Here is a 72,089-nt window from a genome sequence, read left to right as displayed (position 1 = left end):
TGTATCAAAGTTGAAATTTTGCACCGATTTTGTCATTTCCAGCCCGCATACTTTAACGAACTCCTCCTAGAGATTTGACCCCAGGACTTTCAAATTCGGTCCGTATCATCTACAGGCATAGGAGATTAAAAGTTATTAAAACAATTCTCATTAGTCTTTCCTAGGGGGCGTGGCTGGGCGGCGAATTTCGATCCTTCGCCATGAAAAATGAAACGGCTATAACTCCGGCATACATGATCCTAAGAGAGCCAAACCTTTTGTGCTTCATAAGAGTCCCGCCCTGAACGGGTCCATGTGACAATACAGGATATGAGTCATAGCGCCACCTCCTGGCAACAGGAAGTTACATGTTTTACGCTCTGACGCCCTGTGGGCAGCACGGTGATGGAATCCAGCTGAAATTTACTGAGAATAGCCTCAAGACCTTGGAGATCTTATATTATGAAGTTGGTGACCCTTCGTTGAAAGGTGTTGCCATGGCGACGCGGCGAATTTCGATGTGACGCCATGAAATTTCAATGCCTTATAACTTGACTCCACGTGGTCTGATCTTTTCCAAATTTCATATGCTTGTTAAGAGTCCCGATCTGAACACATGTTCAGTCTCATATTTAGCGAAAGTCATAGCGCCACCTACTGGCAACAGGAAGTATCATGCGTCGTACTTTGTCTAATTACTCCTAGGAAATTTGGCTGATGCACCTGAAATTAAGTCAGCTAATAAACAAGACCTTGGTGATGCTACATTTGGCAGCTCATGACCCAAAACTGAATGCTGTTACCATGGCGACACATCCTTCGCCATGAAATACGATACTGTTTTTCAGGGAGAAGGGATTGCTCTACAGTCATGAAACTTGACACACATGTCTAGAGTGATGTCAGCTAAAATCCTATGTGGTCACTTTGAATGGGCGTGGCAAAATGGCTCAACAGCGCCCCCTTTAAAAAATGAAACGGCTATAACTCCGGCATACATGATCCTAAGAGAGCCAAACCTTTTGTGCTTCATAAGAGTCCCGCCCTGAACGGGTCCATGTGACAATACAGGATATGAGTCATAGCGCCACCTCCTGGCAACAGGAAGTTACATGTTTTACGCTCTGACGCCCTGTGGGCAGCACGGTGATGGAATCCAGCTGAAATTTACTGAGAATAGCCTCAAGACCTTGGAGATCTTATATTATGAAGTTGGTGACCCTTCGTTGAAAGGTGTTGCCATGGCGACGCGGCCAATTTCGATGTGACGCCATGAAATTTCAATGCCTTATAACTTGACTCCACGTGGTCTGATCTTTTCCAAATTTCATATGCTTGTTAAGAGTCCCGATCTGAACACATGTTCAGTCTCATATTTAGCGAAAGTCATAGCGCCACCTACTGGCAACAGGAAGTATCATGCGTCGTACGTTGTCTAATTACTCCTAGGAAATTTGGCTGATGCACCTGAAATTAAGTCAGCTAATAAACAAGACCTTGGTGATGCTACATTTGGCAGCTCATGACCCAAAACTGAATGCTGTTACCATGGCGACACATCCTTTGCCATGAAATACGATACTGTTTTTCAGGGAGAAGGGATTGCTCTACAGTCATGAAACTTGACACACATGTCTAGAGTGATGTCAGCTAAAATCCTATGTGGTCACTTTGAATGGGCGTGGCAAAATGGCTCAACAGCGCCCCCTTTAAAATTTCAAAATTGCAGCCCCGCCTTCCAGATTAACGTAGAAAGATGAAATTCACAGGGCACATGTATAATGTCAACACGCACAAAAAAGCCTCTTGAAGCTTTATTGTAAGTGGAACAGGAAGTCGGCCATCTTGACAAAAATGGTACATTTTCGCCTTTTCTTGGCCATTTCGCATACCTTGTATTTTAAAGAACTCCTCCTACAGAATCCATGGTAAGGACTTCAAAATCAGTGTGTGTCATCTAGACGAGTGTATGATCATGATGGTTTGGCCGTGGCGTGGCGTTGAGTTTTGATGTTTCGCCATGACAGAGGAAATTGATATAACTTGAGTGTACACGGTTGGATCTGCCTCAAACTTTACACAAGTCACTGACAAAAGCCCTTCGACTGAGCGTCACTTCGACATGCGCTGGGGTGCGAGGGCCCGATCATCGCTGCTTGCAGCTTTAATTATTATTATTATTATTCCTCCGAAACAAACGCATTTTTGAGGGCCTAAACATGCACGAAAACTCATGAAAATTTGCACAGATGTCAGGACTAGCGAAAATTGCGATATTTTATGGGTCTCGAAATAAAGCGGGACAAAATGGCTCGACAGCGCCACCTAGAATTGACCCCCTCGATACAGATTGTCGTAGGAGAACGAAACTCGGTATGCATATGTATCATGACCAGACGCACCAAAAAGTCTCAAGGACACATAGCCTAACTCCAACAGGAAGTCGGCCATTTTGTATCAAAGTTGAAATTTTGTCATTCCCAGCCCGCATACTTTAACGAACTCCTCCTAGAGATTTGACCCCAGGACTTTCAAATTCGGTCCGTATCATCTACAGGCATAGGAGACTAAAAGTTATTAAAACAATTCTCATTAGTCTTTCCTAGGGGGCGTGGCTGGGCGGCGAATTTCGATCCTTCGCCATGAAAAATGAAACGGCTATAACTCCGGCATACATGATCCTAAGAGAGCCAAACCTTTTGTGCTTCATAAGAGTCCCGCCCTGAACGGGTCCATGTGACAATACAGGATATGAGTCATAGCGCCACCTCCTGGCAACAGGAAGTTACATGTTTTACGCTCTGACGCCCTGTGGGCAGCACGGTGATGGAATCCAGCTGAAATTTACAGAGAATAGCCTCAAGACCTTGGAGATCTTATATTATGAAGTTGGTGACCCTTCGTCGAAAGGTGTTGCCATGGCGACGCGGCGAATTTCGATGTGACGCCATGAAATTTCAATGCCTTATAACTTGACTCCACGTGGTCTGATCTTTTCCAAATTTCATATGCTTGTTAAGAGTCCCGATCTGAACACATGTTCAGTCTCATATTTAGCCAAAGTCATAGCGCCACCTACTGGCAACAGGAAGTATCATGCGTCGTACTTTGTCTAATTACTCCTAGGAAATTTGGCTGATGCACCTGAAATTAAGTCAGCTAATAAACGAGACCTTGGTGATGCTACATTTGGCAGCTCATGACCCAAAACGGAATGCTGTTACCATGGCGACACATCCTTCGCCATGAAATACGATACTGTTTTTCAGGGAGAAGGGATTGCTCTACAGTCATGAAACTTGACACACATGTCTAGAGTGATGTCAGCTAAAATCCTGTGTGGTCGCTTTGAATGGGCGTGGCAAAATGGCTCAACAGCGCCCCCTTTAAAAAATGAAACGGCTATAACTCTGGCATACATGATCCTAAGAGAGCCAAACCTTTTGTGCTTCATAAGAGTCCCGCCCTGAACGGGTCCATGTGACAATACAGGATATGAGTCATAGCGCCACCTCCTGGCAACAGGAAGTTACATGTTTTACGCTCTGACGCCCTGTGGGCAGCACGGTGATGGAATCCAGCTGAAATTTACAGAGAATAGCCTCAAGACCTTGGAGATCTTATATTATGAAGTTGGTGACCCTTCGTCGAAAGGTGTTGCCATGGCGACGCGGCGAATTTCGATGTGACGCCATGAAATTTCAATGCCTTATAACTTGACTCCACGTGGTCTGATCTTTTCCAAATTTCATATGCTTGTTAAGAGTCCCGATCTGAACACATGTTCAGTCTCATATTTAGCCAAAGTCATAGCGCCACCTACTGGCAACAGGAAGTATCATGCGTCGTACTTTGTCTAATTACTCCTAGGAAATTTGGCTGATGCACCTGAAATTAAGTCAGCTAATAAACGAGACCTTGGTGATGCTACATTTGGCAGCTCATGACCCAAAACGGAATGCTGTTACCATGGCGACACATCCTTCGCCATGAAATACGATACTGTTTTTCAGGGAGAAGGGATTGCTCTACAGTCATGAAACTTGACACACATGTCTAGAGTGATGTCAGCTAAAATCCTATGTGGTCGCTTTGAATGGGCGTGGCAAAATGGCTCAACAGCGCCCCCTTTAAAATTTCAAAATTGCAGCCCCGCCTTCCAGATTAACGTAGAAAGATGAAATTCACAGGGCACATGTATAATGTCAACACGCACAAAAAAGCCTCTTGAAGCCTTATTGTAAGTCGAACAGGAAGTCGGCCATCTTGAAAAAAATGGTACATTTTGGCCTTTTCTTGGCCATTTCGCATACCTTGTATTTTAAAGAACTCCTCCTACAGAATCCATGGTAAGGACTTAAAAATCAGTGTGTGTCATCTAGACTAGTGTATGATCATGATGGTTTGGCCGTGGCGTGGCGTTGAGTTTTGATGTTTCGCCATGACAGAGGAAATTGATATAACTTGAGTGTACACGGTTGGATCTGCCTCAAACTTTACACAACAAGTCACTGACAAAAGCCCTTCGACTGAGCGTCACTTCGACATGCGCTGGGGTGCGAGGGCCCGATCATCGCTGCTTGCAGCTTTAATTATTATTATTAGGGCCTGAGCCCAAAGGGCAAAGACCCTATTGTTTTTCGTCCGTTTGTTTCTTTCTTATTATTATTATTATTCTTTATTATTACGCCACTTTAACTCTAAATTTGACCCCCTAAACATGCTCAAAAACTCACCAAATTTGGCACGCACATCAGGAATGGTGAAAAATTTGATAAAATGTAAAAATTAAACCCCAAAGTGCCAAAATGTGCTCTCTAGCGCCACCTATGTATCTAAAACGGCCGCCACGGCCCGTAGGAATGTCGTAGAGAGATCGAACCAAAACCCAATTATTCGTCTCATCAAGACCTACAAATCATACGCTGACACCCCTGACCTAAATCCAACAGGAAATCTGCAATGTCCATTTCAAAGTATGATTTTTTGCCAATTTTGGACCTTGAATAAACGCTATCTCCTCCTAGGGCGTTAATGGTATCGGCTTCAAACTTGAATACATGACTTATCACACTGTGTTGAGCAAAAGTTATTAAAAACTTTGTAATAACTCGAACGGTTTAGATTTAGTAAGCCCTGAAAGTTGGAGTGCGACATTACACCTTACAATGTAAACCAATGGGGAGGCAAATTCTGGGCATGGCCTTTGTGCCAAACTGGGGCATCTGGCGTCTAAACTATAAGTCCGACCACTTTCAAACCTGTATCAATGGATTCGCGACGAAAATTCCTACAAAAAAATGATATTTTTATGTAGGATTTGGCCAAAGTTATGGGATTTATGAGCATATTTCACAAGTAGAGTACACTAAAATCTTCTCTGCAGCTGTGAGGGAGAGAGAGAGAATGGGAGGGGGGGGATGGGTAAAGTAAACATCTACTGCCTGTGACAGAAGCCCTTGGACTGCAGCAGTGACAGCAGTGTGCAATCCTTACTTTTTTTCAAGGAGTACATGTGCTCCTAAATGACAGAAATTAGGAGCATACATATAACTTTAGGAGCACACTGAAAAATGTTCAAGTAAGAGTTTCTTAAAGAAAACAATTCATTACATACATATTTACAATTTATCACATACATATTTAAACTGTGTGTGTGTGTGTGTGTGTGTGTGTTTGTGTGTGTGTGTGTATGTGTGTGTGTGTGTGTGTATGTAAATCACAATTTGCTGTTTTTAGGGGTGCTTGATTATGGCAAAAATTATAATCACAATCATTTTTGTTCAATATTGAGATCATGATTATTTAACATGATTACTTTTTGACTGTCATCTTCTCCAATTGCTGTTGTTCATACATGCACATATTTTTTCTAACTTGGCTGAGGAGACTATTACATATGTAATCATATATTGTAGTAATGATTAAGAAAAACTATAGCCTATATGAGGGAAAAACTCAGGAAGGCTGGAGTTCCGGAGCTCCGTATTAAAACTGTAATGGACCTGCCATGAGGGTGGAGCAAACTCCATTTCCAAGGATGCTTTGCGATTTTCACACTTCAGCAGGGAGCAGTCAACATCGGTCCCTCATTGGCGGAGACGCTCCTGCACAGCGGAGCGTCCTGAGGACGCAGCCATGACATCACCACCCCTTTATAAGCGAGCACGCCCGAAATATACGTCTTTCCCATGTCACTGAGCTAGGGGTAACTCCTGTTCCCCTGTGAGTTAGCTTGACTACCCCACGAACATGTTTTCCCCTCATCGAAGACTCCCCTCGTCGGACGAGACGAGACTTTGCCCGTGTTCACCCGAACACATTCCTAGACCCGAGAGAGACCGCTGCTGCAACCAGCGTCCTCAAATTCCCCCGAGAAAGAGGAAATGAAGTTACTTCGGGATAACGTGGACCGGCTCTGCCCTGCGCGTCTTCGCCGAGTCATCTCTGCTGTTCTCTCCGCCACTCCACTCAGAGCCAGCTGCCGTGTTTTCGCCGACCTGTTTTACCTTGATGGTCACGGTGTTTTTTCCGCAGGTTTCACTTCACTCAGCTGGCCGACAGACCCGCTGATTCTCTCCGCTTTAACCTAAATAGCAATTCGGGACTCGGTGCTCCGTTTGGATCTAAACAGAAAGTCGGGGTTGGCTGAGAGGCTAGCAGAGGCTAACTGGTTGTGCTTCTTTCGGTCATGCTGCAGTTAACGCTCCGCTGCTGCCTGTTTGCTGCCTGTTAGTTGTGTTCACCACGCTTGACTATTTTGTGTTTGTCCCGCTCGGGACTACTGTGTTTGTGCTGCCGTGAGTGAGAAAGTAAACTGATTTGTCGATCTTAAACCAGACAACGTGCGTTACAGACTGCCGTCCATACGTGCGCTCTCTGTGGAAAAAGAACCGCTTCTCTCTCTCTCACGATCGCTTTCCCTCCTTCCTCTCTTGCTATTAACACACACACACACACACATATATATATACATACATACATACACGCATTCCCCTGCAAGTGTCCAACTCTGTGCAAAGCTGTTTGTGTTTTGTTTGGTAGAATTAGATTTTAGAATAGCTATTTATTGAGTGAAGCATTTGTTAACTTTGTTAATTTTGCTAAGTTTCATAAACACTGTTATATCTTTAAAGAGAAGTTCTTTAGTCATTATTGGTAACATATTGTGAAAAGTGGCTGATTGAAGGAGTCAGAGCTCGAATTCAACCCTTCTTTGTTCACCCTTGAATGATTATCTCTCAGATATTAACATTCAAGGAGAACTCCCATTTATGAGACTACCTTGCTCGGTTACTGGTCCCGGTTTTGGGGTGGTGCTTCGTATCTGTTAGTTCATATTAATAATTCTGTTAATTGTTATAATTAATTATTATTGATAATTGATAATTATAGCAAATAATTAACTGTGTTCTTCGCAGACCCTACAGTTGGTACCTGAATTATTGATTAAGGTTAACAATATTTTGATTTCATAATTCATAATTGTCTGTGAACAGAGGGGTGGGCTCACAGAGAGACACTGGTTAGTATTGTGTGTCAAAAGACTCTCACACTAATCATCTCCAAACGTTTTCTTGGTTCCCACAAGCTCAACTGACTGCGCCGCGGCTCGCTGTGCGCAAGGGCGCGAAGGCCCGTCCAACGCTGCTTGCAGCTTTAATTAGGGCCCGAGCACCGACCGGTGCGAAGCCCTATTGAAACTGAAGGAGTTATTATTATTATTATTATTATTATTCCTCCGAAACAAACGCATTTTTGAGGGCCTAAACATGCACGAAGACTCATGAAAATTTGCACAGATGTCAGGACTAGCGAAAATTGCGATATTTTATGGGTCTCGAAATAAAGCGGGACAAAATGGCTCGACAGCGCCACCTAGAATTGACCCCCTCGATACAGATTGTCGTAGGAGAACGAAATTCGGTATGCATATGTATCATGACCAGACGCACCAAAAAGTCTCAAGGACACATAGCCTAACTCCAACAGGAAGTCGGCCATTTTGTATCAAAGTTGAAATTTTGTCATTTCCAGCCCGTATACTTTAACGAACTCCTCCTAGAGATTTGACCCCAGGACTTTCAAATTCGGTCCGTATCATCTACAGGCATAGGAGACTAAAAGTTATTAAAACAATTCTCATTAGTCTTTCCTAGGGGGCGTGGCTGGGCGGCGAATTTCGATCCTTCGCCATGAAAAATGAAACGGCTATAACTCCGGCATACATGATCCTAAGAGAGCCAAACCTTTTGTGCTTCATAAGAGTCCCGCCCTGAACGGGTCCATGTGACAATACAGGATATGAGTCATAGCGCCACCTCCTGGCAACAGGAAGTTACATGTTTTACGCTCTGACGCCCTGTGGGCAGCACGGTGATGGAATCCAGCTGAAATTTACAGAGAATAGCCTCAAGACCTTGGAGATCTTATATTATGAAGTTGGTGACCCTTCGTCGAAAGGTGTTGCCATGGCGACGCGGCGAATTTCGATGTGACGCCATGAAATTTCAATGCCTTATAACTTGACTCCACGTGGTCTGATCTTTTCCAAATTTCATATGCTTGTTAAGAGTCCCGATCTGAACACATGTTCAGTCTCATATTTAGCCAAAGTCATAGCGCCACCTACTGGCAACAGGAAGTATCATGCGTCGTACTTTGTCTAATTACTCCTAGGAAATTTGGCTGATGCACCTGAAATTAAGTCAGCTAATAAACGAGACCTTGGTGATGCTACATTTGGCAGCTCATGACCCAAAACGGAATGCTGTTACCATGGCGACACATCCTTCGCCATGAAATACGATACTGTTTTTCAGGGAGAAGGGATTGCTCTACAGTCATGAAACTTGACACACATGTCTAGAGTGATGTCAGCTAAAATCCTGTGTGGTCGCTTTGAATGGGCGTGGCAAAATGGCTCAACAGCGCCCCCTTTAAAAAATGAAACGGCTATAACTCCGGCATACATGATCCTAAGAGAGCCAAACCTTTTGTGCTTCATAAGAGTCCCGCCCTGAACGGGTCCATGTGACAATACAGGATATGAGTCATAGCGCCACCTCCTGGCAACAGGAAGTTACATGTTTTACGCTCTGACGCCCTGTGGGCAGCACGGTGATGGAATCCAGCTGAAATTTACAGAGAATAGCCTCAAGACCTTGGAGATCTTATATTATGAAGTTGGTGACCCTTCGTCGAAAGGTGTTGCCATGGCGACGCGGCGAATTTCGATGTGACGCCATGAAATTTCAATGCCTTATAACTTGACTCCACGTGGTCTGATCTTTTCCAAATTTCATATGCTTGTTAAGAGTCCCGATCTGAACACATGTTCAGTCTCATATTTAGCGAAAGTCATAGCGCCACCTACTGGCAACAGGAAGTATCATGCGTCGTACTTTGTCTAATTACTCCTAGGAAATTTGGCTGATGCACCTGAAATTAAGTCAGCTAATAAACAAGACCTTGGTGATGCTACATTTGGCAGCTCATGACCCTGAATGCTGTTACCATGGCGACACATCCTTCGCCATGAAATATGATACTGTTTTTCAGGGAGAAGGGATTGCTCTACAGTCATGAAACTTGACACACATGTCTAGAGTGATGTCAGCTCAAATCCTATGTGGTCGCTTTGAATGGGCGTGGCAAAATGGCTCAACAGCGCCCCCTTTAAAATTTCAAAATTGCAGCCCCGCCTTCCAGATTAACGTAGAAAGATGAAATTCACAGGGCACATGTATAATGTCAACACGCACAAAAAAGCCTCTTGAAGCCTTATTGTAAGTCGAACAGGAAGTCGGCCATCTTGAAAAAAATGGTACATTTTCGCCTTTTCTTGGCCATTTCGCATACCTTGTATTTTAAAGAACTCCTCCTACAGAATCCATGGTAAGGACTTCAAAATCAGTGTGTGTCATCTAGACTAGTGTATGATCATGATGGTTTGGCCGTGGCGTGGCGTTGACTTTTGATGTTTCGCCATGACAGAGGAAATTGATATAACTTGAGTGTACACGGTTGGATCTGCCTCAAACTTTACACAACAAGTCACTGACAAAAGCCCTTCGACTGAGCGTCACTTCGACATGCGCTGGGGTGCGAGGGCCCGATCATCGCTGCTTGCAGCTTTAATTATTATTATTCCTCCGAAACAAACGCATTTTTGAGGGCCTAAACATGCACGAAAACTCATGAAAATTTGCACAGATGTCAAGACTGGCGAAAATTGCGATATTTTATGGGTCTCGAAATAAAGCGGGACAAAATGGCTCGACAGCGCCACCTAGAAAGTCAAGAGAATTGAGCCCCTCGATACAGATTGTCGTAGGAGAACGAAATTCGGTATGCATATGTATCATGACCAGACGCACCAAAAAGTCTCAAGGACACATAGCCTAACTCCAACAGGAAGTCGGCCATTTTGTATCAAAGTTGAAATTTTGCACCGATTTTGTCATTTCCAGCCCGCATACTTTAACGAACTCCTCCTAGAGATTTGACCCCAGGACTTTCAAATTCGGTCCGTATCATCTACAGGCATAGGAGATTAAAAGTTATTAAAACAATTCTCATTAGTCTTTCCTAGGGGGCGTGGCTGGGCGGCGAATTTCGATCCTTCGCCATGAAAAATGAAACGGCTATAACTCCGGCATACATGATCCTAAGAGAGCCAAACCTTTTGTGCTTCATAAGAGTCCCGCCCTGAACGGGTCCATGTGACAATACAGGATATGAGTCATAGCGCCACCTCCTGGCAACAGGAAGTTACATGTTTTACGCTCTGACGCCCTGTGGGCAGCACGGTGATGGAATCCAGCTGAAATTTACAGAGAATAGCCTCAAGACCTTGGAGATCTTATATTATGAAGTTGGTGACCCTTCGTCGAAAGGTGTTGCCATGGCGACGCGGCGAATTTCGATGTGACGCCATGAAATTTCAATGCCTTATAACTTGACTCCACGTGGTCTGATCTTTTCCAAATTTCATATGCTTGTTAAGAGTCCCGATCTGAACACATGTTCAGTCTCATATTTAGCCAAAGTCATAGCGCCACCTACTGGCAACAGGAAGTATCATGCGTCGTACTTTGTCTAATTACTCCTAGGAAATTTGGCTGATGCACCTGAAATTAAGTCAGCTAATAAACGAGACCTTGGTGATGCTACATTTGGCAGCTCATGACCCAAAACGGAATGCTGTTACCATGGCGACACATCCTTCGCCATGAAATACGATACTGTTTTTCAGGGAGAAGGGATTGCTCTACAGTCATGAAACTTGACACACATGTCTAGAGTGATGTCAGCTAAAATCCTGTGTGGTCGCTTTGAATGGGCGTGGCAAAATGGCTCAACAGCGCCCCCTTTAAAAAATGAAACGGCTATAACTCCGGCATACATGATCCTAAGAGAGCCAAACCTTTTGTGCTTCATAAGAGTCCCGCCCTGAACGGGTCCATGTGACAATACAGGATATGAGTCATAGCGCCACCTCCTGGCAACAGGAAGTTACATGTTTTACGCTCTGACGCCCTGTGGGCAGCACGGTGATGGAATCCAGCTGAAATTTACAGAGAATAGCCTCAAGACCTTGGAGATCTTATATTATGAAGTTGGTGACCCTTCGTCGAAAGGTGTTGCCATGGCGACGCGGCGAATTTCGATGTGACGCCATGAAATTTCAATGCCTTATAACTTGACTCCACGTGGTCTGATCTTTTCCAAATTTCATATGCTTGTTAAGAGTCCCGATCTGAACACATGTTCAGTCTCATATTTAGCGAAAGTCATAGCGCCACCTACTGGCAACAGGAAGTATCATGCGTCGTACTTTGTCTAATTACTCCTAGGAAATTTGGCTGATGCACCTGAAATTAAGTCAGCTAATAAACAAGACCTTGGTGATGCTACATTTGGCAGCTCATGACCCTGAATGCTGTTACCATGGCGACACATCCTTCGCCATGAAATATGATACTGTTTTTCAGGGAGAAGGGATTGCTCTACAGTCATGAAACTTGACACACATGTCTAGAGTGATGTCAGCTCAAATCCTATGTGGTCGCTTTGAATGGGCGTGGCAAAATGGCTCAACAGCGCCCCCTTTAAAATTTCAAAATTGCAGCCCCGCCTTCCAGATTAACGTAGAAAGATGAAATTCACAGGGCACATGTATAATGTCAACACGCACAAAAAAGCCTCTTGAAGCCTTATTGTAAGTCGAACAGGAAGTCGGCCATCTTGAAAAAAATGGTACATTTTCGCCTTTTCTTGGCCATTTCGCATACCTTGTATTTTAAAGAACTCCTCCTACAGAATCCATGGTAAGGACTTCAAAATCAGTGTGTGTCATCTAGACTAGTGTATGATCATGATGGTTTGGCCGTGGCGTGGCGTTGACTTTTGATGTTTCGCCATGACAGAGGAAATTGATATAACTTGAGTGTACACGGTTGGATCTGCCTCAAACTTTACACAACAAGTCACTGACAAAAGCCCTTCGACTGAGCGTCACTTCGACATGCGCTGGGGTGCGAGGGCCCGATCATCGCTGCTTGCAGCTTTAATTATTATTATTCCTCCGAAACAAACGCATTTTTGAGGGCCTAAACATGCACGAAAACTCATGAAAATTTGCACAGATGTCAAGACTGGCGAAAATTGCGATATTTTATGGGTCTCGAAATAAAGCGGGACAAAATGGCTCGACAGCGCCACCTAGAAAGTCAAGAGAATTGAGCCCCTCGATACAGATTGTCGTAGGAGAACGAAATTCGGTATGCATATGTATCATGACCAGACGCACCAAAAAGTCTCAAGGACACATAGCCTAACTCCAACAGGAAGTCGGCCATTTTGTATCAAAGTTGAAATTTTGCACCGATTTTGTCATTTCCAGCCCGCATACTTTAACGAACTCCTCCTAGAGATTTGACCCCAGGACTTTCAAATTCGGTCCGTATCATCTACAGGCATAGGAGATTAAAAGTTATTAAAACAATTCTCATTAGTCTTTCCTAGGGGGCGTGGCTGGGCGGCGAATTTCGATCCTTCGCCATGAAAAATGAAACGGCTATAACTCCGGCATACATGATCCTAAGAGAGCCAAACCTTTTGTGCTTCATAAGAGTCCCGCCCTGAACGGGTCCATGTGACAATACAGGATATGAGTCATAGCGCCACCTCCTGGCAACAGGAAGTTACATGTTTTACGCTCTGACGCCCTGTGGGCAGCACGGTGATGGAATCCAGCTGAAATTTACTGAGAATAGCCTCAAGACCTTGGAGATCTTATATTATGAAGTTGGTGACCCTTCGTTGAAAGGTGTTGCCATGGCGACGCGGCCAATTTCGATGTGACGCCATGAAATTTCAATGCCTTATAACTTGACTCCACGTGGTCTGATCTTTTCCAAATTTCATATGCTTGTTAAGAGTCCCGATCTGAACACATGTTCAGTCTCATATTTAGCGAAAGTCATAGCGCCACCTACTGGCAACAGGAAGTATCATGCGTCGTACTTTGTCTAATTACTCCTAGGAAATTTGGCTGATGCACCTGAAATTAAGTCAGCTAATAAACAAGACCTTGGTGATGCTACATTTGGCAGCTCATGACCCAAAACTGAATGCTGTTACCATGGCGACACATCCTTCGCCATGAAATATCATACTGTTTTTCAGGGAGAAGGGATTGCTCTACAGTCATGAAACTTGACACACATGTCTAGAGTGATGTCAGCTCAAATCCTATGTGGTCGCTTTGAATGGGCGTGGCAAAATGGCTCAACAGCGCCCCCTTTAAAAAATGAAACGGCTATAACTCCGGCATACATGATCCTAAGAGAGCCAAACCTTTTGTGCTTCATAAGAGTCCCGCCCTGAACGGGTCCATGTGACAATACAGGATATGAGTCATAGCGCCACCTCCTGGCAACAGGAAGTTAAATGTTTTACGCTCTGACGCCCTGTGGGCAGCACGGTGATGGAATCCAGCTGAAATTTACTGAGAATAGCCTCAAGACCTTGGAGATCTTATATTATGAAGTTGGTGACCCTTCGTTGAAAGGTGTTGCCATGGCGACGCGGCGAATTTCGATGTGACGCCATGAAATTTCAATGCCTTATAACTTGACTCCACGTGGTCTGATCTTTTCCAAATTTCATATGCTTGTTAAGAGTCCCGATCTGAACACATGTTCAGTCTCATATTTAGCGAAAGTCATAGCGCCACCTACTGGCAACAGGAAGTATCATGCGTCGTACTTTGTCTAATTACTCCTAGGAAATTTGGCTGATGCACCTGAAATTAAGTCAGCTAATAAACAAGACCTTGGTGATGCTACATTTGGCAGCTCATGACCCAAAACTGAATGCTGTTACCATGGCGACACATCCTTTGCCATGAAATACGATACTGTTTTTCAGGGAGAAGGGATTGCTCTACAGTCATGAAACTTGACACACATGTCTAGAGTGATGTCAGCTAAAATCCTATGTGGTCACTTTGAATGGGCGTGGCAAAATGGCTCAACAGCGCCCCCTTTAAAATTTCAAAATTGCAGCCCCGCCTTCCAGATTAACGTAGAAAGATGAAATTCACAGGGCACATGTATAATGTCAACACGCACAAAAAAGCCTCTTGAAGCCTTATTGTAAGTGGAACAGGAAGTCGGCCATCTTGAAAAAAATGGTACATTTTCGCCTTTTCTTGGCCATTTCGCATACCTTGTATTTTAAAGAACTCCTCCTACAGAATCCATGGTAAGGACTTAAAAATCAGTGTGTGTCATCTAGACTAGTGTATGATCATGATGGTTTGGCCGTGGCGTGGCGTTGAGTTTTGATGTTTCGCCATGACAGAGGAAATTGATATAACTTGAGTGTACACGGTTGGATCTGCCTCAAACTTTACACAAGTCACTGACAAAAGCCCTTCGACTGAGCGTCACTTCGACATGCGCTGGGGTGCGAGGGCCCGATCATCGCTGCTTGCAGCTTTAATTAGGGCCCGAGCACCGACCGGTGCGAAGCCCTATTGAAACTGAAGGAATTATTAGGGCCCGAGCACCGACCGGTGCGAAGCCCTATTGAAACTGAAGGAATTATTATTAGGGCCCGAGCACCGACCGGTGCGAAGCCCTATTGAAACTGAAGGAGTTATTATTATTATTATTAGGGCCCGAGCACCGACCGGTGCGAAGCCCTATTGAAACTGAAGGAGTTATTATTATTAGGGCCTGAGCCCAAAGGGCGAAGACCCTATTGTTTTTCGTGTGTTTGTTTCTTTCTTCTTATTATTCTTTATTATTACGCCACTTTAAATCTAAATTTGACCCCCTAAACATGCTCAAAAACTCACCAAATTTGGCACGCACACCAGGTCTGGTGAAAAATTTGATAAAATGTAAAAATTAAACCCCAAAGTGCCAAAATGTGCTCTCTAGCGCCACCTATGTATCTAAAACGGCCACCACGGCCCGTAGGAATGTCGTAGAGAGATCGAACCAAAACTCAATTATTCGTCTCATCAAGACCTAGAAATCATACGCTGACACCCCTGACCTAAATCCAACAGGAAATCCGCAATGTCCATTTCAAAGTATGATTTTTTGCCAATTTTGGACCTTGAATGAACGCTATCTCCTCCTAGGGCGTTAATGGTATCGGCTTCAAACTTTAATACATGACTTATCACACTGTGTTGAGCAAAAGTTATTAAAAACTTTGTAATAACTCGAACGGTTTAGATTTAGTAAGCCCTGAAAGTTGGAGTGCGACATTACACCTTACAATGTAAACCAATGGGGAGGCAAATTCTGGGCATGGACTTTGTGCCAAACTGGGGCATCTGGCGTCTAAACTATAAGTCCGACCACTTTCAAACCTGTATCAATGGATTCGTGACGAAAATTCCTACAAAAAAATGATATTTTTATGTAGGATTTGGCCAAAGTTATGGGATTTATGAGGATTTTCCACAAGAAGATCACTTTAAAATCTTTCCTTCCAACTGTGAGGGAGAGAGAGAGAATGGGAGGGGGGGGATGGGTAAAGTAAACATCTACTGCCTGTGACAGAAGCCCTTGGACTGCAGCAGTGACAGCAGTGTTCAATCCTTACTTCTTTTCAAGGAGTACATGTGCTCCTAAATGACAGAAATTAGGAGCATACATATAACTTTAGGAGCACACTGAAAAATGTTCAAGTAAGAGTTTCTTAAAGAAAACAATTCATTACATACATATTTACAATTTATCACATACATATTTAAACTGTGTGTGTGTGTGTGTGTGTGTGTGTGTGTGTGTGTATGTGTATGTAAATCACAATTTGCTGTTTTTAGGGGTGCTTGATTATGGCAAAAATTATAATCACAATCATTTTTGTTCAATATTGAGATCATGATTATTTAACATGATTACTTTTTGACTGTCATCTTCTCCAATTGCTGTTGTTCATACATGCACATACTTTTTCTAACTTGGCTGAGGAGACTATTACATATGTAATCATATATTGTAGTAATGATTAAGAAAAACTATAGCCTATATGAGGGAAAAACTCAGGAAGGCTGGAGTTCCGGAGCTCCGTATTAAAACTGTAATGGACCTGCCATGAGGGTGGAGCAAACTCCATTTCCAAGGATGCTTTGCGATTTTCACACTTCAGCAGGGAGCAGTCAACATCGGTCCCTCATTGGCGGAGACGCTCCTGCACAGCGGAGCGTCCTGAGGACGCAGCCATGACATCACCACCCCTTTATAAGCGAGCACGCCCGAAATATACGTCTTTCCCATGTCACTGAACTAGGGTTAACTCCTGTTCCCCTGTGAGTTAGCTTGACTACCCCACGAACATGTTTTCCCCTCATCGAAGACTCCCCTCGTCGGACGAGACGAGACTTTGCCCGTGTTCACCCGAACACATTCCTGGACCCGAGAGAGACCGCTGCTGCAACCAGCGTCCTCAAATTCCCCCGAGAAAGAGGAAATGAAGTTACTTCGGGATAACGTGGACCGGCTCTGCCCTGCGCGTCTTCGCCGAGTCATCTCTGCTGTTCTCTCCGCCACTCCACTCAGAGCCAGCTGCCTTGTTTTCGACGACGTGCGAGAACGGCACCGTCTGCCTCCGAGCCAAGAACAAAGATGGACATTAAGACGGACTACACACACACACAACCTGCGCACTTTCTGAAGCGACCAAGTAAGAGGCATAAGTCTGGGCATAGGCAGTGTTGTGTGTTCTTTTCAGCATCAGTTGCTGTTGTTTAGCATTTAGCCTTTTTAGCTTTATTGCTGTTGTTCTTGTTGTGTGAGTTGACGGACCGCTGAGTCCATTTTTCTCTGCTTTACTCTGAGGAGTATTTTAAGTTTGCTGCCTGTTAGTTGTGTTCACCACGCTAGACTATTTTGTGTTTTTCCCGGTCGGGACAACTGCTACTTTTGTGCCACCGTGAGTGAGAAAGTAAATTGATTTGTCGATCAGAAACCAGACAACGTACGTTACAGACTGCCGTCCGTACGTGCGCTCTCTGTGGTCAAAAGAGCCGCTTCTCTCCCTCTCACGATCGCTTTCCCTCCTTCCTCTCTTGCTACTAACACACACACACACACACACACACGCATTCCCCTGCAAGTGTCCAACTCTGTGCAAAGCTGTTTGTGTTTTGTTTGGTAGAATTAGATTTTAGAATAGCTGTTTATTGAATGAAGTATTTGTTAACTTTGTTAATTTTGCTAAGTTTAATAAACAATGTTATATCTTTAAAGAGAAGTTCTTTTGTCATTATTGTGTGTAACATATTGTGAGAAGTGGCTGATTAAAGGAGTCAGAGCTTGAATTCAACCCTTCTTTGTTCACCCTTGAATGTTGATATCTCGCAGATATTAGCATTCTAGGTGAAATCCCATTTATGAGATTACCTTGTTCGGTTATTGGTCCTGGTTTCCAGGTGGTGCTCCGTGCTTGTTAGTTCATATTAATAATTCTATTAATTATTATAATTAGTTAATTATCTTAGATAATTGATAATTATGGCAAATAATCAACTGTGTTCCTCATACATGCTACAGTTGGTGCCTGAATTATTGATTAAGGTTAACAATATTTTAATTTCATAAGCCATAATTATCTGTGATAAACAGAGGCGTGCGCTCACGGAGAGAAAGTAGTTAGTATTGTGTGTCAAAAGACTCTCACACTGATCATCTCCAAACGTTTTCTTGGTTCCCACAAGCTCAACTGACTGCGCCGCGGCCCGACGTGCGCAAGGGCGCGAAGGCCCGTCCAACGCTGCTTGCAGCTTTAATTATTAGGGCCCGAGCACCGACCGGTGCGAAGCCCTATTGAAACTGAAGGAATTATTATTATTATTATTATTATTATTATTATTATTATTCCTCCGAAACAAATGCATTTTTGAGGGCCTAAACATGCACGAAAACTCATGAAAATTTGCACAGATGTCAGGACTGGCGAAAATTGCGATATTTTATGGGTCTCGAAATAAAGCGGGACAAAATGGCTCGACAGCGCCACCTAGAAAGTCAAGAAAATTGAGCCCCTCGATACAGATTGTCGTAGGAGAACGAAATTCGGTATGCATATGTATCATGACCAGACGCACCAAAAAGTCTCAAGGACACATAGCCTAACTCCAACGGGAAGTCGGCCATTTTGTATCAAAGTTGAAATTTTGCACCGATTTTGTCATTTCCAGCCCGCATACTTTAACGAACTCCTCCTAGAGATTTGACCCCAGGACTTTCAAATTCGGTCCGTATCATCTACAGGCATAGGAGATTAAAAGTTATTAAAACAATTCTCATTAGTCTTTCCTAGGGGGCGTGGCTGGGCGGCGAATTTCGATCCTTCGCCATGAAAAATGAAACGGCTATAACTCCGGCATACATGATCCTAAGAGAGCCAAACCTTTTGTGCTTCATAAGAGTCCCGCCCTGAACGGGTCCATGTGACAATACAGGATATGAGTCATAGCGCCACCTCCTGGCAACAGGAAGTTACATGTTTTACGCTCTGACGCCCTGTGGGCAGCACGGTGATGGAATCCAGCTGAAATTTACTGAGAATAGCCTCAAGACCTTGGAGATCTTATATTATGAAGTTGGTGACCCTTCGTCGAAAGGTGTTGCCATGGCGACGCGGCGAATTTCGATGTGACGCCATGAAATTTCAATGCCTTATAACTTGACTCCACGTGGTCTGATCTTTTCCAAATTTCATATGCTTGTTAAGAGTCCCAATCTGAACACATGTTCAGTCTCATATTTAGCGAAAGTCATAGCGCCACCTACTGGCAACAGGAAGTATCATGCGTCGTACTTTGTCTAATTACTCCTAGGAAATTTGGCTGATGCACCTGAAATTAAGTCAGCTAATAAACAAGACCTTGGTGATGCTACATTTGGCAGCTCATGACCCAAAACTGAATGCTGTTACCATGGCGACACATCCTTCGCCATGAAATATGATACTGTTTTTCAGGGAGAAGGGATTGCTCTACAGTCATGAAACTTGACACACATGTCTAGAGTGATGTCAGCTCAAATCCTATGTGGTCGCTTTGAATGGGCGTGGCAAAATGGCTCAACAGCGCCCCCTTTAAACTTTCAAAATTGCAGCCCCGCCTTCCAGATTAACGTAGAAAGATGAAATTCACAGGGCACATGTATAATGTCAACACGCACAAAAAAGCCTCTTGAAGCCTTATTGTAAGTCGAACAGGAAGTCGGCCATCTTGAAAAAAATGGTACATTTTCGCCTTTTCTTGGCCATTTCGCATACCTTGTATTTTAAAGAACTCCTCCTACAGAATCCATGGTAAGGACTTCAAAATCAGTGTGTGTCATCTAGACTAGTGTATGATCATGATGGTTTGGCCGTGGCGTGGCGTTGACTTTTGATGTTTCGCCATGACAGAGGAAATTGATATAACTTGAGTGTACACGGTTGGATCTGCCTCAAACTTTACACAACAAGTCACTGACAAAAGCCCTTCGACTGAGCGTCACTTCGACATGCGCTGGGGTGCGAGGGCCCGATCATCGCTGCTTGCAGCTTTAATTATTATTATTATTATTATTCCTCCGAAACAAACGCATTTTTGAGGGCCTAAACATGCACGAAAACTCATGAAAATTTGCACAGATGTCAAGACTGGCGAAAATTGCGATATTTTATGGGTCTCGAAATAAAGCGGGACAAAATGGCTCGACAGCGCCACCTAGAAAGTCAAGAAAATTGAGCCCCTCGATACAGATTGTCGTAGGAGAACGAAATTCGGTATGCATATGTATCATGACCAGACGCACCAAAAAGTCTCAAGGACACATAGCCTAACTCCAACAGGAAGTCGGCCATTTTGTATCAAAGTTGAAATTTTGCACCGATTTTGTCATTTCCAGCCCGCATACTTTAACGAACTCCTCCTAGAGATTTGACCCCAGGACTTTCAAATTCGGTCCGTATCATCTACAGGCATAGGAGATTAAAAGTTATTAAAACAATTCTCATTAGTCTTTCCTAGGGGGCGTGGCTGGGCGGCGAATTTCGATCCTTCGCCATGAAAAATGAAACGGCTATAACTCCGGAGTTGTCCAGAGTGATGTCAGCTAAAATCCTATGTGGTCACTTTGAATGGGCGTGGCAAAATGGCTCAACAGCGCCCCCTTTAAAAAATGAAACGGCTATAACTCCGGCATACATGATCCTAAGAGAGCCAAACCTTTTGTGCTTCATAAGAGTCCCGCCCTGAACGGGTCCATGTGACAATACAGGATATGAGTCATAGCGCCACCTCCTGGCAACAGGAAGTTACATGTTTTACGCTCTGACGCCCTGTGGGCAGCACGGTGATGGAATCCAGCTGAAATTTACTGAGAATAGCCTCAAGACCTTGGAGATCTTATATTATGAAGTTGGTGACCCTTCGTCGAAAGGTGTTGCCATGGCGACGCGGCGAATTTCGATGTGACGCCATGAAATTTCAATGCCTTATAACTTGACTCCACGTGGTCTGATCTTTTCCAAATTTCATATGCTTGTTAAGAGTCCCGATCTGAACACATGTTCAGTCTCATATTTAGCGAAAGTCATAGCGCCACCTACTGGCAACAGGAAGTATCATGCGTCGTACTTTGTCTAATTACTCCTAGGAAATTTGGCTGATGCACCTGAAATTAAGTCAGCTAATAAACGAGACCTTGGTGATGCTACATTTGGCAGCTCATGACCCAAAACTGAATGCTGTTACCATGGCGACACATCCTTCGCCATGAAATATGATACTGTTTTTCAGGGAGAAGGGATTGCTCTACAGTCATGAAACTTGACACACATGTCTAGAGTGATGTCAGCTCAAATCCTATGTGGTCGCTTTGAATGGGCGTGGCAAAATGGCTCAACAGCGCCCCCTTTAAAATTTCAAAATTGCAGCCCCGCCTTCCAGATTAACGTAGAAAGATGAAATTCACAGGGCACATGTATAATGTCAACACGCACAAAAAAGCCTCTTGAAGCCTTATTGTAAGTCGAACAGGAAGTCGGCCATCTTGAAAAAAATGGTACATTTTCGCCTTTTCTTGGCCATTTCGCATACCTTGTATTTTAAAGAACTCCTCCTACAGAATCCATCGTAAGGACTTCAAAATCAGTGTGTGTCATCTAGACTGGTGTATGATCATGATGGTTTGGCCGTGGCGTGGCGTTGAGTTTTGATGTTTCGCCATGACAGAGGAAATTGATATAACTTGAGTGTACAAGGTTGGATCTGCCTCAAACTTTACACAACAAGTCACTGACAAAAGCCCTTCGACTGAGCGTCACTTCGACATGCGCTGGGGTGCGAGGGCCCGATCATCGCTGCTTGCAGCTTTAATTATTATTATTATTATTATTCCTCCGAAACAAACGCATTTTTGAGGGCCTAAACATGCACGAAAACTCATGAAAATTTGCACAGATGTCAAGACTGGCGAAAATTGCGATATTTTATGGGTCTCGAAATAAAGCGGGACAAAATGGCTCGACAGCGCCACCTAGAAAGTCAAGAAAATTGAGCCCCTCGATACAGATTGTCGTAGGAGAACGAAATTCGGTATGCATATGTATCATGACCAGACGCACCAAAAATTCTCAAGGACACATAGCCTAACTCCAACAGGAAGTCGGCCATTTTGTATCAAAGTTGAAATTTTGCACCGATTTTGTCATTTCCAGCCCGCATACTTTAACGAACTCCTCCTAGAGATTTGACCCCAGGACTTTCAAATTCGGTCCGTATCATCTACAGGCATAGGAGATTAAAAGTTATTAAAACAATTCTCATTAGTCTTTCCTAGGGGGCGTGGCTGGGCGGCGAATTTCGATCCTTCGCCATGAAAAATGAAACGGCTATAACTCCGGCATACATGATCCTAAGAGAGCCAAACCTTTTGTGCTTCATAAGAGTCCCGCCCTGAACGGGTCCATGTGACAATACAGGATATGAGTCATAGCGCCACCTCCTGGCAACAGGAAGTTACATGTTTTACGCTCTGACGCCCTGTGGGCAGCACGGTGATGGAATCCAGCTGAAATTTACTGAGAATAGCCTCAAGACCTTGGAGATCTTATATTATGAAGTTGGTGACCCTTCGTTGAAAGGTGTTGCCATGGCGACGCGGCCAATTTCGATGTGACGCCATGAAATTTCAATGCCTTATAACTTGACTCCACGTGGTCTGATCTTTTCCAAATTTCATATGCTTGTTAAGAGTCCCGATCTGAACACATGTTCAGTCTCATATTTAGCGAAAGTCATAGCGCCACCTACTGGCAACAGGAAGTATCATGCGTCGTACTTTGTCTAATTACTCCTAGGAAATTTGGCTGATGCACCTGAAATTAAGTCAGCTAATAAACAAGACCTTGGTGATGCTACATTTGGCAGCTCATGACCCAAAACTGAATGCTGTTACCATGGCGACACATCCTTCGCCATGAAATATCATACTGTTTTTCAGGGAGAAGGGATTGCTCTACAGTCATGAAACTTGACACACATGTCTAGAGTGATGTCAGCTAAAATCCTATGTGGTCACTTTGAATGGGCGTGGCAAAATGGCTCAACAGCGCCCCCTTTAAAAAATGAAACGGCTATAACTCCGGCATACATGATCCTAAGAGAGCCAAACCTTTTGTGCTTCATAAGAGTCCCGCCCTGAACGGGTCCATGTGACAATACAGGATATGAGTCATAGCGCCACCTCCTGGCAACAGGAAGTTACATGTTTTACGCTCTGACGCCCTGTGGGCAGCACGGTGATGGAATCCAGCTGAAATTTACTGAGAATAGCCTCAAGACCTTGGAGATCTTATATTATGAAGTTGGTGACCCTTCGTTGAAAGGTGTTGCCATGGCGACGCGGCCAATTTCGATGTGACGCCATGAAATTTCAATGCCTTATAACTTGACTCCACGTGGTCTGATCTTTTCCAAATTTCATATGCTTGTTAAGAGTCCCGATCTGAACACATGTTCAGTCTCATATTTAGCCAAAGTCATAGCGCCACCTACTGGCAACAGGAAGTATCATGCGTCGTACTTTGTCTAATTACTCCTAGGAAATTTGGCTGATGCACCTGAAATTAAGTCAGCTAATAAACAAGACCTTGGTGATGCTACATTTGGCAGCTCATGACCCAAAACTGAATGCTGTTACCATGGCGACACATCCTTCGCCATGAAATATCATACTGTTTTTCAGGGAGAAGGGATTGCTCTACAGTCATGAAACTTGACACACATGTCTAGAGTGATGTCAGCTCAAATCCTATGTGGTCGCTTTGAATGGGCGTGGCAAAATGGCTCAACAGCGCCCCCTTTAAAAAATGAAACGGCTATAACTCCGGCATACATGATCCTAAGAGAGCCAAACCTTTTGTGCTTCATAAGAGTCCCGCCCTGAACGGGTCCATGTGACAATACAGGATATGAGTCATAGCGCCACCTCCTGGCAACAGGAAGTTAAATGTTTTACGCTCTGACGCCCTGTGGGCAGCACGGTGATGGAATCCAGCTGAAATTTACTGAGAATACCCTCAAGACCTTGGAGATCTTATATTATGAAGTTGGTGACCCTTCGTTGAAAGGTGTTGCCATGGCGACGCGGCGAATTTCGATGTGACGCCATGAAATTTCAATGCCTTATAACTTGACTCCACGTGGTCTGATCTTTTCCAAATTTCATATGCTTGTTAAGAGTCCCGATCTGAACACATGTTCAGTCTCATATTTAGCGAAAGTCATAGCGCCACCTACTGGCAACAGGAAGTATCATGCGTCGTACTTTGTCTAATTACTCCTAGGAAATTTGGCTGATGCACCTGAAATTAAGTCAGCTAATAAACAAGACCTTGGTGATGCTACATTTGGCAGCTCATGACCCAAAACTGAATGCTGTTACCATGGCGACACATCCTTTGCCATGAAATACGATACTGTTTTTCAGGGAGAAGGGATTGCTCTACAGTCATGAAACTTGACACACATGTCTAGAGTGATGTCAGCTAAAATCCTATGTGGTCACTTTGAATGGGCGTGGCAAAATGGCTCAACAGCGCCCCCTTTAAAATTTCAAAATTGCAGCCCCGCCTTCCAGATTAACGTAGAAAGATGAAATTCACAGGGCACATGTATAATGTCAACACGCACAAAAAAGCCTCTTGAAGCCTTATTGTAAGTGGAACAGGAAGTCGGCCATCTTGAAAAAAATGGTACATTTTCGCCTTTTCTTGGCCATTTCGCATACCTTGTATTTTAAAGAACTCCTCCTACAGAATCCATGGTAAGGACTTAAAAATCAGTGTGTGTCATCTAGACTAGTGTATGATCATGATGGTTTGGCCGTGGCGTGGCGTTGAGTTTTGATGTTTCGCCATGACAGAGGAAATTGATATAACTTGAGTGTACACGGTTGGATCTGCCTCAAACTTTACACAAGTCACTGACAAAAGCCCTTCGACTGAGCGTCACTTCGACATGCGCTGGGGTGCGAGGGCCCGATCATCGCTGCTTGCAGCTTTAATTAGGGCCCGAGCACCGACCGGTGCGAAGCCCTATTGAAACTGAAGGAATTATTAGGGCCCGAGCACCGACCGGTGCGAAGCCCTATTGAAACTGAAGGAATTATTATTAGGGCCCGAGCACCGACCGGTGCGAAGCCCTATTGAAACTGAAGGAGTTATTATTATTATTATTATTATTATTATTATTATTATTATTATTCCTCCGAAACAAACGCATTTTTGAGGGCCTAAACATGCACGAAAACTCATGAAAATTTGCACAGATGTCAAGACTGGCGAAAATTGCGATATTTTATGGGTCTCGAAATAAAGCGGGACAAAATGGCTCGACAGCGCCACCTAGAAAGTCAAGAAAATTGAGCCCCTCGATACAGATTGTCGTAGGAGAACGAAATTCGGTATGCATATGTATCATGACCAGACGCACCAAAAAGTCTCAAGGACACATAGCCTAACTCCAACAGGAAGTCGGCCATTTTGTATCAAAGTTGAAATTTTGCACCGATTTTGTCATTTCCAGCCCGCATACTTTAACGAACTCCTCCTAGAGATTTGACCCCAGGACTTTCAAATTCGGTCCGTATCATCTACAGGCATAGGAGATTAAAAGTTATTAAAACAATTCTCATTAGTCTTTCCTAGGGGGCGTGGCTGGGCGGCGAATTTCGATCCTTCGCCATGAAAAATGAAACGGCTATAACTCCGGCATACATGATCCTAAGAGAGCCAAACCTTTTGTGCTTCATAAGAGTCCCGCCCTGAACGGGTCCATGTGACAATACAGGATATGAGTCATAGCGCCACCTCCTGGCAACAGGAAGTTACATGTTTTACGCTCTGACGCCCTGTGGGCAGCACGGTGATGGAATCCAGCTGAAATTTACTGAGAATAGCCTCAAGACCTTGGAGATCTTATATTATGAAGTTGGTGACCCTTCGTTGAAAGGTGTTGCCATGGCGACGCGGCCAATTTCGATGTGACGCCATGAAATTTCAATGCCTTATAACTTGACTCCACGTGGTCTGATCTTTTCCAAATTTCATATGCTTGTTAAGAGTCCCGATCTGAACACATGTTCAGTCTCATATTTAGCGAAAGTCATAGCGCCACCTACTGGCAACAGGAAGTATCATGCGTCGTACTTTGTCTAATTACTCCTAGGAAATTTGGCTGATGCACCTGAAATTAAGTCAGCTAATAAACAAGACCTTGGTGATGCTACATTTGGCAGCTCATGACCCAAAACTGAATGCTGTTACCATGGCGACACATCCTTCGCCATGAAATATCATACTGTTTTTCAGGGAGAAGGGATTGCTCTACAGTCATGAAACTTGACACACATGTCTAGAGTGATGTCAGCTAAAATCCTATGTGGTCACTTTGAATGGGCGTGGCAAAATGGCTCAACAGCGCCCCCTTTAAAAAATGAAACGGCTATAACTCCGGCATACATGATCCTAAGAGAGCCAAACCTTTTGTGCTTCATAAGAGTCCCGCCCTGAACGGGTCCATGTGACAATACAGGATATGAGTCATAGCGCCACCTCCTGGCAACAGGAAGTTACATGTTTTACGCTCTGACGCCCTGTGGGCAGCACGGTGATGGAATCCAGCTGAAATTTACTGAGAATAGCCTCAAGACCTTGGAGATCTTATATTATGAAGTTGGTGACCCTTCGTTGAAAGGTGTTGCCATGGCGACGCGGCCAATTTCGATGTGACGCCATGAAATTTCAATGCCTTATAACTTGACTCCACGTGGTCTGATCTTTTCCAAATTTCATATGCTTGTTAAGAGTCCCGATCTGAACACATGTTCAGTCTCATATTTAGCGAAAGTCATAGCGCCACCTACTGGCAACAGGAAGTATCATGCGTCGTACTTTGTCTAATTACTCCTAGGAAATTTGGCTGATGCACCTGAAATTAAGTCAGCTAATAAACAAGACCTTGGTGATGCTACATTTGGCAGCTCATGACCCAAAACTGAATGCTGTTACCATGGCGACACATCCTTCGCCATGAAATATGATACTGTTTTTCAGGGAGAAGGGATTGCTCTACAGTCATGAAACTTGACACACATGTCTAGAGTGATGTCAGCTAAAATCCTATGTGGTCACTTTGAATGGGCGTGGCAAAATGGCTCAACAGCGCCCCCTTTAAAAAATGAAACGGCTATAACTCCGGCATACATGATCCTAAGAGAGCCAAACCTTTTGTGCTTCATAAGAGTCCCGCCCTGAACGGGTCCATGTGACAATACAGGATATGAGTCATAGCGCCACCTCCTGGCAACAGGAAGTTACATGTTTTACGCTCTGACGCCCTGTGGGCAGCACGGTGATGGAATCCAGCTGAAATTTACTGAGAATAGCCTCAAGACCTTGGAGATCTTATATTATGAAGTTGGTGACCCTTCGTTGAAAGGTGTTGCCATGGCGACGCGGCCAATTTCGATGTGACGCCATGAAATTTCAATGCCTTATAACTTGACTCCACGTGGTCTGATCTTTTCCAAATTTCATATGCTTGTTAAGAGTCCCGATCTGAACACATGTTCAGTCTCATATTTAGCGAAAGTCATAGCGCCACCTACTGGCAACAGGAAGTATCATGCGTCGTACTTTGTCTAATTACTCCTAGGAAATTTGGCTGATGCACCTGAAATTAAGTCAGCTAATAAACAAGACCTTGGTGATGCTACATTTGGCAGCTCATGACCCAAAACTGAATGCTGTTACCATGGCGACACATCCTTTGCCATGAAATACGATACTGTTTTTCAGGGAGAAGGGATTGCTCTACAGTCATGAAACTTGACACACATGTCTAGAGTGATGTCAGCTAAAATCCTATGTGGTCACTTTGAATGGGCGTGGCAAAATGGCTCAACAGCGCCCCCTTTAAAATTTCAAAATTGCAGCCCCGCCTTCCAGATTAACGTAGAAAGATGAAATTCACAGGGCACATGTATAATGTCAACACGCACAAAAAAGCCTCTTGAAGCCTTATTGTAAGTCGAACAGGAAGTCGGCCATCTTGAAAAACTGGTCAATTTTCGCCTTTTCTTGGCCATTTCGCATACCTTGTATTTTAAAGAACTCCTCCTACAGAATTCATCGTAAGGACTTAAAAATCAGTGTGTGTCATCTAGACTAGTGTATGATCATGATGGTTTGGCCGTGGCGTGGCGTTGAGTTTTGATGTTTCGCCATGACAGAGGAAATTGATATAACTTGAGTGTACACGGTTGGATCTGCCTCAAACTTTACACAACAAGTCACTGACAAAAGCCCTTCGACTGAGCGTCACTTCGACATGCGCTGGGGTGCGAGGGCCCGATCATCGCTGCTTGCAGCTTTAATTATTATTATTCCTCCGAAACAAACGCATTTTTGAGGGCCTAAACATGCACGAAAACTCATGAAAATTTGCACAGATGTCAGGACTGGCGAAAATTGCGATATTTTATGGGTCTCGAAATAAAGCGGGACAAAATGGCTCGACAGCGCCACCTAGAATTGACCCCCTCGATACAGATTGTCGTAGGAGAACGAAATTCGGTATGCATATGTATCATGACCAGACGCACCAAAAAGTCCCAAGGACACATAGCCTAACTCCAACAGGAAGTCGGCCATTTTGTATCAAAGTTGAAATTTTGTCATTTCCAGCCCGCATACTTTAACGAACTCCTCCTAGAGATTTGACCCCAGGACTTTCAAATTCGGTCCGTATCATCTACAGGCATAGGAGATTAAAAGTTATTAAAACAATTCTCATTAGTCTTTCCTAGGGGGCGTGGCTGGGCGGCGAATTTCGATCCTTCGCCATGAAAAATGAAACGGCTATAACTCCGGCATACATGATCCTAAGAGAGCCAAACCTTTTGTGCTTCATAAGAGTCCCGCCCTGAACGGGTCCATGTGACAATACAGGATATGAGTCATAGCGCCACCTCCTGGCAACAGGAAGTTACATGTTTTACGCTCTGACGCCCTGTGGGCAGCACGGTGATGGAATCCAGCTGAAATTTACTGAGAATAGCCTCAAGACCTTGGAGATCTTATATTATGAAGTTGGTGACCCTTCGTTGAAAGGTGTTGCCATGGCGACGCGGCCAATTTCGATGTGACGCCATGAAATTTCAATGCCTTATAACTTGACTCCACGTGGTCTGATCTTTTCCAAATTTCATATGCTTGTTAAGAGTCCCGATCTGAACACATGTTCAGTCTCATATTTAGCCAAAGTCATAGCGCCACCTACTGGCAACAGGAAGTATCATGCGTCGTACTTTGTCTAATTACTCCTAGGAAATTTGGCTGATGCACCTGAAATTAAGTCAGCTAATAAACAAGACCTTGGTGATGCTACATTTGGCAGCTCATGACCCAAAACTGAATGCTGTTACCATGGCGACACATCCTTCGCCATGAAATATCATACTGTTTTTCAGGGAGAAGGGATTGCTCTACAGTCATGAAACTTGACACACATGTCTAGAGTGATGTCAGCTAAAATCCTATGTGGTCACTTTGAATGGGCGTGGCAAAATGGCTCAACAGCGCCCCCTTTAAAAAATGAAACGGCTATAACTCCGGCATACATGATCCTAAGAGAGCCAAACCTTTTGTGCTTCATAAGAGTCCCGCCCTGAACGGGTCCATGTGACAATACAGGATATGAGTCATAGCGCCACCTCCTGGCAACAGGAAGTTACATGTTTTACGCTCTGACGCCCTGTGGGCAGCACGGTGATGGAATCCAGCTGAAATTTACTGAGAATAGCCTCAAGACCTTGGAGATCTTATATTATGAAGTTGGTGACCCTTCGTTGAAAGGTGTTGCCATGGCGACGCGGCCAATTTCGATGTGACGCCATGAAATTTCAATGCCTTATAACTTGACTCCACGTGGTCTGATCTTTTCCAAATTTCATATGCTTGTTAAGAGTCCCGATCTGAACACATGTTCAGTCTCATATTTAGCGAAAGTCATAGCGCCACCTACTGGCAACAGGAAGTATCATGCGTCGTACTTTGTCTAATTACTCCTAGGAAATTTGGCTGATGCACCTGAAATTAAGTCAGCTAATAAACAAGACCTTGGTGATGCTACATTTGGCAGCTCATGACCCAAAACTGAATGCTGTTACCATGGCGACACATCCTTCGCCATGAAATATGATACTGTTTTTCAGGGAGAAGGGATTGCTCTACAGTCATGAAACTTGACACACATGTCTAGAGTGATGTCAGCTAAAATCCTATGTGGTCACTTTGAATGGGCGTGGCAAAATGGCTCAACAGCGCCCCCTTTAAAAAATGAAACGGCTATAACTCCGGCATACATGATCCTAAGAGAGCCAAACCTTTTGTGCTTCATAAGAGTCCCGCCCTGAACGGGTCCATGTGACAATACAGGATATGAGTCATAGCGCCACCTCCTGGCAACAGGAAGTTACATGTTTTACGCTCTGACGCCCTGTGGGCAGCACGGTGATGGAATCCAGCTGAAATTTACTGAGAATAGCCTCAAGACCTTGGAGATCTTATATTATGAAGTTGGTGACCCTTCGTTGAAAGGTGTTGCCATGGCGACGCGGCCAATTTCGATGTGACGCCATGAAATTTCAATGCCTTATAACTTGACTCCACGTGGTCTGATCTTTTCCAAATTTCATATGCTTGTTAAGAGTCCCGATCTGAACACATGTTCAGTCTCATATTTAGCGAAAGTCATAGCGCCACCTACTGGCAACAGGAAGTATCATGCGTCGTACTTTGTCTAATTACTCCTAGGAAATTTGGCTGATGCACCTGAAATTAAGTCAGCTAATAAACAAGACCTTGGTGATGCTACATTTGGCAGCTCATGACCCAAAACTGAATGCTGTTACCATGGCGACACATCCTTTGCCATGAAATACGATACTGTTTTTCAGGGAGAAGGGATTGCTCTACAGTCATGAAACTTGACACACATGTCTAGAGTGATGTCAGCTAAAATCCTATGTGGTCACTTTGAATGGGCGTGGCAAAATGGCTCAACAGCGCCCCCTTTAAAATTTCAAAATTGCAGCCCCGCCTTCCAGATTAACGTAGAAAGATGAAATTCACAGGGCACATGTATAATGTCAACACGCACAAAAAAGCCTCTTGAAGCCTTATTGTAAGTGGAACAGGAAGTCGGCCATCTTGAAAAAAATGGTACATTTTCGCCTTTTCTTGGCCATTTCGCATACCTTGTATTTTAAAGAACTCCTCCTACAGAATCCATGGTAAGGACTTAAAAATCAGTGTGTGTCATCTAGACTAGTGTATGATCATGATGGTTTGGCCGTGGCGTGGCGTTGAGTTTTGATGTTTCGCCATGACAGAGGAAATTGATATAACTTGAGTGTACACGGTTGGATCTGCCTCAAACTTTACACAAGTCACTGACAAAAGCCCTTCGACTGAGCGTCACTTCGACATGCGCTGGGGTGCGAGGGCCCGATCATCGCTGCTTGCAGCTTTAATTAGGGCCCGAGCACCGACCGGTGCGAAGCCCTATTGAAACTGAAGGAATTATTAGGGCCCGAGCACCGACCGGTGCGAAGCCCTATTGAAACTGAAGGAGTTATTATTATTATTATTATTATTATTAGGGCCCGAGCACCGACCGGTGCGAAGCCCTATTGAAACTGAAGGAGTTATTATTATTAGGGCCCGAGCACCGACCGGTGCGAAGCCCTATTGAAACTGAAGGAGTTATTATTATTATTATTATTATTATTATTATTATTATTATTATTATTATTCCTCCGAAACAAACGCATTTTTGAGGGCCTAAACATGCACGAAAACTCATGAAAATTTGCACAGATGTCAAGACTGGCGAAAATTGCGATATTTTATGGGTCTCGAAATAAAGCGGGACAAAATGGCTCGACAGCGCCACCTAGAAAGTCAAGAAAATTGAGCCCCTCGATACAGATTGTCGTAGGAGAACGAAATTCGGTATGCATATGTATCATGACCAGACGCACCAAAAAGTCTCAAGGACACATAGCCTAACTCCAACAGGAAGTCGGCCATTTTGTATCAAAGTTGAAATTTTGCACCGATTTTGTCATTTCCAGCCCGCATACTTTAACGAACTCCTCCTAGAGATTTGACCCCAGGACTTTCAAATTCGGTCCGTATCATCTACAGGCATAGGAGATTAAAAGTTATTAAAACAATTCTCATTAGTCTTTCCTAGGGGGCGTGGCTGGGCGGCGAATTTCGATCCTTCGCCATGAAAAATGAAACGGCTATAACTCCGGCATACATGATCCTAAGAGAGCCAAACCTTTTGTGCTTCATAAGAGTCCCGCCCTGAACGGGTCCATGTGACAATACAGGATATGAGTCATAGCGCCACCTCCTGGCAACAGGAAGTTACATGTTTTACGCTCTGACGCCCTGTGGGCAGCACGGTGATGGAATCCAGATGAAATTTACTGAGAATAGCCTCAAGACCTTGGAGATCTTATATTATGAAGTTGGTGACCCTTCGTTGAAAGGTGTTGCCATGGCGACGCGGCGAATTTCGATGTGACGCCATGAAATTTCAATGCCTTATAACTTGACTCCACGTGGTCTGATCTTTTCCAAATTTCATATGCTTGTTAAGAGTCCCGATCTGAACACATGTTCAGTCTCATATTTAGCCAAAGTCATAGCGCCACCTACTGGCAACAGGAAGTATCATGCGTCGTACTTTGTCTAATTACTCCTAGGAAATTTGGCTGATGCACCTGAAATTAAGTCAGCTAATAAACAAGACCTTGGTGATGCTACATTTGGCAGCTCATGACCCAAAACTGAATGCTGTTACCATGGCGACACATCCTTCGCCATGAAATACGATACTGTTTTTCAGGGAGAAGGGATTGCTCTACAGTCATGAAACTTGACACACATGTCTAGAGTGATGTCAGCTAAAATCCTATGTGGTCACTTTGAATGGGCGTGGCAAAATGGCTCAACAGCGCCCCCCTTTAAAAAATGAAACGGCTATAACTCCGGCATACATGATCCTAAGAGAGCCAAACCTTTTGTGCTTCATAAGAGTCCCGCCCTGAACGGGTCCATGTGACAATACAGGATATGAGTCATAGCGCCACCTCCTGGCAACAGGAAGTTACATGTTTTACGCTCTGACGCCCTGTGGGCAGCACGGTGATGGAATCCAGCTGAAATTTACTGAGAATAGCCTCAAGACCTTGGAGATCTTATATTATGAAGTTGGTGACCCTTCGTGGAAAGGTGTTGCCATGGCGACGCGGCGAATTTCGATGTGACGCCATGAAATTTCAATGCCTTATAACTTGACTCCATGTGGTCTGATCTTTTCCAAATTTCATATGCTTGTTAAGAGTCCCAATCTGAACACATGTTCGGTCTCATATTTAGCGAAAGTCATAGCGCCACCTACTGGCAACAGGAAGTATCATGCGTCGTACTTTGTCTAATTACTCCTAGGAAATTTGGCTGATGCACCTGAAATTAAGTCAGCTAATAAACAAGACCTTGGTGATGCTACATTTGGCAGCTCATGACCCAAAACTGAATGCTGTTACCATGGCGACACATCCTTCGCCATGAAATATGATACTGTTTTTCAGGGAGAAGGGATTGCTCTACAGTCATGAAACTTGACACACATGTCTAGAGTGATGTCAGCTAAAATCCTATGTGGTCGCTTTGAATGGGCGTGGCAAAATGGCTCAACAGCGCCCCCTTTAAAATTTCAAAATTGCAGCCCCGCCTTCCAGATTAACGTAGAAAGATGATATTCACAGGGCACATGTATAATGTCAACACGCACAAAAAAGCCTCTTGAAGCCTTATTGTAAGTCGAACAGGAAGTCGGCCATCTTGAAAAACTGGTCAATTTTCGCCTTTTCTTGGCCATTTCGCATACCTTGTATTTTAAAGAACTCCTCCTACAGAATTCATCGTAAGGACTTCAAAATCAGTGTGTGTCATCTAGACTAGTGTATGATCATGATGGTTTGGCCGTGGCGTGGCGTTGAGTTTTGATGTTTCGCCATGACAGAGGAAATTGATATAACTTGAGTGTACACGGTTGGATCTGCCTCAAACTTTACACAACAAGTCACTGACAAAAGCCCTTCGACTGAGCGTCACTTGGACATGCGCTGGGGTGCGAGGGCCCGATCATCGCTGCTTGCAGCTTTAATTAGGGCCCGAGCACCGACCGGTGCGAAGCCCTATTGAAACTGAAGGAGTTATTATTATTATTATTATTATTATTATTATTATTATTCCTCCGAAACAAACGCATTTTTGAGGGCCTAAACATGCACGAAAACTCATGAAAATTTGCACAGATGTCAAGACTGGCGAAAATTGCGATATTTTATGGGTCTCGAAATAAAGCGGGACAAAATGGCTCGACAGCGCCACCTAGAAAGTCAAGAAAATTGAGCCCCTCGATACAGATTGTCGTAGGAGAACGAAATTCGGTATGCATATGTATCATGACCAGACGCACCAAAAAGTCTCAAGGACACATAGCCTAACTCCAACAGGAAGTCGGCCATTTTGTATCAAAGTTGAAATTTTGCACCGATTTTGTCATTTCCAGCCCGCATACTTTAACGAACTCCTCCTAGAGATTTGACCCCAGGACTTTCAAATTCGGTCCGTATCATCTACAGGCATAGGAGATTAAAAGTTATTAAAACAATTCTCATTAGTCTTTCCTAGGGGGCGTGGCTGGGCGGCGAATTTCGATCCTTCGCCATGAAAAATGAAACGGCTATAACTCCGGCATACATGATCCTAAGAGAGCCAAACCTTTTGTGCTTCATAAGAGTCCCGCCCTGAACGGGTCCATGTGACAATACAGGATATGAGTCATAGCGCCACCTCCTGGCAACAGGAAGTTACATGTTTTACGCTCTGACGCCCTGTGGGCAGCACGGTGATGGAATCCAGCTGAAATTTACTGAGAATAGCCTCAAGACCTTGGAGATCTTATATTATGAAGTTGGTGACCCTTCGTTGAAAGGTGTTGCCATGGCGACGCGGCGAATTTCGATGTGACGCCATGAAATTTCAATGCCTTATAACTTGACTCCACGTGGTCTGATCTTTTCCAAATTTCATATACTTGTTAAGAGTCCCGATCTGAACACATGTTCAGTCTCATATTTAGCGAAAGTCATAGCGCCACCTACTGGCAACAGGAAGTATCATGCGTCGTACTTTGTCTAATTACTCCTAGGAAATTTGGCTGATGCACCTGAAATTAAGTCAGCTAATAAACAAGACCTTGGTGATGCTACATTTGGCAGCTCATGACCCAAAACTGAATGCTGTTACCATGGCGACACATCCTTCGCCATGAAATACGATACTGTTTTTCAGGGAGAAGGGATTGCTCTACAGTCATGAAACTTGACACACATGTCTAGAGTGATGTCAGCTAAAATCCTATGTGGTCACTTTGAATGGGCGTGGCAAAATGGCTCAACAGCGCCCCCTTTAAAAAATGAAACGGCTATAACTCCGGCATACATGATCCTAAGAGAGCCAAACCTTTTGTGCTTCATAAGAGTCCCGCCCTGAACGGGTCCATGTGACAATACAGGATATGAGTCATAGCGCCACCTCCTGGCAACAGGAAGTTACATGTTTTACGCTCTGACGCCCTGTGGGCAGCACGGTGATGGAATCCAGCTGAAATTTACTGAGAATAGCCTCAAGACCTTGGAGATCTTATATTATGAAGTTGGTGACCCTTCGTTGAAAGGTGTTGCCATGGCGACGCGGCGAATTTCGATGTGACGCCATGAAATTTCAATGCCTTATAACTTGACTCCACGTGGTCTGATCTTTTCCAAATTTCATATGCTTGTTAAGAGTCCCGATCTGAACACATGTTCAGTCTCATATTTAGCGAAAGTCATAGCGCCACCTACTGGCAACAGGAAGTATCATGCGTCGTACTTTGTCTAATTACTCCTAGGAAATTTGGCTGATGCACCTGAAATTAAGTCAGCTAATAAACAAGACCTTGGTGATGCTACATTTGGCAGCTCATGACCCAAAACTGAATGCTGTTACCATGGCGACACATCCTTTGCCATGAAATACGATACTGTTTTTCAGGGAGAAGGGATTGCTCTACAGTCATGAAACTTGACACACATGTCTAGAGTGATGTCAGCTAAAATCCTATGTGGTCACTTTGAATGGGCGTGGCAAAATGGCTCAACAGCGCCCCCTTTAAAATTTCAAAATTGCAGCCCCGCCTTCCAGATTAACGTAGAAAGATGAAATTCACAGGGCACATGTATAATGTCAACACGCACAAAAAAGCCTCTTGAAGCCTTATTGTAAGTCGAACAGGAAGTCGGCCATCTTGAAAAAAATTGTCAATTTTCGCCTTTTTTTGGCCATTTCGCATACCTTGTATTTTAAAGAACTCCTCCTACAGAATCCATCGTAAGGACTTCAAAATCAGTGTGTGTCATCTAGACTAGTGTATGATCATGATGGTTTGGCCGTGGCGTGGTGTTGAGTTTTGATGTTTCGCCATGACAGAGGAAATTGATATAACTTGAGTGTACACGGTTGGATCTGCCTCAAACTTTACACAACAAGTCACTGACAAAAGCCCTTCGACTGAGCGTCACTTCGACATGCGCTGGGGTGCGAGGGCCCAATCATCGCTGCTTGCAGCTTTAATTATTATTATTATTATTCCTCCGAAACAAACGCATTTTTGAGGGCCTAAACATGCACGAAAACTCATGAAAATTTGCACAGATGTCAGGACTGGCGAAAATTGCGATATTTTATGGGTCTCGAAATAAAGCGGGACAAAATGGCTCGACAGCGCCACCTAGAATTGACCCCCTCGATACAGATTGTCGTAGGAGAACGAAATTCGGTATGCATATGTATCATGACCAGACGCACCAAAAAGTCCCAAGGACACATAGCCTAACTCCAACAGGAAGTCGGCCATTTTGTATCAAAGTTGAAATTTTGTCATTTCCAGCCCGCATACTTTAACGAACTCCTCCTAGAGATTTGACCCCAGGACTTTCAAATTCGGTCCGTATCATCTACAGGCATAGGAGATTAAAAGTTATTAAAACAATTCTCATTAGTCTTTCCTAGGGGGCGTGGCTGGGCGGCGAATTTCGATCCTTCGCCATGAAAAATGAAACGGCTATAACTCCGGCATACATGATCCTAAGAGAGCCAAACCTTTTGTGCTTCATAAGAGTCCCGCCCTGAACGGGTCCATGTGACAATACAGGATATGAGTCATAGCGCCACCTCCTGGCAACAGGAAGTTACATGTTTTATGCTCTGACGCCCTGTGGGCAGCACGGTGATGGAATCCAGCTGAAATTTACAGAGAATAGCCTCAAGACCTTGGAGATCTTATATTATGAAGTTGGTGACCCTTCGTCGAAAGGTGTTGCCATGGCGACGCGGCGAATTTCGATGTGACGCCATGAAATTTCAATGCCTTATAACTTGACTCCACGTGGTCTGATCTTTTCCAAATTTCATATGCTTGTTAAGAGTCTCGATCTGAACACATGTTCAGTCTCATATTTAGCGAAAGTCATAGCGCCACCTACTGGCAACAGGAAGTATCATGCGTCGTACTTTGTCTAATTACTCCTAGGAAATTTGGCTGATGCACCTGAAATTAAGTCAGCTAATAAACGAGACCTTGGTGATGCTACATTTGGCAGCTCATGACCCAAAACTGAATGCTGTTATCATGGCGACACATCCTTCGCCATGAAATACGATACTGTTTTTCAGGGAGAAGGGATTGCTCTACAGTCATGAAACTTGACACACATGTCTAGAGTGATGTCAGCTAAAATCCTGTGTGGTCGCTTTGAATGGGCGTGGCAAAATGGCTCAACAGCGCCCCCTTTAAAAAATGAAACGGCTATAACTCCGGCATACATGATCCTAAGAGAGCCAAACCTTTTGTGCTTCATAAGAGTCCCGCCCTGAACGGGTCCATGTGACAATACAGGATATGAGTCATAGCGCCACCTCCTGGCAACAGGAAGTTACATGTTTTACGCTCTGACGCCCTGTGGGCAGCACGGTGATGGCATCCAGCTAAAATTTACAGAGAATAGCCTCAAGACCTTGGAGATCTTATATTATGAAGTTGGTGACCCTTCGTCGAAAGGTGTTGCCATGGCGACGCGGCGAATTTCGATGTGACGCCATGAAATTTCAATGCCTTATAACTTGACTCCACGTGGTCTGATCTTTTCCAAATTTCATATGCTTGTTAAGAGTCCCGATCTGAACACATGTTCAGTCTCATATTTAGCGAAAGTCATAGCGCCACCTACTGGCAACAGGAAGTATCATGCGTCGTACTTTGTCTAATTACTCCTAGGAAATTTGGCTGATGCACCTGAAATTAAGTCAGCTAATAAACGAGACCTTGGTGATGCTACATTTGGCAGCTCATGACCCAAAACTGAATGCTGTTACCATGGCGACACATCCTTCGCCATGAAATACGATACTGTTTTTCAGGGAGAAGGGATTGCTCTACAGTCATGAAACTTGACACACATGTCTAGAGTGATGTCAGCTAAAATCCTATGTGGTCGCTTTGAATGGGCGTGGCAAAATGGCTCAACAGCGCCCCCTTTAAAATTTCAAAATTGCAGCCCCGCCTTCCAGATTAACGTAGAAAGATGAAATTCACAGGGCACATGTATAATGTCAACACGCACAAAAAAGCCTCTTGAAGCCTTATTGTAAGTCGAACAGGAAGTCGGCCATCTTGAAAAAAATGGTACATTTTCGCCTTTTCTTGGCCATTTCGCATACCTTGTATTTTAAAGAACTCCTCCTACAGAATCCATGGTAAGGACTTCAAAATCAGTGTGTGTCATCTAGACTAGTGTATGATCATGATGGTTTGGCCGTGGCGTGGCATTGAGTTTTGATGTTTCGCCATGACAGAGGAAATTGATATAACTTGAGTGTACACGGTTGGATCTGCCTCAAACTTTACACAAGTCACTGACAAAAGCCCTTCGACTGAGCGTCACTTCGACATGCGCTGGGGTGCGAGGGCCCGATCATCGCTGCTTGCAGCTTTAATTATTATTATTATTATTCCTCCGAAACAAACGCATTTTTGAGGGCCTAAACATGCACGAAAACTCATGAAAATTTGCACAGATGTCAAGACTGGCGAAAATTGCGATATTTTATGGGTCTCGAAATAAAGCGGGACAAAATGGCTCGACAGCGCCACCTAGAAAGTCAAGAAAATTGAGCCCCTCGATACAGATTGTCGTAGGAGAACGAAATTCGGTATGCATATGTATCATGACCAGACGCACCAAAAAGTCTCAAGGACACATAGCCTAACTCCAACAGGAAGTCGGCCATTTTGTATCAAAGTTGAAATTTTGCACCGATTTTGTCATTTCCAGCCCGCATACTTTAACGAACTCCTCCTAGAGATTTGACCCCAGGACTTTCAAATTCGGTCCGTATCATCTACAGGCATAGGAGATTAAAAGTTATTAAAACAATTCTCATTAGTCTTTCCTAGGGGGCGTGGCTGGGCGGCGAATTTCGATCCTTCGCCATGAAAAATGAAACGGCTATAACTCCGGCATACATGATCCTAAGAGAGCCAAACCTTTTGTGCTTCATAAGAGTCCCGCCCTGAACGGGTCCATGTGACAATACAGGATATGAGTCATAGCGCCACCTCCTGGCAACAGGAAGTTACATGTTTTACGCTCTGACGCCCTGTGGGCAGCACGGTGATGGAATCCAGCTGAAATTTACTGAGAATAGCCTCAAGACCTTGGAGATCTTATATTATGAAGTTGGTGACCCTTCGTTGAAAGGTGTTGCCATGGCGACGCGGCCAATTTCGATGTGACGCCATGAAATTTCAATGCCTTATAACTTGACTCCACGTGGTCTGATCTTTTCCAAATTTCATATGCTTGTTAAGAGTCCCGATCTGAACACATGTTCAGTCTCATATTTAGCGAAAGTCATAGCGCCACCTACTGGCAACAGGAAGTATCATGCGTCGTACTTTGTCTAATTACGCCTAGGAAATTTGGCTGATGCACCTGAAATTAAGTCAGCTAATAAACAAGACCTTGGTGATGCTACATTTGGCAGCTCATGACCCAAAACTGAATGCTGTTACCATGGCGACACATCCTTCGCCATGAAATATGATACTGTTTTTCAGGGAGAAGGGATTGCTCTACAGTCATGAAACTTGACACACATGTCTAGAGTGATGTCAGCTAAAATCCTATGTGGTCACTTTGAATGGGCGTGGCAAAATGGCTCAACAGCGCCCCCTTTAAAAAATGAAACGGCTATAACTCCGGCATACATGATCCTAAGAGAGCCAAACCTTTTGTGCTTCATAAGAGTCCCGCCCTGAACGGGTCCATGTGACAATACAGGATATGAGTCATAGCGCCACCTCCTGGCAACAGGAAGTTACATGTTTTACGCTCTGACGCCCTGTGGGCAGCACGGTGATGGAATCCAGCTGAAATTTACTGAGAATAGCCTCAAGACCTTGGAGATCTTATATTATGAAGTTGGTGACCCTTCGTGGAAAGGTGTTGCCATGGCGACGCGGCCAATTTCGATGTGACGCCATGAAATTTCAATGCCTTATAACTTGACTCCACGTGGTCTGATCTTTTCCAAATTTCATATGCTTGTTAAGAGTCCCGATCTGAACACATGTTCAGTCTCATATTTAGCGAAAGTCATAGCGCCACCTACTGGCAACAGGAAGTATCATGCGTCGTACTTTGTCTAATTACTCCTAGGAAATTTGGCTGATGCACCTGAAATTAAGTCAGCTAATAAACAAGACCTTGGTGATGCTACATTTGGCAGCTCATGACCCAAAACTGAATGCTGTTACCATGGCGACACATCCTTCGCCATGAAATATGATACTGTTTTTCAGGGAGAAGGGATTGCTCTACAGTCATGAAACTTGACACACATGTCTAGAGTGATGTCAGCTAAAATCCTATGTGGTCACTTTGAATGGGCGTGGCAAAATGGCTCAACAGCGCCCCCTTTAAAAAATGAAACGGCTATAACTCCGGCATACATGATCCTAAGAGAGCCAAACCTTTTGTGCTTCATAAGAGTCCCGCCCTGAACGGGTCCATGTGACAATACAGGATATGAGTCATAGCGCCACCTCCTGGCAACAGGAAGTTACATGTTTTACGCTCTGACGCCCTGTGGGCAGCACGGTGATGGAATCCAGCTGAAATTTACTGAGAATAGCCTCACGACCTTGGAGATCTTATATTATGAAGTTGGTGACCCTTCGTTGAAAGGTGTTGCCATGGCGACGCGGCCAATTTCGATGTGACGCCATGAAATTTCAATGCCTTATAACTTGACTCCACGTGGTCTGATCTTTTCCAAATTTCATATGCTTGTTAAGAGTCCCGATCTGAACACATGTTCAGTCTCATAGTTAGCGAAAGTCATAGCGCCACCTACTGGCAACAGGAAGTATCATGCGTCGTACTTTGTCTAATTACTCCTAGGAAATTTGGCTGATGCACCTGAAATTAAGTCAGCTAATAAACAAGACCTTGGTGATGCTACATTTGGCAGCTCATGACCCAAAACTGAATGCTGTTACCATGGCGACACATCCTTTGCCATGAAATACGATACTGTTTTTCAGGGAGAAGGGATTGCTCTACAGTCATGAAACTTGACACACATGTCTAGAGTGATGTCAGCTAAAATCCTATGTGGTCACTTTGAATGGGCGTGGCAAAATGGCTCAACAGCGCCCCCTTTAAAATTTCAAAATTGCAGCCCCGCCTTCCAGATTAACGTAGAAAGATGAAATTCACAGGGCACATGTATAATGTCAACACGCACAAAAAAGCCTCTTGAAGCCTTATTGTAAGTCGAACAGGAAGTCGGCCATCTTGAAAAACTGGTCAATTTTCGCCTTTTCTTGGCCATTTCGCATACCTTGTATTTTAAAGAACTCCTCCTACAGAATTCATCGTAAGGACTTAAAAATCAGTGTGTGTCATCTAGACTAGTGTATGATCATGATGGTTTGGCCGTGGCGTGGCGTTGAGTTTTGATGTTTCGCCATGACAGAGGAAATTGATATAACTTGAGTGTACACGGTTGGATCTGCCTCAAACTTTACACAACAAGTCACTGACAAAAGCCCTTCGACTGAGCGTCACTTCGACATGCGCTGGGGTGCGAGGGCCCGATCATCGCTGCTTGCAGCTTTAATTATTATTATTCCTCCGAAACAAACGCATTTTTGAGGGCCTAAACATGCACGAAAACTCATGAAAATTTGCACAGATGTCAGGACTGGCGAAAATTGCGATATTTTATGGGTCTCGAAATAAAGCGGGACAAAATGGCTCGACAGCGCCACCTAGAATTGACCCCCTCGATACAGATTGTCGTAGGAGAACGAAATTCGGTATGCATATGTATCATGACCAGACGCACCAAAAAGTCCCAAGGACACATAGCCTAACTCCAACAGGAAGTCGGCCATTTTGTATCAAAGTTGAAATTTTGTCATTTCCAGCCCGCATACTTTAACGAACTCCTCCTAGAGATTTGACCCCAGGACTTTCAAATTCGGTCCGTATCATCTACAGGCATAGGAGATTAAAAGTTATTAAAACAATTCTCATTAGTCTTTCCTAGGGGGCGTGGCTGGGCGGCGAATTTCGATCCTTCGCCATGAAAAATGAAACGGCTATAACTCCGGCATACATGATCCTAAGAGAGCCAAACCTTTTGTGCTTCATAAGAGTCCCGCCCTGAACGGGTCCATGTGACAATACAGGATATGAGTCATAGCGCCACCTCCTGGCAACAGGAAGTTACATGTTTTACGCTCTGACGCCCTGTGGGCAGCACGGTGATGGAATCCAGCTGAAATTTACTGAGAATAGCCTCAAGACCTTGGAGATCTTATATTATGAAGTTGGTGACCCTTCGTGGAAAGGTGTTGCCATGGCGACGCGGCGAATTTCGATGTGACGCCATGAAATTTCAATGCCTTATAACTTGACTCCACGTGGTCTGATCTTTTCCAAATTTCATATGCTTGTTAAGAGTCCCGATCTGAACACATGTTCAGTCTCATATTTAGCCAAAGTCATAGCGCCACCTACTGGCAACAGGAAGTATCATGCGTCGTACTTTGTCTTATTACTCCTAGGAAATTTGGCTGATGCACCTGAAATTAAGTCAGCTAATAAACAAGACCTTGGTGATGCTACATTTGGCAGCTCATGACCCAAAACTGAATGCTGTTACCATGGCGACACATCCTTCGCCATGAAATACGATACTGTTTTTCAGGGAGAAGGGATTGCTCTACAGTCATGAAACTTGACACACATGTCTAGAGTGATGTCAGCTAAAATCCTATGTGGTCACTTTGAATGGGCGTGGCAAAATGGCTCAACAGCGCCCCCTTTAAAAAATGAAACGGCTATAACTCCGGCATACATGATCCTAAGAGAGCCAAACCTTTTGTGCTTCATAAGAGTCCCGCCCTGAACGGGTCCATGTGACAATACAGGATATGAGTCATAGCGCCACCTCCTGGCAACAGGAAGTTACATGTTTTACGCTCTGACGCCCTGTGGGCAGCACGGTGATGGAATCCAGCTGAAATTTACTGAGAATAGCCTCAAGACCTTGGAGATCTTATATTATGAAGTTGGTGACCCTTCGTCGAAAGGTGTTGCCATGGCGACGCGGCGAATTTCGATGTGACGCCATGAAATTTCAATGCCTTATAACTTGACTCCACGTGGTCTGATCTTTTCCAAATTTCATATGCTTGTTAAGAGTCCCAATCTGAACACATGTTCAGTCTCATATTTAGCCAAAGTCATAGCGCCACCTACTGGCAACAGGAAGTATCATACGTCGTACTTTGTCTAATTACTCCTAGGAAATTTGGCTGATGCACCTGAAATTAAGTCAGCTAATAAACAAGACCTTGGTGATGCTACATTTGGCAGCTCATGACCCAAAACTGAATGCTGTTACCATGGCGACACATCCTTCGCCATGAAATATGATACTGTTTTTCAGGGAGAAGGGATTGCTCTACAGTCATGAAACTTGACACACATGTCTAGAGTGATGTCAGCTAAAATCCTATGTGGTCGCTTTGAATGGGCGTGGCAAAATGGCTCAACAGCGCCCCCTTTAAAATTTCAAAATTGCAGCCCCGCCTTCCAGATTAACGTAGAAAGATGAAATTCACAGGGCACATGTATAATGTCAACACGCACAAAAAAGTCTGTTGATGCCTTATTGTAAGTCGAACAGGAAGTCGGCCATCTTGAAAAAAATGGTACATTTTCGCCTTTTCTTGGCCATTTCGCATACCTTGTATTTTAAAGAACTCCTCCTACAGAATCCATGGTAAGGACTTAAAAATCAGTGTGTGTCATCTAGACTAGTGTATGATCATGATGGTTTGGCCGTGGCGTGGCGTTGAGTTTTGATGTTTCGCCATGACAGAGGAAATTGATATAACTTGAGTGTACACGGTTGGATCTGCCTCAAACTTTACACAACAAGTCACTGACAAAAGCCCTTCGACTGAGCGTCACTTCGACATGCGCTGGGGTGCGAGGGCCCGATCATCGCTGCTTGCAGCTTTAATTATTATTAGGGCCCGAGCACCGACCGGTGCGAAGCCCTATTGAAACTGAAGGAGTTATTATTATTATTATTATTATTATTATTCCTCCGAAACAAACGCATTTTTGAGGGCCTAAACATGCACGAAAACTCATGAAAATTTGCACAGATGTCAGGACTGGCGAAAATTGCGATATTTTATGGGTCTTGAAATAAAGCGGGACAAAATGGCTCGACAGCGCCACCTAGAAAGTCAAGAAAATTGAGCCCCTCGATACAGATTGTCGTAGGAGAACGAAATTCGGTATGCATATGTATCATGACCAGGCGCACCAAAAAGTCTCAAGGACACATAGCCTAACTCCAACAGGAAGTCGGCCATTTTGTATCAAAGTTGAAATTTTGCACCGATTTTGTCATTTCCAGCCCGCATACTTTAACGAACTCCTCCTAGAGATTTGACCCCAGGACTTTCAAATTCGGTCCGTATCATCTACAGGCATAGGAGACTAAAAGTTATTAAAACAATTCTCATTAGTCTTTCCTAGGGGGCGTGGCTGGGCGGCGAATTTCGATCCTTCGCCATGAAAAATGAAACGGCTATAACTCCGGCATACATGATCCTAAGAGAACCAAACCTTTTGTGCTTCATAAGAGTCCCGCCCTGAACGGGTCCATGTGACAATACAGGATATGAGTCATAGCGCCACCTCCTGGCAACAGGAAGTTACATGTTTTACGCTCTGACGCCCTGTGGGCAGCACGGTGATGGAATCCAGCTGAAATTTACAGAGAATAGCCTCAAGACCTTGGAGATCTTATATTATGAAGTTGGTGACCCTTCGTTGAAAGGTGTTGCCATGGCGACGCGGCGAATTTCGATGTGACGCCATGAAATTTCAATGCCTTATAACTTGACTCCACGTGGTCTGATCTTTTCCAAATTTCATATGCTTGTTAAGAGTCCCGATCTGAACACATGTTCAGTCTCATATTTAGCCAAAGTCATAGCGCCACCTACTGGCAACAGGAAGTATCATGCGTCGTACTTTGTCTAATTACTCCTAGGAAATTTGGCTGATGCACCTGAAATTAAGTCAGCTAATAAACGAGACCTTGGTGATGCTACATTTGGCAGCTCATGACCCAAAACGGAATGCTGTTACCATGGCGACACATCCTTCGCCATGAAATACGATACTGTTTTTCAGGGAGAAGGGATTGCTCTACAGTCATGAAACTTGACACACATGTCTAGAGTGATGTCAGCTAAAATCCTGTGTGGTCGCTTTGAATGGGCGTGGCAAAATGGCTCAACAGCGCCCCCTTTAAAAAATGAAACGGCTATAACTCCGGCATACATGATCCTAAGAGAGCCAAACCTTTTGTGCTTCATAAGAGTCCCGCCCTGAACGGGTCCATGTGACAATACAGGATATGAGTCATAGCGCCACCTCCTGGCAACAGGAAGTTACATGTTTTACGCTCTGACGCCCTGTGGGCAGCACGGTGATGGAATCCAGCTGAAATTTACAGAGAATAGCCTCAAGACCTTGGAGATCTTATATTATGAAGTTGGTGACCCTTCGTTGAAAGGTGTTGCCATGGCGACGCGGCCAATTTCGATGTGACGCCATGAAATTTCAATGCCTTATAACTTGACTCCACGTGGTCTGATCTTTTCCAAATTTCATATGCTTGTTAAGAGTCCCGATCTGAACACATGTTCAGTCTCATATTTAGCCAAAGTCATAGCGCCACCTACTGGCAACAGGAAGTATCATGCGTCGTACTTTGTCTAATTACTCCTAGGAAATTTGGCTGATGCACCTGAAATTAAGTCAGCTAATAAACGAGACCTTGGTGATGCTACATTTGGCAGCTCATGACCCAAAACGGAATGCTGTTACCATGGCGACACATCCTTCGCCATGAAATACGATACTGTTTTTCAGGGAGAAGGGATTGCTCTACAGTCATGAAACTTGACACACATGTCTAGAGTGATGTCAGCTAAAATCCTGTGTGGTCGCTTTGAATGGGCGTGGCAAAATGGCTCAACAGCGCCCCCTTTAAAAAATGAAACGGCTATAACTCCGGCATACATGATCCTAAGAGAGCCAAACCTTTTGTGCTTCATAAGAGTCCCGCCCTGAACGGGTCCATGTGACAATACAGGATATGAGTCATAGCGCCACCTCCTGGCAACAGGAAGTTACATGTTTTACGCTCTGACGCCCTGTGGGCAGCACGGTGATGGAATCCAGCTGAAATTTACAGAGAATAGCCTCAAGACCTTGGAGATCTTATATTATGAAGTTGGTGACCCTTCGTTGAAAGGTGTTGCCATGGCGACGCGGCGAATTTCGATGTGACGCCATGAAATTTCAATGCCTTATAACTTGACTCCACGTGGTCTGATCTTTTCCAAATTTCATATGCTTGTTAAGAGTCCCGATCTGAACACATGTTCAGTCTCATATTTAGCCAAAGTCATAGCGCCACCTACTGGCAACAGGAAGTATCATGCGTCGTACTTTGTCTAATTACTCCTAGGAAATTTGGCTGATGCCCCTGAAATTAAGTCAGCTAATAAACGAGACCTTGGTGATGCTACATTTGGCAGCTCATGACCCAAAACGGAATGCTGTTACCATGGCGACACATCCTTCGCCATGAAATACGATACTGTTTTTCAGGGAGAATGGATTGCTCTACAGTCATGAAACTTGACACACATGTCTAGAGTGATGTCAGCTAAAATCCTGTGTGGTCGCTTTGAATGGGCGTGGCAAAATGGCTCAACAGCGCCCCCTTTAAAAAATGAAACGGCTATAACTCCGGCATACATGATCCTAAGAGAGCCAAACCTTTTGTGCTTCATAAGAGTCCCGCCCTGAACGGGTCCATGTGACAATACAGGATATGAGTCATAGCGCCACCTCCTGGCAACAGGAAGTTACATGTTTTACGCTCTGACGCCCTGTGGGCAGCACGGTGATGGAATCCAGCTGAAATTTACAGAGAATAGCCTCAAGACCTTGGAGATCTTATATTATGAAGTTGGTGACCCTTCGTTGAAAGGTGTTGCCATGGCGACGCGGCGAATTTCGATGTGACGCCATGAAATTTCAATGCCTTATAACTTGACTCCACGTGGTCTGATCTTTTCCAAATTTCATATGCTTGTTAAGAGTCCCGATCTGAACACATGTTCAGTCTCATATTTAGCCAAAGTCATAGCGCCACCTACTGGCAACAGGAAGTATCATGCGTCGTACTTTGTCTAATTACTCCTAGGAAATTTGGCTGATGCCCCTGAAATTAAGTCAGCTAATAAACGAGACCTTGGTGATGCTACATTTGGCAGCTCATGACCCAAAACGGAATGCTGTTACCATGGCGACACATCCTTCGCCATGAAATACGATACTGTTTTTCAGGGAGAATGGATTGCTCTACAGTCATGAAACTTGACACACATGTCTAGAGTGATGTCAGCTAAAATCCTGTGTGGTCGCTTTGAATGGGCGTGGCAAAATGGCTCAACAGCGCCCCCTTTAAAAAATGAAACGGCTATAACTCCGGCATACATGATCCTAAGAGAGCCAAACCTTTTGTGCTTCATAAGAGTCCCGCCCTGAACGGGTCCATGTGACAATACAGGATATGAGTCATAGCGCCACCTCCTGGCAACAGGAAGTTACATGTTTTACGCTCTGACGCCCTGTGGGCAGCACGGTGATGGAATCCAGCTGAAATTTACTGAGAATAGCCTCAAGACCTTGGAGATCTTATATTATGAAGTTGGTGACCCTTCGTTGAAAGGTGTTGCCATGGCGACGCGGCCAATTTCGATGTGACGCCATGAAATTTCAATGCCTTATAACTTGACTCCACGTGGTCTGATCTTTTCCAAATTTCATATGCTTGTTAAGAGTCCCGATCTGAACACATGTTCAGTCTCATATTTAGCCAAAGTCATAGCGCCACCTACTGGCAACAGGAAGTATCATGCGTCGTACTTTGTCTAATTACTCCTAGGAAATTTGGCTGATGCACCTGAAATTAAGTCAGCTAATAAACAAGACCTTGGTGATGCTACATTTGGCAGCTCATGACCCAAAACTGAATGCTGTTACCATGGCGACACATCCTTCGCCATGAAATATGATACTGTTTTTCAGGGAGAAGGGATTGCTCTACAATCATGAAACTTGACACACATGTCTAGAGTGATGTCAGCTCAAATCCTATGTGGTCGCTTTGAATGGGCGTGGCAAAATGGCTCAACAGCGCCCCCTTTAAAATTTCAAAATTGCAGCCCCGCCTTCCAGATTAACATAGAAAGATGAAATTCACAGGGCACATGTATAATGTCAACACGCACAAAAAAGTCTCTTGAAGCCTTATTGTAAGTCGAACAGGAAGTCGGCCATCTTGAAAAACTGGTCAATTTTCGCCTTTTCTTGGCCATTTCGCATACCTTGTATTTTAAAGAACTCCTTCTACAGAATTCATCGTAAGGACTTAAAAATCAGTGTGTGTCATCTAGACTAGTGTATGATCATGATGGTTTGGCCGTGGCGTGGCGTTGAGTTTTGATGTTTCGCCATGACAGAGGAAATTGATATAACTTGAGTGTACACGGTTGGATCTGCCTCAAACTTTACACAACAAGTCACTGACAAAAGCCCTTCGACTGAGCGTCACTTCGACATGCGCTGGGGTGCGAGGGCCCGATCATCGCTGCTTGCAGCTTTAATTAGGGCCCGAGCGCTGACCAGCGCGAAGCCCTCTTGTTTCCAAAGGAATTATTATTATTATTATTATTATTATTATTATTATTATTATTATTATTATTATTGCGACTCTTTGACCTCAAATAACTTCTACAAACGTGTACCAAAACTCACCGAAATTGGCGTGCGTGTCAGTTCTGGTGAAAATCGCAGATTTTATGCGTCTCGCAAAAAATGCGGGGAAAAATGGCTCGACAGCGCCACCTAGAAAATTAAGAAAAGCGAGCCCCACGATACAGATGGTCGTAGAACAATGAAATTTGGTGTGCTTATATATCATGACCAGATGCACCAAAAACTCTCTTGGAGCCATACCCTAAATCCAACAGGAAGTCGGCCATTTTGGTTCAAAGTTGCGATTTTCAGGCCAATTTTGCCGTTTTTAGCCCGCGTACTTTAACGAACTCCTCCTAGGGATTTGACCTGAGCAACTTGAAATTCGGTCAGTATCATCTACAGACCTGGGAGATGAAAACTTATCAAAACGGTGAGTTTTCGACATTGTTGAGGGGGTGTGGTCGGGCGGCGAATTTCGATCCTTCGCCGTGAAAATTCAAACAGCCATAACTCCGGCATGCACGATCCTAAGAGACCCAAACCTTTTGTGCTTGGAAAGAGTCCCGTCCTGAACACATCCATGTGTCAATATTGGATGTAAGTCATAGCGCCACCTACTGGCAACAGGAAGTTACATGTTTTACACTTTGACGCTCTGTGGGTGGCACGGTGATGGGATCCACCTCAAATTTACTCAGAATAGCCTAAAGACCTTGGAGATGGTATATTATGAAGTTGGTGACTTTTCGTGGAAAGGTGTTGCCATGACGACGCGGCGAATTTCGATGTCTCGCCATGAAATTTCAAAGCCTTATAACTTGACTCCACATGGTCTGATCTTTTCCAAATTTCATATGCTTGTTAAGAGTCCCGGTCTGAACACATTGTCAGGCCCATATTTAGTGAGAGTCATAGCGCCACCTACTGGCAACAGGAAGTATCATGCGTCGTTCTTTGTTGTATTACTCCTAGGAAATTTGGCCGATGCATCTGAAATTGACTCAGCTAAGATGTAAGACCTTGGTGATGCTACATTGGGTAGGTCGTGACCCATGACCAAACGCCGTTGCCATGGCGACACATCCTTCGCCATGAAATACGATGCTGTATTTTAGGGATAAGGGATGGGTCTACAGTCACGAAACTTGGCACACATGTCTGGAGCGACACCAGCTAAAATCCTGGATAGGTCATTTGCATAGACGTGACAATATGGCTCAACAGCGCCCCCTTGAAAATTTCAAAATTGTAGCCCCGCCTTCCAGATGAACCTAGGAAAATGAAATTCGGGAGGCTAATGTATCATGTCAAGACGCACAAAAAAGCCTCTTGGAGCCATATCGTAAGTCCTACAGGAAGTCGGCCATCTTGATAAAAGTGGTCATTTTGACCATTTGGCATACCTTGTATTTTAACGAACTCCTCCTACAGAATTCATGGTAACGACTTCAAAATCAGTGTGTGTCATCTACACTAGTGTGTGATCAAAAGTTATCAAAACATTTACTTAGCATTGAAGCGTGTGGCCGTGGCGTGGCGTTGAGTTTTGATGTTTCGCCATGACAGGCGAAATTGCTATAAGTTTAGTGTAAATGCTGGAGTCTACACCAAACTTTACATGTTTGATAAGACTCCCAGCCTGAACACGTCTAAATAGCAATATTCAGTCAGTGATGAAAACTGGCTCCATAGCGCCCCCTACGACATTTCAATGCAGCAGCCCCTGCAGCAGGCAGAGTAGGTGATTGAGGATGTGACGTTAATTTCCCCTTGCACTGTCTGAAAACAGCTCAGGGGTCCGTTTCACAAAGCAGGTTCAACAAACTCTGAGTCTAATCCTGAACTCTGAGTTGATCTACTCTGAGATAGAAAACTCTGAGTTTCCGGTTCCAGAACAGCTGATTTGAGTCAGTTTAATCAACTCGGAGTAGTTTCACCTGGAGTTAAGCGCGTGCACCACAACTATAAAAAGCCAGCATCAATGGAGCCCCAATTCAACCAGTCACCATGGCAACGGGGAAGAGGATGGCTGCGTTTTTCGCCCCCCTAGAACTAGACATCTTAATTCGCTCATACGACGAGTTTGAGCATGTTTTCAGAAAGAAGTGCAACACCGCTGCAGCTGCAAAAGAGAGGGAGACGGCTGCTGCTCGGTCATTGCGTAAGTTTAAATGTAGTCCTTTGTAATCACAATAATATTACAGAGGAAAACTGCTTGAATGGTGGCCTATTAATTTATTTCATTTAGGTCCAAGCGCACTTGGCAGCAGTTTAGGATGAAATTTAAAAACATTGTTCAAACAGGTGAGACCTCGGCATAATCTCATGGGGGTACCTCATTTTGATCATGTTTTACATTGTAAAGTAAATATTAAGTGGCTGTTTGACTGTGCAGTTGTTTTATCCCCAACATAAATCTGGTTTCACACACATAAATGTCTTCTCATCTACATCATGTTCTGTTAAATAATTAATCCTATTTAAACTAACACAGACTTCTACTCAGCCAACAGAAAGAAGGCAGATGTCTGTAAAACGGGTGGTGGTCCAGCACCGCCACCTCTAACGGAGGCAGAGGAGCTGGCCCTAAGCCAGAACATAGGAAGGCCAGTGGCTGGCCCCGACACTGTACAAAAAAACTTCCGTTTGCAAAGAAACGCAGCGCAACACACAATATCTGCTGGGATGTGAGAGCATGATTACGATTGGTAATGTTGCAAATGTAAAGACGGCTTAGGTTGTGTATGTAGATGATGGACTGTGACGTGAAATGGTACCGCTCAAAAAGATAATGGCTGGAAATGCTAGAACATCTATGCGTGGTCTGATAACCATCTCTCGACGAATATTTAATTCTCTGCGCAGTAATGCTGCACCTTCATCCACGGGATCGTTATCAAAAGGACATGCCATGTTAGTGAAAAAAAGTCGCCACTTACTGTGCCTAATGGACTTCTAATATACTGACTCTGATTTTTTTTTTAATTTATTTATTTTTTTTAATGATTGTTTTAAATGACAGACGGCAGAACTAGGCTACGCCAAAACTCGCCTGCTGCCTGAATGAATGAGGAAATCAAATGGAGTGTGTGGCTCTGAAAGAGGGCGGAGACTGAGAGAAAGTCGAGGTTCATTGAGAAAAACCTGGTCCCGACCAGGTTAGCTTCATAGAGTCTGTTGCTACGGTAACTGACCGAGAGCTTAAGTTACCCCTCTCTCTGAAACAGGCTAGAGTTATCCCTCTTTCTCTGGTTTGAGTTACCTCCCTTTTTGAAACGGAAAACTCAGAGTTTCCCTCATTTCAGGGTTAACAGACTCTGAGTTTTCACTAAACCTGCTTTGTAAAACGGACCCCAGGTCAGGGGACATCTATATGCCCGTGACAGAAGCCCTTCACCAGCGCCGAGCCCCGACATACGCAAGGACGCGAGGGCCCGATCATCGCTGCTTGCAGCTTTAATTATTATTATTCCTCCGAAACAAACGCATTTTTGAGGGCCTAAACATGCACGAAAACTCATGAAAATTTGCACAGATGTCAGGACTGGCGAAAATTGCGATATTTTATGGGTCTCGAAATAAAGCGGGACAAAATGGCTCGACAGCGCCACCTAGAAAGTCAAGAAAATTGAGCCCCTCGATACAGATTGTCGTAGGAGAACGAAATTCGGTATGCATATGTATCATGACCAGACGCACCAAAAAGTCTCAAGGACACATAGCCTAACTCCAACAGGAAGTCGGCCATTTTGTATCAAAGTTGAAATTTTGCACCGATTTTGTCATTTCCAGCCCGCATACTTTAACGAACTCCTCCTAGAGATTTGACCCCAGGACTTTCAAATTCGGTCCGTATCATCTACAGGCATAGGAGATTAAAAGTTATTAAAACAATTCTCATTAGTCTTTCCTAGGGGGCGTGGCTGGGCGGCGAATTTCGATCCTTCGCCATGAAAAATGAAACGGCTATAACTCCGGCATACATGATCCTAAGAGAGCCAAACCTTTTGTGCTTCATAAGAGTCCCGCCCTGAACGGGTCCATGTGACAATACAGGATATGAGTCATAGCGCCACCTCCTGGCAACAGGAAGTTACATGTTTTACGCTCTGACGCCCTGTGGGCAGCACGGTGATGGAATCCAGCTGAAATTTACTGAGAATAGCCTCAAGACCTTGGAGATCTTATATTATGAAGTTGGTGACCCTTCGTTGAAAGGTGTTGCCATGGCGACGCGGCGAATTTCGATGTGACGCCATGAAATTTCAATGCCTTATAACTTGACTCCACGTGGTCTGATCTTTTCCAAATTTCATATGCTTGTTAAGAGTCCCGATCTGAACACATGTTCAGTCTCATACTTAGCGAAAGTCATAGCGTCACCTACTGGCAACAGGAAGTATCATGCGTCGTACTTTGTCTAATTACTCCTAGGAAATTTGGCTGATGCACCTGAAATTAAGTCAGCTAATAAACAAGACCTTGGTGATGCTACATTTGGCAGCTCATGACCCAAAACTGAATGCTGTGACCATGGCGACACATCCTTCGCCATGAAATACGATACTGTTTTTCAGGGAGAAGGGATTGCTCTACAGTCATGAAACTTGACACACATGTCTAGAGTGATGTCAGCTAAAATCCTATGTGGTCACTTTGAATGGGCGTGGCAAAATGGCTCAACAGCGCCCCCTTTAAAAAATGAAACGGCTATAACTCCGGCATACATGATCCTAAGAGAGCCAAACCTTTTGTGCTTCATAAGAGTCCCGCCCTGAACGGGTCCATGTGACAATACAGGATATGAGTCATAGCGCCACCTCCTGGCAACAGGAAGTTACATGTTTTACGCTCTGACGCCCTGTGGGCAGCACGGTGATGGAATCCAGCTGAAATTTACTGAGAATAGCCTCAAGACCTTGGAGATCTTATATTATGAAGTTGGTGACCCTTCGTTGAAAGGTGTTGCCATGGCGACGCGGCCAATTTCGATGTGACGCCATGAAATTTCAATGCCTTATAACTTGACTCCACGTGGTCTGATCTTTTCCAAATTTCATATGCTTGTTAAGAGTCCCGATCTGAACACATGTTCAGTCTCATATTTAGCGAAAGTCATAGCGCCACCTACTGGCAACAGGAAGTATCATGCGTCGTACTTTGTCTAATTACTCCTAGGAAATTTGGCTGATGCACCTGAAATTAAGTCAGCTAATAAACAAGACCTTGGTGATGCTACATTTGGCAGCTCATGACCCAAAACTGAATGCTGTTACCATGGCGACACATCCTTCGCCATGAAATATGATACTGTTTTTCAGGGAGAAGGGATTGCTCTACAGTCATGAAACTTGACACACATGTCTAGAGTGATGTCAGCTCAAATCCTATGTGGTCGCTTTGAATGGGCGTGGCAAAATGGCTCAACAGCGCCGCCTTTAAAATTTCAAAATTGCAGCCCCGCCTTCCAGATTAACGTAGAAAGATGAAATTCACAGGGCACATGTATAATGTCAACACGCACAAAAAAGCCTCTTGAAGTCTTATTGTAAGTCGAACAGGAAGTCGTCCATCTTGAAAAAAATGGTACATTTTCGCTTTTTCTTGGCCATTTCGCATACCTTGTATTTTAAAGAACTCCTCCTACAGAATCCATCGTAAGGACTTAAAAATCAGTGTGTGTCATCTAGACTAGTGTATGATCATGATGGTTTGGCCGTGGCGTGGCGATGAGTTTTGATGTTTCGCCATGACAGAGGAAATTGATATAACTTGAGTGTACACGGTTGGATCTGCCTCAAACTTTACACAACAAGTCACTGACAAAAGCCCTTCGACTGAGCGTCACTTGGACATGCGCTGGGGTGCGAGGGCCCGATCATCGCTGCTTGCAGCTTTAATTAGGGCCTGAGCCCAAAGGGCGAAGACCCTATTGTTTTTCGTGCGTTTGTTTCATTATTATTATTAGGGCCTGAGCCCAAAGGGCGAAGACCCTATTGTTTTTCGTGCGTTTGTTTCTTTATTATTCTTTATTAATACGCCACTTCAATCCTTAATTTGACCCCCTAAACATGCTCAAAAACTCACCAAATTTGGCACGCACATCAGGTCTGGTGAAAAATTTGATAAAATGTAAAAATTAACCCCCGAAGTGCCAAAATGTGCTCGAGAGCGCCACCTATGTATCTAAAATGGCCGCCACGGCCCGTAGGAATGTCATAGAGAGATCAAACCAAAACTCAATTATTCGTCTCATCAAGACCTACAAATCATACGCTGACACCCCTGACCTAAATCCAACAGGAAGTCTGCAATCAGCTTTTCAAAATAAGACTTTGCCCCAATTTTGGCCCCCGAACAAACGCTATCTCCTCCGAGGGCGTTAATGGTATCGGCTTCAAACTTGAATACATGACTTATCACACTGTGTTGAGCAAAAGTTATTAAAAACTTTGTAATAACTCGAACGGTTTAGATTTAGTAAGCCCTGAAAGTTGGAGTGCGACATTACACCTTACAATGTAAACCAATGGGGAGGCAATCTCTGGGCATGGACTTTGTGCCAAACTGGGGCATCTGGCGTCTAAACTATAAGTCCGACCACTTTCAAACCTGTATCAATGGATTCGCGACGAAAATTCCTACAAAAAAATGATATTTTTATGTAGGATTTGGCCAAAGTCATGGGATTTATGAGGATATTTCACAAGAAGCGTTCTCTAATATCCTCCTCTCCAACTGCTCCTGGTGATGTCACTCCCTCAGTGCTCTGAAACATTCCGCAATACACACTCATTATAAAATCACAGGAGGAGCAAGAAAAGACTTTAAAACTCACACTCTAATATCTCAAAAACAATAAAAGATAGAAAACACATGTAAATTCAAGATTTGTAGGTCAAAGTCTCGTGGCTCATATAAAGTTCAAATGAAGTTTGTATCTAAAATTATGTGGAAGCAGTAAATGTTCAAAAAGGTGTGGGTTCGCTCACACCCTCCATTCAAATATATGAGTATTTTTCTGTGTCCAGCTGCAGTTACTTATTGTCTCTACACACCTGACAGTACACATGTCAATCAAACTTTCAAAATAAAAGCACACCACACTTGTAAGAAATATCCCTCATATATATAATTGTCTGTGAACAGAGGGGTGGGCTCACAGAGAGACACTGGTTAGCATTGTGTGTCAAAATACTCTCACACTGATCATCTCCAAACGTTTTCTTGGTTCCCAGAAGCTTAGCTGACTGCGCCGCGGCCCGATGTGCGCAAGGGCGCGAAGGCCCGTCAAACGCTGCTTGCAGCTTTAATTATTATTATTATTCTTTATTAATCCGCCACTTTAACTCTAAATTTGACCCCCTAAACATGCTCAAAAACTCACCAAATTTGGCACGCACATCAGGTCTGGTGAAAAATTTGATAAAATGTAAAAATTAACCCCCGAAGTGCCAAAATGTGCTCTCTAGCGCCACCTATGTATCTAAAACGGCCGCCACGGCCCGTAGGAATGTCGTAGAGAGATCGAACCAAAACTCAATTATTCGTCTCATCAAGACCTACAAATCATACGCTGACACCCCTGACCTAAATCCAACAGGAAGTCTGCAATCAGCTTTTCAAAATAAGACTTTGCCCCAATTTTGGCCCCCGAACAAACGCTATCTCCTCCGAGGGCGTCAATGGTATCGGCTTCAAACTTTAATACATGACTTATCACACTGTGTTGAGCAAAAGTTATTAAAAACTTTGTAATAACTCGAACGGTTTAGATTTAGTAAGCCCTGAAAGTTGGAGTGCGACATTACACCTTACAATGTAAACCAATGGGGAGGCAATCTCTGGGCATGGACTTTGTGCCAAACTGGGGCATCTGGCGTCTAAAGTATAAGTCCGACCACTTTCAAACCTGTATCAATGGATTCGCGACGAAAATTCCTACAAAAAAATGTGATTTTTATGTAGGATTTGGCCAAAGTCATGGGATTTATGAGGATATTTCACAAGAAGCGTTCTCTAATATCCTCCTCTCCAACTGCTCCTGGTGATGTCACTCCCTCAGTGCTCTGAAACATTCCGCAATACACACTCATTATAAAATCACAGGAGGAGCAAGAAAAGACCTTAAAACTCACACTCTAATATCTCAAAAACAATAAAAGATAGAAAACACATGTAAATTCAAGATTTGTAGGTCAAAGTCTCGTGACTCATTTAAAGTTCAAATGAAGTTTGTATCTAAGATTATGTGGAAGCAGTAAATGTTCAAAAAGGTGTGGGTTCGCTCACACTCTCCATTCAAATATATGAGTATTTTTGTGTGTCCAGCTGCAGTTACTTATTGTCTCTACACACCTGACAGTACACATGTCAATCAAACTTTCAAAATAAAAGCACACCACACTTGTAAGAAATATCCCTCATTTTTAAAAAGCGTGATCTGATCCCGACGGGCCAGAGCGCAACAGGAAGTATCATGCGTCATTCTTTGTTGTATTGCTCCTAGGAAATTTGGCCGATGCACCTGAAATTGACTCAGCTAAGATGTAAGACCTTGGTGATGCTACATTGGGCAGGTCATGACCCATGACCAAACGCCGTTGCCATGGCGACACATCCTTCGCCATGAAATACGATGCTGTATTTTAGGGACAAGGGATGGGTCCACAATCACAAAACTTGGCACACATGTCTGGAGTGACACCAGTTAAAATCCTCGAAACTTCATTTGCATAGACGTGACAATATGGCTCAACAGCGCCCCCTTGAAAATTTCAAAATTGCAGCCCCGCCTTCCAGATTAACGTAGAAAGATGAAATTCACAGGGCACATGTATAATGTCAACACGCACAAAAAAGCCTCTTGAAGCCTTATTGTAAGTGGAACAGGAAGTCGGCCATCTTGAAAAAAATGGTACATTTTGGCCTTTTCTTGGCCATTTCGCATACCTTGTATTTTAAAGAACTCCTCCTACATTATCCATGGTAAGGACTTCAAAATCAGTGTGTGTCATCTAGACTAGTGTATGATCATGATGGTTTGGCCGTGGCGTGGCGTTGAGTTTTGATGTTTCGCCATGACAGAGGAAATTGATATAACTTGAGTGTACACGGTTGGATCTGCCTCAAACTTTACACAACAAGTCACTGACAAAAGCCCTTCGACTGAGCGTCACTTCGACATGCGCTGGGGTGCGAGGGCCCGATCATCGCTGCTTGCAGCTTTAATTAGGGCCTGAGCCCAAAGGGCGAAGACCCTATTGTTTTTCGTGTGTCTGTTTCTTTCTTCTTTCTTGTTACGCCACTTTAACTCTAAATTTGACCCACTAAACATGCTCAAAAAGTCACCAAATTTGGCACGCACATCAGGTCTGGTGAAAAATTTGATAAAATGTAAAAATTAACCCCCGAAGTGCCAAAATGTGCTCTCTAGCGCCACCTATGTATCTAAAACGGCCGCCACGGCCCGTAGGAATGTCGTAGAGAGATCGAACCAAAACTCAATTATTCGTCTCATCAAGACCTACAAATCATATGCTGACACCCCTGACCTAAATCCAACAGGAAGTCTGCAATCAGCTTTTCAAAATAAGACTTTGCCCCAATTTTGGCCCCCGAACAAACGCTATCTCCTCCGAGGGCGTTAATGGTATCGGCTTCAAACTTGAATACATGACTTATCACACTGTGTTGAGCAAAAGTTATTAAAAACTTTGTAATAACTCGAACGGTTTAGATTTAGTAAGCCCTGAAAGTTGGAGTGCGACATTACACCTTACAATGTAAACCAATGGGGAGGCAATCTCTGGGCATGGACTTTGTGCCAAACTGGGGCATCTGGCGTCTAAACTATAAGTCCGACCACTTTCAAACCTGTATCAATGGATTCGCGACGAAAATTCCTACAAAAAAATGTGATTTTTATGTAGGATTTGGCCAAAGTCATGGGATTTATGAGGATATTTCACAAGAAGTGTTCTCTAATATCCTCCTCTCCAACTGCTCCTGGTGATGTCACTCCCTCAGTGCTCTGAAACATTCCGCAATACACACTCATTATAAAATCACAGGAGGAGCAAGAAAAGACTTTAAAACTCACACTCTAATATCTCAAAAACAATAAAAGATAGAAAACACATGTAAATTCAAGATTTGTAGGTCAAAGTCTCGTGGCTCATTTAAAGTTCAAATGAAGTTTGTATCTAAAATTATGTGGAAGCAGTAAATGTTCAAAAAGGTGTGGGTTCGCTCACACTCTCCATTCAAATATATGAGTATTTTTCTGTGTCCAGCTGCAGTTACTTATTGTCTCTACACACCTGACAGTACACATGTCAATCAAACTTCCAAAATAAAAGCACACCACACTTGTAAGAAATATCCCTCATATATATAATTGTCTGTGAACAGAGGGGTGGGCTCACAGAGAGACACTGGTTAGCATTGTGTGTCAAAAGACTCTCACACTGATCATCTCCAAACGTTTTCTTGGTTCCCAGAAGCTTAGCTGACTGCGCCGCGGCCCGATGTGCGCAAGGGCGCGAAGGCCCGTCCAACGCTGCTTGCAGCTTTAATTATTATTATTATTCCTCCGAAACAAACACATTTTTGAGGGCCTAAACATGCACGAAAACTCATGAAAATTTGCACAGATGTCAGGACTGGCGAAAATTGCGATATTTTATGGGTCTCGAAATAAAGCGGGACAAAATGGCTCGACAGCGCCACCTAGAAAGTCAAGAAAATTGAGCCCCTCGATACAGATTGTCGTAGGAGAACGAAATTCGGTATGCATATGTATCATGACCAGACGCACCAAAAAGTCTCAAGGACACTTAGCCTAACTCCAACAGGAAGTCGGCCATTTTGTATCAAAGTTGAAATTTTGCACCGATTTTGTCATTTCCAGCCCGCATACTTTAACGAACTCCTCCTAGAGATTTGACCCCAGGACTTTCAAATTCGGTCCGTATCATCTACAGGCATAGGAGATTAAAAGTTATTAAAACAATTCTCATTAGTCTTTCCTAGGGGGCGTGGCTGGGCGGCGAATTTCGATCCTTCGCCATGAAAAATGAAACGGCTATAACTCTGGCATACATGATCCTAAGAGAGCCAAACCTTTTGTGCTTCATAAGAGTTCCGCCCTGAACGGGTCCATGTGACAATACAGGATATGAGTCATAGCGCCACCTCCTGGCAACAGGAAGTTACATGTTTTACGCTCTGACGCCCTGTGGGCAGCACGGTGATGGAATCCAGCTGAAATTTACTGAGAATAGCCTCAAGACCTTGGAGATCTTATATTATGAAGTTGGTGACCCTTCGTTGAAAGGTGTTGCCATGGCGACGCGGCCAATTTCGATGTGACGCCATGAAATTTCAATGCCTTATAACTTGACTCCACGTGGTCTGATCTTTTCCAAATTTCATATGCTTGTTAAGAGTCCCAATCTGAACACATGTTCAGTCTCATATTTAGCGAAAGTCATAGCGCCACCTACTGGCAACAGGAAGTATCATGTGTCGTACTTTGTCTTATTACTCCTAGGAAATTTGGCTGATGCACCTGAAATTAAGTCAGCTAATAAACAAGACCTTGGTGATGCTACATTTGGCCGCTCATGACCCAAAACTGAATGCTGTTACCATGGCGACACATCCTTCGCCATGAAATACGATACTGTTTTTCAGGGAGAAGGGATTGCTCTACAGTCATGAAACTTGACACACATGTCTAGAGTGATGTCAGCTCAAATCCTATGTGGTCACTTTGAATGGGCGTGGCAAAATGGCTCAACAGCGCCCCCTTTAAAATTTCAAAATTGCAGCCCCGCCTTCCAGATTAACGTAGAAAGATGAAATTCACAGGGCACATGTATAATGTCAACACGCACAAAAAAGCCTCTTGAAGCCTTATTGTAAGTGGAACAGGAAGTCGGCCATCTTGAAAAAAATGGTACATTTTGGCCTTTTCTTGGCCATTTCGCATACCTTGTATTTTAAAGAACTCCTCCTACAGAATCCATCGTAAGGACTTCAAAATCAGTGTGTGTCATCTAGACTAGTGTATGATCATGATGGTTTGGCCGTGGCGTGGCGTTGACTTTTGATGTTTCGCCATGACAGAGGAAATTGATATAACTTGAGTGTACACGGTTGGATCTGCCTCAAACTTTACACAACAAGTCACTGACAAAAGCCCTTCGACTGAGCGTCACTTGGACATGCGCTGGGGTGCGAGGGCCCGAACATCGCTGCTTGCAGCTTTAATTAGGGCCTGAGCCCAAAGGGCGAAGACCCTATTGTTTTTCGTGCGTTTGTTTCATTATTATTATTAGGGCCTGAGCCCAAAGGGCGAAGACCCTATTGTTTTTCGTGCGTTTGTTTCTTTCTTATTATTATTAGGGCCTGAGCCCAAAGGGCGAAGACCCTATTGTTTTTCGAGTGTTTGTTTGTTTCTTATTATTCTTTCTTTCTTGTTACGCCACTTTAACTCTAAATTTGACCCCCTAAACATGCTCAAAAACTCACCAAATTTGGCACGCACATCAGGAATGGTGAAAAATTTGATAAAATGTAAAAATTAAACCCCAAAGTGCCAAAATGTGCTCTCTAGCGCCACCTATGTATCTAAAACGGCCGCCACGGCCCGTAGGAATGTCGTAGAGAGATCGAACCAAAACCCAATTATTCGTCTCATCAAGACCTACAAATCATACGCTGACACCCCTGACCTAAATCCAACAGGAAATCTGCAATGTCCATTTCAAAGTATGATTTTTTGCCAATTTTGGACCTTGAATAAACGCTATCTCCTCCTAGGGCGTTAATGGTATCGGCTTCAAACTTGAATACATGACTTATCACACTGTGTTGAGCAAAAGTTATTAAAAACTTTGTAATAACTCGAACGGTTTAGATTTAGTAAGCCCTGAAAGTTGGAGTGCGACATTACACCTTACAATGTAAACCAATGGGGAGGCAAATTCTGGGCATGGCCTTTGTGCCAAACTGGGGCATCTGGCGTCTAAACTATAAGTCCGACCACTTTCAAACCTGTATCAATGGATTCGCGACGAAAATTCCTACAAAAAAATGATATTTTTATGTAGGATTTGGCCAAAGTTATGGGATTTATGAGCATATTTCACAAGTAGAGTACACTAAAATCTTCTCTGCAGCTGTGAGGGAGAGAGAGAGAATGGGAGGGGGGGGATGGGTAAAGTAAACATCTACTGCCTGTGACAGAAGCCCTTGGACTGCAGCAGTGACAGCAGTGTTCAATCATTACTTCTTTTCAAGGAGTACATGTGCTCCTAAATGACAGACATTAGGAGCATACATATAACTTTAGGAGCACACTGAAAAATGTTCAAGTAAGAGTTTCTTAAAGAAAACAATTCATTACATACATATTTACAATTGATCACATACATATTTAAACTCTGTGTGTGTGTGTGTGTGTGTGTGTGTGTGTGTGTGTATGTAAATCACAATTTGCTGTTTTTAGGGGTGCTTGATTATGGCAAAAATTATAATCACAATCATTTTTGTTCAATATTGAGATCATGATTATTTAACATGATTACTTTTTGACTGTCATCTTCTCCAATTGCTGTTGTTCATACATGCACATATTTTTTCTAACTTGGCTGAGGAGACTATTACATATGTAATCATATATTGTAGTAATGATTAAGAAAAACTATAGCCTATATGAGGGAAAAACTCAGGAAGGCTGGAGTTCCGGAGCTCCGTATTAAAACTGTAATGGACCTGCCATGAGGGTGGAGCAAACTCCATTTCCAAGAATGCTTTGCGATTTTCACACCTCAGCAGGGAGCAGTCAACATCGGTCCCTCATTGGCGGAGACGCTCCTGCACAGCGGAGCGTCCTGAGGACGCAGCCATGACATCACCACCCCTTTATAAGCGAGCACGCCCAAACTACACGTCTTTCCCATGTCACTGAGCTAGGGGTAACTCCTGTTCCCCTGTGAGTTAGCTTGACTACCCCACGAACATGTTTTCCCCTCATCGAAGACTCCCCTCGTCGGACGAGACGAGACTTTGCCCGTGTTCACCCGAACACATTCCTGGACCCGAGAGAGACCGCTGCTGCAACCAGCGTCCTCAAATTCCCCCGAGAAAGAGGAAATGAAGTTACTTCGGGATAACGTGGACCGGCTCTGCCCCGCGCGTCTTCGCCGAGTCGTGTCTGCTGTTCTCTCCGCCACTCCACTCAGAGCCAGCTGCCGTGTTTTCGCCGACCTGTTTTACCGTGATGGTCACGGTGTTTTTTCCGCAGGTTTCACTTCACTCAGCTGGCCGACAGACCCGCTGATTCTCTCCGCTTTAACCTAAATAGCAATTCGGGACTCGGTGCTCCGTTTGGATCTAAACAGAGAGCCGGGGTTAGCTGAGAGGCTAGCAGAGGCGAACTGGTTGTGCTTCTTTCGGTCATGCTGCAGTTAACGCTCCGCTGCTGCCTGTTTGCTGCCTGTTAGTTGTGTTCACCACGCTAGACTATTTTGTGTTTGTCCCGCTCGGGACTACTGTGTTTGTGCTGCCGTGAGTGAGAAAGTAAACTGATTTGTCGATCTTAAACCAGACAACGTGCGTTACAGACTGCCGTCCATACGTGCGCTCTCTGTGGAAAAAGAACCGCTTCTCTCTCTCTCACGATCGCTTTCCCTCCTTCCTCTCTTGCTATTAACACACACACACACACACATATATATACATACATACATACACGCATTCCCCTGCAAGTGTCCAACTCTGTGCAAAGCTGTTTGTGTTTTGTTTGGTAGAATTAGATTTTAGAATAGCTATTTATTGAGTGAAGCATTTGTTAACTTTGTTAATTTTGCTAAGTTTCATAAACACTGTTATATCTTTAAAGAGAAGTTCTTTAGTCATTATTGGTAACATATTGTGAAAAGTGGCTGATTGAAGGAGTCAGAGCTCGAATTCAACCCTTCTTTGTTCACCCTTGAATGATTATCTCTCAGATATTAACATTCTAGGAGAACTCCCATTTATGAGACTACCTTGCTCGGTTACTGGTCCCGGTTTCGGGGTGGTGCTACGTATCTGTTAGTTCATATTAATAATTCTGTTAATTGTTATAATTAATTATTATTGATAATTGATAATTATAGCAAATAATTAACTGTGTTCTTCGCAGACCCTACAGTTGGTACCTGAATTATTGATTAAGGTTAACAATATTTTGATTTCATAATTCATAATTGTCTGTGAACAGAGGGGTGGGCTCACAGAGAGACACTGGTTAGTATTGTGTGTCAAAAGACTCTCACACTGATCATCTCCACACGTTTTCTTGGTTCCCACAAGCTCAACTGACTGCGCCGCGGCTCGCTGTGCGCAAGGGCGCGAAGGCCCGTCCAACGCTGCTTGCAGCTTTAATTAGGGCCTGAGCCCAAAGGGCGAAGACCCTATTGTTTTTCGTGCGTTTGTTTCTTTATTATTATTCTTTATTAATACGCCACTTCAATCCTTAATTTGACCCCCTAAACATGCTCAAAAACTCACCAAATTTGGCACGCACATCAGGTCTGGTGAAAAATTTGATAAAATGTAAAAATTAACCCCCGAAGTTCCAAAATGTGCTCTCTAGCGCCACCTATGTATCTAAAACGGCCGCCACGGCCCGTAGGAATGTCGTAGAGAGATCAAACCAAAACTCAATTATTCGTCTCATCAAGACCTACAAATCATATGCTGACACCCCTGACCTAAATCCAACAGGAAGTCTGCAATCAGCTTTTCAAAATAATAATAATAATAACTTTGCCCCAATTTTGGCCCCCGAACAAACGCTATCTCCTCCGAGGGCGTTAATGGTATCGGCTTCAAACTTGAATACATGACTTATCACACTGTGTTGAGCAAAAGTTATTAAAAACTTTGTAATAACTCGAACGGTTTAGATTTAGTAAGCCCTGAAAGTTGGAGTGCGACATTACACCTTACAATGTAAACCAATGGGGAGGCAATCTCTGGGCATGGACTTTGTGCCAAACTGGGGCATCTGGCGTCTAAACTATAAGTCCGACCACTTTCAAACCTGTATCAATGGATTCGCGACGAAAATTCCTACAAAAAAATGTGATTTTTATGTAGGATTTGGCCAAAGTTATGGGATTTATGAGGATATTTCACGAGAAGCGTTCTCTAATATCCTCCTCTCCAACTGCTCCTGGTGATGTCACTCCCTCAGTGCTGTGAAACATTCCGCAATACACACTCATTATAAAATCACAGGAGGAGCAAGAAAAGACTTTAAAACTCACACTCTAATATCTCAAAAACAATAAAAGATAGAAAACACATGTAAATTCAAGATTTGTAGGTCAAAGTCTCGTGACTCATTTAAAGTTCAAATGAAGTTTGTATCTAAAACTATGTGGAAGCAGTAAATGTTCAAAAAGGTGTGGGTTCGCTCACACTCTCCATTCAAATATATGAGTATTTTTGTGTGTCCAGCTGCAGTTACTTATTGTCTCTACACACCTGACAGTACACATGTCAATCAAACTTTCAAAATAAAAGCACACCACACTTGTAAGAAATATCCCTCATATATATAATTGTCTGTGAACAGAGGGGTGGGCTCACAGAGAGACACTGGTTAGTATTGTGTGTCAAAAGACTCTGACACTGATCATCTCCAAACGTTTTCTTGGTTCCCAGAAGCTTAGCTGACTGCGCCGCGGCCCGCTGTGCGCAAGGGCGCGAAGGCCCGTTCAACGCTGCTTGCAGCTTTAATTATTAGGGCCTGAGCCCAAAGGGCGAAGACCCTATTGTTTTTCGTGCGTTTGTTTCTTTATTATTATTCTTTATTAATACGCCACTTCAATCCTTCATTTGACCCCCTAAACATGCTCAAAAACTCACCAAATTTGGCACGCACATCAGGTCTGGTGAAAAATTTGATAAAATGTAAAAATTAACCCCCGAAGTGCCAAAATGTGCTCTCTAGCGCCACCTATGTATCTAAAACGGCCGCCACGGCCCGTAGGAATGTCGTAGAGAGATTGAACCAAAACTCAATTATTCGTCTCATCAAGACCTACAAATCATACGCTGACACCCCTGACCTAAATCCAACAGGAAGTCTGCAATCAGCTTTTCAAAATAAGACTTTGCCCCAATTTTGGCCCCCGAACAAACGCTATCTCCTCCGAGGGCGTCAATGGTATCGGCTTCAAACTTTAATACATGACTTATCACACTGTGTTGAGCAAAAGTTATTAAAAACTTTGTAATAACTCGAACGGTTTAGATTTAGTAAGCCCTGAAAGTTGGAGTGCGACATTACACCTTACAATGTAAACCAATGGGGAGGCAATCTCTGGGCATGGACTTTGTGCCAAACTGGGGCATCTGGCGTCTAAACTATAAGTCCGACCACTTTCAAACCTGTATCAATGGATTCGTGACGAAAATTCCTACAAAAAAATGTGATTTTTATGTAGGATTTGGCCAAAGTCATGGGATTTATGAGGATATTTCACAAGAAGCGTTCTCTAATATCCTCCTCTCCAACTGCTCCTGGTGATGTCACTCCCTCAGTGCTCTGAAACATTCCGCAATACACACTCATTATAAAATCACAGGAGGAGCAAGAAAAGACCTTAAAACTCACACTCTTTTCTATCTTTTATTGTTTTTGAGATATTACACATGTAAATTCAAGATTTGTAGGTCAAAGTCTCGTGACTCATTTAAAGTTCAAATGAAGTTTGTATCTAAAATTATGTGGAAGCAGTAAATGTTCAAAAAGGTGTGGGTTCGCTCACACTCTCCATTCAAATATATGAGTATTTTTCTGTGTCCAGCTGCAGTTACTTATTGTCTCTACACACCTGACAGTACACATGTCAATCAAACTTTCAAAATAAAAGCACACCACACTTGTAATAAATATCCCTCATATATATAATTGTCTGTGAACAGAGGGGTGGGCTCACAGAGAGACACTGGTTAGCATTGTGTGTCAAAAGACTCTCACACTGATCATCTCCAAACGTTTTCTTGGTTCCCAGAAGCTTAGCTGACTGCGCCGCGGCCCGATGTGCGCAAGGGCGCGAAGGCCCGTCCAACGCTGCTTGCAGCTTTAATTAGGGCCTGAGCCCAAAGGGCGAAGACCCTATTGTTTTTCGTGCGTTTGTTTCTTTATTATTATTCTTTATTAATACGCCACTTCAATCCTTAATTTGACCCCCTAAACATGCTCAAAAACTCACCAAATTTGGCACGCACATCAGGTCTGGTGAAAAATTTGATAAAATGTAAAAATTAACCCCCGAAGTGCCAAAATGTGCTCTCTAGCGCCACCTATGTATCTAAAATGGCCGCCACGGCCCGTAGGAATGTCGTAGAGAGATCGAACCAAAACTCAATTATTCGTCTCATCAAGACCTACAAATCATACACTGACACCCCTGACCTAAATCCAACAGGAAGTCTGCAATCAGCTTTTCAAAATAAGACTTTGCCCCAATTTTGGCCCCCGAACAAACGCTATCTCCTCCGAGGGCGTTAATGGTATCGGCTTCAAACTTGAATACATGACTAATCACACTGTGTTGAGCAAAAGTTATTAAAAACTTTGTAATAACTCGAACGGTTTAGATTTAGTAAGCCCTGAAAGTTGGAGTGCGACATTACACCTTACAATGTAAACCAATGGGGAGGCAATCTCTGGGCATGGACTTTGTGCCAAACTGGGGCATCTGGCGTCTAAACTATAAGTCCGACCACTTTCAAACCTGTATCAATGGATTCGCGACGGAAATTCCTACAAAAAAATGTGATTTTTATGTAGGATTTGGCCAAAGTCATGGGATTTATGAGGATATTTCACAAGAAGCGTTCTCTAATATCCTCCTCTCCAACTGCTCCTGGTGATGTCACTCCCTCAGTGCTGTGAAACATTCCGCAATACACACTCATTATAAAATCACAGGAGGAGCAAGAAAAGACTTTAAAACTCACACTCTAATATCTCAAAAACAATAAAAGATAGAAAACACATGTAAATTCAAGATTTGTAGGTCAAAGTCTCGTGACTCATTTAAAGTTCAAATGAAGTTTGTATCTAAAATTATGTGGAAGCAGTAAATGTTCAAAAAGGTGTGGGTTCGCTCACACTCTCCATTCAAAAATATATGAGTATTTTTCTGTGTCCAGCTGCAGTTACTTATTGTCTCTACACACCTGACAGTACACATGTCAATCAAACTTTCAAAATAAAAGCACACCACACTTGTAAGAAATATCCCTCATTTTTAAAAAGCGTGATCTGATCCCGACGGGCCAGAGCGCAACAGGAAGTATCATGCGTCGTTCTTTGTTGTATTGCTCCTAGGAAATTTGGCCGATGCACCTGAAATTGACTCAGCTAAGATGTAAGACCTTGGTGATGCTACATTGGGCAGGTCATGACCCATGACCAAACGCCGTTGCCATGGCGACACATCCTTCGCCATGAAATACGATGCTGTATTTTAGGGACAAGGGATGGGTCAACAATCACAAAACTTGGCACACATGTCTGGAGCGACACCAGTTAAAATCCTCGAAACTTCATTTGCATAGACGTGACAATATGGCTCAACAGCGCCCCCTTGAAATTTTCAAAATTGTAGCCCCGCCTTCCAGATTAACCTAGGAAAAAGAAATTCGGGAGGCTTATGTATCATGTGAAGACGCACAAAAAAGCCTCTTGGAGCCGTATTGTAAGTCCTACAGGAAGTCGGCCATCTTGATAAAAGTGGTCATTTTTCGCGTTTATGTATCTCATCATTGTCCGCAATCTCAATTTCAAAATATGATTTTGTGCCAATTTTGGACCTTGAATAAACGCTATCTCCTCCTAGGGCGTTAATGGTATCGGCTTCAAACTTTAATACTTAACTTATCACACTGTGTTGAGCAAAAGTTATTAAAAACTTTGTAATAACTCGAACGGTTTAGATTTAGTAAGCCCTGAAAGTTGGAGTGCGACATTACACCTTACAATGTAAACCAATGGGGAGGCAATCTCTGGGCATGGACTTTGTGCCAAACTGGGGCATCTGGTGTCTAAACTATAAGTCCGACCACTTTCAAACCTGTATCAATGGATTCGCGACGAAAATTCCTACAAAAAAATGTGATTTTTATGTAGAATTTGGCCAAAGTTATGGGATTTATGAGGATATTTCACAAGTAGAGTACACTAATATCCTTCTCTGCAGTTGAGAGGGAGAGAGAGAGAATGGGGGGGGGGGGGGGGGGGGATGGGTGGAGCAGCAGGTTCGTTATGTAGTTTATTAGACAGACAGGAATAATGTGTAGGATTTAATCATTGGTTCACAGCCTGAAGCGGAGGGTGGCAGTAATGCACCTAATATTCTGGTTGTCAATCATTGTTATAAACCAGAAATAGGAGGGTAAAATATTTTCCCACACAGAGTGGTACATCCTGTCAGCCGAGGGATTTCCTATGTGTGCAGCTGAACACAGCAGTTCTCTACGTACTGTTTTACCGTGATGGTCACGGTGTTTTTTCCGTAGGTTTCACTTACTCAGCTGGCCGACAGACCCGCTGGTTCTCTCCACCTTAACCTAAATAACATATCGGGGCTCGGTGCTCCGGTTGGATCTAAACAGATAGCCGGGGTTAGCTAAGAGGCTAGCAGAGGCTAACTGGTTGTGCTTCTTTCCGGTCATGCTGCAGTTAACGCTCCGCTGCTGCCTGTTTGCTGCCTGTTCTCCGCTTTAACCTAAATAACAAATCGGGACTCGGTGCTCCGTTTGGATCTAAACAGAGAGCCGGGGTTAGCTGAGAGGCTAGCAGAGGCTAACTGGTTGTGCTTCTTTCGGTCATGCTGCAGTTAACGCTCCGCTGCTGCCTGTTTGCTGCCTGTTAGTTGTGTTCACCACGCTAGACTATTTTGTGTTTGTCTCGCTCGGGACTACTGTGTTTGTGCTGCCTTGAGTGAGAAAGTAAACTGATTTGTCGATCTTAAACCAGACAACGTGCGTTACAGACTGCCGTCCATACGTGCGCTCTCTGTGGAAAAAGAACCGCTTCTCTCTCTCTCTCACGATCGCTTTCCCTCCTCCCTCTCTTGTGACTAACACCACACTCACGCGCGCACAGATACACGCACCGACATCGTTTTGCACATCTGATGGTCAGATAACGTCGGACAAAAGTGTCCAACCTGCAAGTGTCCAACCCTGTGCAAAGCTGTTTGTGTTTTGTTTGGTAGAATTAGATTTTAGAATAGCTATTTATTGAATGAAGCATTAGTTAACTTTGTTAATTTTGCTAAGTTTCATAAACACTGTTATATCTTTAAAGAGAAGTTCTTTTGTCATTATTGGTAACATATTGTGAAAAGTGGCTGATTGAAGGAGTCAGAGCTCGAATTCAACCGTTCTTTGTTCACCCTTGAATGTTGATATCTCTCAGATATTAACATTCTAGGTGAACTCCCATTTATGAGATTACCTTGTTCGGTTATTAGTCCCGGTTTCCGGGTGGTGCTCCGTCTTTGTTAGTTCATATTAATAATTCTGTTAATTGTTATAATTAATTATTATTGATAATTGATAATTATAGCAACTGTGTTCCTTGCAGATCCTACAGTTGGTGCCTGAATTATTGATTAAGGTGAACAATATTTTGATTTCATAATCTATAATTACCCATAATTGTTTGTGAACAGAGGGGTGGGCTCACAGAGAGACACTGGTTAGTATTGTGTGTCTAAAGACTCTCACACTGATCATCTCCAAACGTTTTCTTGGTTCCCAGAAGCTTAGGTGACTGCGCCGCGGCCTGCTGTGCGCAAGGGCGCGAAGGCCCGTCCAACGCTGCTTGCAGCTTTAATTCTTTATTAATCCGCCACTTTAACTCTAAATTTGACCCCCTAAACATGCTCAAAAACTCACCAAATTTGGCACGCACATCAGGTCTGGTGAAAAATTTGATAAAATGTAAAAATTAACCCCCGAAGTGCCAAAATGTGCTCTCTAGCGCCACCTATGTATCTAAAACGGCCGCCACGGCCCGTAGGAATGTCGTAGAGAGATCGAACCAAAACTCAATTATTCGTCTCATCAAGACCTACAAATCATACGCTGACACCCCTGACCTAAATCCAACAGGAAGTCTGCAATCAGCTTTTCAAAATAAGACTTTGCCCCAATTTTGGCCCCCGAACAAACGCTATCTCCTCCGAGGGCGTTAATGGTATCGGCTTCAAACTTTAATACATGACTTATCACACTGTGTTGAGCAAAAGTTATTAAAAACTTTGTAATAACTCGAACGGTTTAGATTTAGTAAGCCCTGAAAGT

Source organism: Thunnus albacares, chromosome 2, assembly GCF_914725855.1.
Source record: "Thunnus albacares chromosome 2, fThuAlb1.1, whole genome shotgun sequence".
In the NCBI taxonomy this organism is placed as follows: Eukaryota; Metazoa; Chordata; class Actinopteri; order Scombriformes; family Scombridae; genus Thunnus; species Thunnus albacares.
Note: the sequence above shows the minus strand (reverse complement) of the source record.